Here is a 72,089-nt window from a genome sequence, read left to right as displayed (position 1 = left end):
AAATCATGCTCCTCTTTTAACTCTGACTTCTTTCAGTCGTCATTACAAGTTTTATTATAATCCTTATTTTTAGGAGATTTATTTCACATATTGACAATCAATTAGACACTTCTGTCGTATAATTTTTAAATGTTCTAAATTATATTCATTTTAAACAGCATATTACAGAACCAACACACAACAGAGGCCACACTTTGGAGCTTTTAATTACCCATAACCTTGATATGTGTGACTGTATCTTCTGTGATTGATGTAGGTGTCTTAGACCACTCATACATATTTTTTTGCCTTAAATGGTTTTATTCCAACAAATACTTTTAAAAGGACTACTCGAAGCATTTGCTTAAGCCTGAGGTGGCTCCACATTTCACTTACTTTTTACAGATCAGGTTGTTTAGGCAGTAAATATATTTTCGATGGTGCTACGTGCACTGCATACTTGCATGTACGCTCATGCATGTGACTTGCAAAGTCTTGGTGCACGGCATAAAATAAGACTCCCCCGAAAGCCTTGGTGTAATTCCAGTCCTGTAATCAATCAACATTTTTTCTCCATAACAGAATGCCTTAAAAACTTTTAAAACTCTGGTGACTAAGGGATATATATATAGCAAATTATTTCTTTTCAGACTGGTGTCTTTCCAGCTGCATATAAAACTGCTGTTGTTAGAGAAAGATTTAGATGCCATTGATCTTCACAGTTACAAGCCTGTTTCCATTTTACCACTTTTAAGCAAAATTTTAGAAAAACTCATTTTGAATTAACTGAAAGACTTTATGAAAGACAATGATATCTTTTAGGGTGTCGTGGAATTTTATTGTCAAAGATCACACACTGAGTGAGAATCAAACAAAGTATTTAATTAAGAGCTGTACAGCAATGAGAGTCCCACAGTCAAAGAAGCTTTGGCTGCGCGACCTTCCTGCCTGAGGTGGAAATGCCAACATACTGATCCTTATGTACATTTCTGTTATTACCGAACGGCAGTTTCCCTGCTTTGTTCTCTGTGGTGATGCAAACTGCAAGTCCTCTGATTTCCTGAAAAAAGTGTGTGCGTGATTTGCACCAAAACTGTTCGTGTGTCTCTGGGTCCTGATTATTTTATTTTTTATCTTTCACAAATGGTTTAAGTTAAGGTTTCAATACTCTTGGTACTGTAACTATAATTTATATTGAACAAGAATTGAATCTGAAACAGCTTTAAAGATACAAACTGAAAGCATAATAGATTAATTTTTCAGTCAAGCAAACTAAGAATCTGAAATCTGTCTGGAAACAGATGAATCAATAAATAAATTGTTTAGAGGGAATTTCCAAAGACCTAAAGAAAACGCTGATGTATAAATGAAATTTAAATTACATTAAAGGAGCTTCTCTATTAACTGTCATCAGATGTAACTGTATGAAATTACTTTAAATAAAACAAAGAAAACCTTAAACACTTAAACAACAAATGTTGAGGCAGAAAAAATTACTTTTAGGTCATTGTTAGCTCTGCATTAAAACAAGAAAATGCACTATGAATTGAATACTGGGATACCGCAAGAAAAAAAAAGAAAAATTAAAAACTTGTTTCATATTGGTCTGATATCCATGGATATCTGGTGAGACAGGAAAGAAGATCCTTGTTTACCTCGACATGTTTCAGCTTCCTCCTGTGTCCTTCTCAGTGCTGGATTAAAAAAAAATAACAAAGAAAGATGTAGAAGCTCAGATACAACCATAGTTCACACACAAGCACATTTTTGTGTGTTTTTTAAATATTTAAAATGTGTTTTTAAATATTGTGTGTGTTTTAAAGAAACTGTTACAGTTTCTTTCCTGTCTCTGTCCTCCTTCTGTCTCCTGCTGTACTTTTTCTCCAGCTTTCCAGGGCTGCCTTTCTTTATCTGTCTCTCCATCTTTCCCCTTGACTTCTATTCTTGTGATAAAAAACAGAAACAGTTCAGCTGAACTACAACGTTGATGTCCCTGATATTATATTGCTAGTCTTTTCTTTTTTTAATTTTAAAAACAACTAGGTTTAATGTTGGTTGGTTGTCTTTCACACATACGGCCGTAGCCTCTCAGCCCTGTCTGTAAGGGCTTCTGTCTCTGCAGGTGATTTTATTCTTTGGTTTGTTTCTTGTCATCTTCTCTTTTTTGGCTTAATTTGTGTCTGACTGAAGATCTCATCATTCTCTTCTCATTCACTCGCCTCCTTTCTTTAACACACACGTGTTTTCAATCAATAAAATGAACAATAAGAGGCAGAAGACAGTACAAGGACTGACCTTGTGATTGTGCTCTCTGTACTTAAAAGCCAGCGTAAAACAATGAGTTTTAAAAAGAGATTTAAATTCATTAAGAGGTCTGGCAGACTTCATAGAAAGATGGAGATGGTTTCAGAGGTTAAGGTCTGCAGCTGAAAAAGCTCTGTCTCCCCGAGTCAAGTCACCAGTACTCCAGTTTGAAAAGATGAGGGTGAATGACCCTTTTAAGAACATCACAAGGAAGGTAAGGCTTCACTTTGTTACTAGGCCTCAGATGAGAAAAACGTGACTGGACTATTGCCTCTCTCCCGTCTGTCCCTTGACTTTCTGTCTGGTGATTTCTTCTTCTCTCTGTAGCTGTTGTAGTTTTCACTTTGTTCCCCATTTACTGAATCAAGTCCTCCCATATGGGGGATGAAAGATAGAATGTGCTGCTCCTGCCTTTCTCTCTATATATTTTTTTGCAAAACCATTATGAGGTGATCCAAGTTTTCAGAGACAAATTCTGCACTTTTGGAGCCCTTGGCAAAATATCACAGGGGACCCCTCCAACCAGCACTCCTCTCCCTTTATAATGGTAATATGTTAACACTAGAAGTCCCAGAGAGGGGTCAATGGACCTTTCTACCTTTACAACCCAGAGATGGGTCGATTGACCAGTAGGATTTTAGCTAAAATCCTGTCTTAAGCTGCGAACAGCTTCTTTTGTTTGTAGACGAGTCAATTACTGGCACACCCCAGGAGGGCGCATACTTAGGGGAGACACTGTAGACTCTTGAAACCGGACTGTCAACTTTTGCCCAAAGCTTGGCTTGAGACACTGCTTGGTCCCCTGAGTATGAGATTGGAGTAGACCTCAAACAGATTCAGAAAGGTTTTCCTGCATTCTAGTATATTTCAAATAATTAAAAATATATTTGATATGATATATGATATATACCTCCTCGACACATTTGTGTGCTTTTAGAAGAAAAAAAAAGATAATCATTGTGGGCCTTCAATAAAAAAGCAAACAATTTAGAATGATATGACAAAATGATGAATTCATATTTTTTTTAAAAATCACTTTAAAAGGTCCAGCTCTCCTCTTTTCATACAAATGAAAAAATACAAATTTTTCAGAATTTTTGACCAATTTTTCAAACTTTCTAACCCAATGTTCATGTACCTTATGTCCAAAAAGCCCAAGCAATGAACAATTTTGAATATTTAAAATGAACATTTTTTGATTGTGGTGGTACAGGCAGGGTCTGTGAGTAAAATGTCCAGAAGCATTAGTGTCTAAGTCAAGAGGGCATAAATGTCAACATGACAAAGATATAAAAGAACAACTGTGAATTTTTTCCAATGCTTTTTATTTTTGTCATAAAAAAAACAACAAAACAGTTAAAATAATGCAAGTAATGAAACAATTTCACAAATATTTACACAAGGCTACAGTGGCATGCCCTTGTGTGAATGGCTTTTCTGCTCTTTCAGCAGTCCGTCTGTGCTAAGTCCAAACATGCTTGGCACTTCCATGGTATCTCCATCCTGCATTTGCCACATGTGTATTTGTAGCAGTCAACACATCTTACAGTTGCGCAATTGTTCTTGCATCGATGGTTGACCTGACATTTTGCCCTTTTCCCAGGGCTAGGTGTGGGAGGTTGCTGCTGAAGCAGTTGCTCCTTATGTGCCTTCTTCTGACTCACATGAGAGTTGGCCAACTCTTTCGCGAGCTCAACCAGGAAGTCCACTCTTCTCTCCTGCACTCCGGTGCATTCCTTATGAAGAACATGAGCGTTCAGTGCCGCCATGTCGATCATGTTGTAGAACACGGCGACTGGCCATCTCCGTGTTCCTGCACGCACGCTGTACTCCCGCACCATCTGGTCCATCACATCCACACCACACTTTGTGGTGTTGTATTGTGTGACAGTGTTTGGCTTCCTTTTGGTGGTATTCTCAGTCTCAACCACATTGTGCATGCTGCTGAGAAGATAGACAGTCTTTTTCCGTTTCGGCGCATATACTGTGAGTGTTGCACCAGTGGTGGAAAACACTCGAGTGGTGAATTTAGTGTGGTCCTTCTGTCTAGTTGACTGAGGAATTTCCCGGCGAATCTTGTTGACTGTGCCAAGGATGGTGGTTTTCCGGCTAAGCAGTCGTTGCGCAAGGGACAGCGATGTAAAAAAATTGTCTGTTGTTACAGTTCTGCCCTTATCCATGAACGGCTCCATCAGCCTCATCACTACACTCTCAGAGAGTCTCTCTCCACTGGGACTACTGGGGTCCTTGCCAAGATATGGCAGGATATTGCAAATGTACTTTGATTTCAAGTCACAAGCCAGCCAAAACTTAATGCCAAATTTGTCCGGTTTTATGCCAAATTTGTCCGGTTTTGTTGCAATGTACTGCAGAAAACTGCAGCGAGTCTTTGTCGGGAAAAGCTGTTCACCAATAGTGATGTGTCGACCAGGGTTATAAGATCTGATGCAGTTATTGACAAAAGATTCCCACAGATTAGAAATTGCAGCAAACTTATTTGTCTCCACTCGCTCACTGCGTGTGAACATGTTATCAAAGCGTAGGTGTTGCATGATGTTTTGGAAGCGGTTTCGGGCCATAGTAGCAATGATTCGTGGGTTTCCCAGCTCTGCTGACCAATTGTCACGTAGTGATGGAACTTTCTTCACCCCCCGCAAGATAATAATTGCAATAAATGCCATTAGTTCTGGGAGGTTCATGAACCATTCTGCCTGCTCCTTTTGCCGTGCATGCTGAATGGTCCATTCTTGAATGCTACGAAGCATTTCAAGTGTTATAAAACAGAAGAAGCTTTGAAGACGAGTCCGGATACTTCTTCTGGCCTTAGCAGTTGGCTCTCCATCTGTGCCGTATGGTTCTATTGGGGTGAAATTGAGACATGTCCCCAGCTGTTCTTCATGCCACACTGTGCCATCTTTAGCCATCTCTGTCCTCTCACTTCCCAACCGAGCCCTCTTTTCTGGCAGTGGAGCAGTCTCATCATCTGCAAGGTAAACAATTTCACAATTTCAGAGGACGAAAATAGGATGTTTTGGAAATAAGATTAAAAAAATCCTTTATTTGTACAAAAATGGAGAAATTCCAGTGTTGCAACTCACAGTACAGGACAAAGCAGAAAGAAAGAAATTTGTCATACCAAAAAGTTCAATAATAGTTTCAAATCTTACCTGAAGACTGCTCAGAGTCAGAGTCCGAATCCAGCTGAATTTGTATCTCTTCTCCATCTGAGTCACAAGGGTTTGTATCGTTGAGGATCAGGTCCAATGCCTGCTGAGTTGTAAGCCGCCTCTGCATTTTGCTTCCTTCTATTTGTTGGAGGTGAAGCTAGCTACTATTTATCCCCCTCAGCCCACCATCCCCCACTGCCACAGAATTTACCAGACGTTTCAAGGTAACAAGGAGGGGCTGGATGCAATGGGTGCATTCCTCAGGTAATGGCTGCATTTACAAATGAAGAGATGCTAATTTTTGCCAGCAGAGTCGTCAGTTTGGACTAAAGGTCTTTCGACCCTTCTCTGGGACTTTAGGGAGATATCAAAATTCCTGGGACTTCTAGTGTTAATATCATATTAAAGTCTTATGTTGTTAAAGTGTTAAATACTTACTTCATTAGTTACAATTTTTATTTCACTAAACAGGAGAATAAATAATTTTCCATATTGGAACCGTATTTAAACTATGTGGTGGATCCACATAATGACTCTTTATGACAGTCCAAGTTTGTTGATTTTATGTTAAGCCTCGTTACACCCAGAACACTCACCAGGACACACCTGAGCTGCTCTGAGCTAAATTTAACTTCAGTATTATCTGCACTACCTACCACTGTCTTGATCTCGTTTGATCTTCCTGTCTTCTTTTTTCTCTTTTTTCATTGACACACAAAAAACTTTTCTTCATTTTGATAAACCTGCTGTCACCAGTTTGGTTACTTAACAGACACTGGTACTTGCAGCAAGACTGAGAGGTGGAGGTGGAGCTTCTTATTGTTGTTGCAAACTCTTCATATAACCACTACAATGATTCAGTTGATCAGTCTTCTGGGGCCCTTCTGGCTCGGGGAACGAATCATTTGCTTGTATGCCTCTTGCCAAGCAGAGATTCTGATCAGAAGATGCTTGATCCTTTACTTCGGGCCCCAGGTGGGTGTCGGCCCCAGAGCCATGTCCACAATGACCATTGAATAATCCGGCTCTGATCCTTCTTCACTGGGGTCACACAATGTTGCTGTGGATGTAAACATCCTCTTCTGTCTGGCAAACTGAAGTCAGAATAGCCTATAAGACACTTCACAGCAACATGACACGACCCCTCTGTGGACAGCTACAGGTTACATTAGTTGCCTTGTTGACATCAATACACCACACAAAACATTAAACCACTATAATCTACAAACAACTATCAGTCACACACCACAAATCATGTGGTGTTTGGATGGATTGGAGGGAGAGTTTGAAAAACTGAAAGACCTGTTATCATCATTATCAGCTAATAAAGTCATGCTATTGCTATTAATAAGGGAAACACCTGAGAACCAAACATAAAATCAAATATTTCATGTAAGAGAGAAGTGTTAACCCAGATCGCACCTCAGAATGGTCACGGGAAAGAAAAACTGACATATCGCAGTCTGGCAGAGTTCTGCATCAACATAACTTTCTATCCAACATTGCAGGTTGTGCAGAAAGCGTTCTTCTACAGAATGTCATATGCTGACTCTTTCAGTATTTTGTGGAATTTTAGTTTACATAAACTTGTTAAATTGATTGACAATTTACAGTTCATGACATGAAAAGCAGAAAAGATCAATTCACACCACTGAATGAAAATGATCCATCAAACTGTCTGAAATTTCTCTCAACATTGTGTAATCTGTTAAATCCCTATGTAGTTGTAGACGTATAAATTATATTTGATTAATGCAGAACTAGCCTGCATTAAATTTAAACTAGAACAACACTTTTAGCAACCACAAGTTCAGACATTAGGAACAGAACAGGATCAACAGTGATTATCACGTCAATAGTCACAATGTCAGAGTAAAACTTTATTTATCCTGCTTTGTCCATGAGCTGCAGGTTCACAGTGGAGAGGAGTTTTGGTCAAAATTGTCCATAAACGTCCCCTTGGCAAAGCAAATTTGTTCAGCACAACACGGCAACTAGACCAGTATTCTGTTTGCTACAATGCTGGACAAGACAACCTAAGGAAGAAAAAGAATATATTTTTAACTGCATTTGATTTCCAGGCAGAAGGAAACATCTGAAAACCAAATATTTAAGATAAGAGACATGCTGGTTTCGCTTGATGGCATCCAGGAAGGGTTCATGAGAGAGAAAGATAAGCTCACATGTCAGATCCTGGGAGAAATATGACGTAAAAGAATCCTCCAGATTTTTCTGTTTTATCCCAGCATGTTTGTGGCCAAGGTGATGCAGCACATTGGACATTGGTGCCTCCAGCAACAGCTTGAACTCGAAAGTATTTAGGAAATATTTTCAGCATAAATACATTCAGGATCTTCTGGTTCATTATGAAGCAACCAGATCCCTCAGGCCATCATAGTCAAATCTACTTTCTGTTCCTAGAGTCAGAACTAAACATGGAGAGGCCACATTCAGCTTTTATGCTCCTCACATGTTGAACAAAGTTCCAGGTCTGTTCTTTTATTTCTTTGTAAAGTCTGTTTTAATGATTCTTCTGCACCCTGCTGGAATGCTTTTAAGGTTTTATGTAAAAGACTTTCGGCTGGCCTGGGAATGACTTGGGATCCCCCCGGATGCGCTGGTGAATGTGGCCGGGGAGGGGGAAGTGTGGGTTTCCCTGCTTAGGCAGCTGCCCCCACGACCCAACTCTGGATAAGCGGCAGACAATGGATGGATGGATGGATGGATGGATGGATGGATTCTACTACTACATTGTTAAGAAGAAAACAAATTGGGTGCATTACATCAGGCACTGTCAAGAACACTGAAAAACATGATAATACACAAATGTAAATAAAGTGGCAACAATCTTGGGATAGAGGGGCCCATGGCAATGTTCTTTCTAGGGGCCCAGAATTCCCGGCAACTGCCCTGCATATCAGATCCTGGCAGAAATCTGACATAAAAAACGTCCTCCAGATTTTTCAATTTTATCTGAGCATGTTTGTGGCCAAGGTGATGCAGCACATTGCATGTTGCTGCCTCCAGCAACAGCTTGAACTCGACAGTATTTAGGAAATAGTTTCCGCATGAATACGTTCAGGATCTTCTGGTTTGTTATGAAGCAACCAAATCCCTCAGGCCATCACGGTCAAATCTACTTTCTGTTCCTAGAGTCAGAAAAATACATCAAGAGGCCGCATTCAGCTTTTATGCTCCTCACATGTTGAACAAAGTTCCAGGTCTGTTCTTTTATTTCTTTGTAAAGTCTGTTTTAATGATTCTTCTGCACCCTGCTGTAATGCTTTTATGGTTTTATGTAAAACACTTTGAATTGTCTTGTACATGTAATATGCTACACAAAAAAACTTGCCTTGTCTTAAAAATAGTTTGATTTAATTTGAAATCGTCCAAGTTATCAGTTTTTATTTTCAGCCTTGTGACACCCAGAAACCCAACAGCAGGACAGACTGAGCTGCTCTGAACTAAATTAGCTTCTGTATCATCTGTCAGCAGGGTGCTTTATTGTGGAGACTCTGGGGTGTAACAGTTCTATAAATAATAATAAACCATATAACTCAACCTTATGCTAATCATAATGACAATGGGTATAGATAAATAAAAAATATATAAACATTCTAAATCTATATTTTTTAGCAATTAAGTGTTTTAGGTAGTTCAACATCAACACCTACTGCTTAACCTGTGCCTCTTTTTCTGTGCTTTGGGACAAACATTGTTTTGGTTCTGGAACCAAACCGAAAGGACTTTACTGTGGATCTAAACATAAACAGCCTGGAAAACTGGAAACACACACATACATACATATGCTTATTATACAGTTGTAATGTGAGAACGTAATCATCATTAGCTACTGTTATGATTTCATGTACTTTCTGCTGGTGTTGTTTCCCTCAATCAGTCTTCCTGCAGGTGCTCCTGATGGTTGTGTATTTGGTAATCTTACAGAGGCCATAGGGTGATTTCTATTAAGTTTCTTTACAGATGTACCAGCTGGTTGTCTGGTGCTGCTGCTGTGGTTTTGGTTATTGTCTCATTTATCTGTGTCTTTTTACTTCTCTTCACACTTTCCCTTTTCTCTTCTATTCACTCTCCCTCTGGTCTTGTTCCTTTTCCAAGTCCAGCATCACTATTTACTTCAACAATAAATATTATTCGTTTTTCCCCTTTTTTTTTCCTCACTATTTGGTACCAATGGGAGCCTTATATGTATACACTAACATATCTTTTATATTTATTAAGCTTCCTCTTGATACAGCAAGTATATTTAGAACAATGTTGCTGCCAGTCTGGGTTGCTAGGGCCTTGCACTGCAGCCTAATGGCTGTGGTGTGGGCCCTGGTCTGTCCGGATGGGGGTTGTTACCGTTGTTGGACATTGGTGGACTGGCTCATGCTTGGTCTGTGTGTATACGTGTGTGCATGCGAATGTGTGAAAGATTTTAATTGTTATGTAATTCTTCTTTGATGTATGTAAAGGCTTGTTTTATTTTAAATATGCATAAATGTTGTTAATCATGTAAAACGCTATTTTGCCTGTTGCATGAAAAGTGCTTTATAAATAAAGTTTGATTTGATTTGATTTAAATGCTGATCATATAAAAAGCTATGAAGATGTTGGGACCAGGTAAATTCATCATATCATGTATCCAGAGAGTGCTGTCCATTTAGGTAACACTACTCATCTTGTTGTTTTTTCATTCAAGATATTTGATCTTGAGTGGCTCATCAAAGTCTTTTTCCCAAAAGGATCTTATGGAGTCTGAGTAAAATCTTTATCGATACAATTAATTTAAATAAATATGTCTTTCCTGAACTTTTTAATGCTATATTTTCTTTACCTGCTTGTCTGATAAAATGTTGACATTGCTGAGTCACCTAAACTGGTGACTTTAGGTTTGATGGTAGAATTGGTTGCCAGATAAACCGGCCAAAAAAGTAGTAAGGGTGGACTGGGAACGTTCAGTTCACCTTAAACACCCTGTCTGTTATAAAACTAAACTGTGAATGTTAATGAAAGAATACCTGGTGCTGACAAAGCTGACCCTGAACCATCCTTTAGGGCCCATTTATACTTCCTTACATACATAATAGATACGTTCATTTCAAGCCTTGTCATACATCGCTGCCCTTCATACTTCTGTCTTTTACATTGCCATGGTTATAGAGTATTATTGCTCTGTTTTCTGCCACGGATCTGCAAGGCACCTCAGAGTGCATTAATTACATTCTTAAACACCGCAGGAGACAGACAAAAGTGTCCGTTCATCTGCACATCAGTCTTCTGCGTTAGGTATAAATGGACCTTTAATTATGTAGACGATGGCCCAGCCTACTGGAAGACCTTTACCCAACAAGTCAAGTCAGTGCATATAGAAAACCCTAAAGTATTGTTCTGTTTGTTCTTTGTTTTTTGTTTTTTTGTTTGTTTGTTTGTTTTGTTTTTATTATTACTATAAGTTTTTTTTTCTCCAAATAATTTTAGTAACAGCTGCTTAATTTTTATTCCATGTCCCATGTGTTTTTTTCTATTCTGTGGGAGTTTTTGCAAAATAGTCTGAAAAAGTAACATTTCAAAATACCCTACAATAAAAAACGTCACCACCTGGATTTAACTAAGCAAAAAGGTACAAACCTGTTGTTGGATAATTTGTGCATGTGCAGTTATCTTTCAGCTGGCAGCAAATTATTTAACCCCAACTGATGAAATAAGTAGCTTCTTATGTCTTAAAGAACCACATTGAAACACAGATCCCATGGTCATGGAAGAGATGTCAGTTCATTAAAGAAGGGTCAAATTATTGGCATGCATCACGCAGAGAAAACATATAAGGAGATTGCAAAAACTACTAAAATTTGGTTAAGAACTATCAAACGAATTACTAGAAAATGAAAGGACAGAGGGAGCCATTGTCTTCCAGGTCGTAAAAACATCCTGAATGATTGATTGGCAATCACTTAAATGTTTGAAATCAAATCAGAGAAGAACATCATTAGAACTCAGGGCTATGTTTAATAATGAAAGTAAGAACATTTCCACATGGACAATGCAAAGGTAACTCAAGGGACTGGAACTGAACAGCTGTGTAGCCATAAAAAAAACACTAATCAGTGAGGCTAACAGAAGAAAGAGGCTTCAGGTTGCTAGGGAGCATAAAGATTGGACTCTGGAGCAATGGAAGAAGGTCATGTGGTCTGAGTCCAGATTTACCCTGTTCCAGAGTGATGGGAGCATCAGGGAAGGAAGAGAGGAGGATGAAGTGATCCAGCTTTCATGTCTCGTGCCTACTGTACAAGCCTGTGGGGGCAGTCTATGATCTGGGGTTGCTGCAGTTGGTCAGCGATAGGTTCAGCAATATTATGTGCCCAAGTAGTTTTTTTTTTTTTTTTGGAATATTTTTGTCTTTTATTTTTGTGGCAACTTTTTCTTGGCCAGGCAATGCATTTAAAAAGCACTTCTGCTTCTTACCAGGTGATGGTGCTCAGTCCGGCTTTCATGAAGTACATTCATGACATGTGGCTGGAAAAGGAGGGCAGCTATCCATCTACTGGCTTTATGGCTTTAATTCTAGCACTCCACATTTGTGATGAGGTAAATTTGCTTTATTGGAGTTTGTATTGTAAAATTGATAAAACTGTGTGATGTTCTAGTGTTCATGACTTATACAATACTGGATTTCAATAATAGTAATAGTTACAACTCAGTGTAAAATGTGTTGCTGTTCATATGAGGTATTTCAAAACTGGACCAAATTATTTTTTCAAAGTTTTATCTTGGACATGAACAATTTTTGGTACAGTTTGAGATGTAAATAATACTCCATCAAAAACAGAGATATTAGGAAGACCAAAAGATAGTACTGGAAATTAAAGAAGGGGACTAGAGACTAGTGGTTCAGGCAAAATCAGAAATATTTGTACCAAAGGAATGGTGAAAGACTAAATAAAAACTTCCACAACTTTGGAAAGCCATGGTAGGCTGCATGGTGGTTATACACTGTTGCCTTAGAGCAAGAATGTCCTCATTCTGTGTGGAGTTTGCATGTTCTCCCCATGTCTGCGTGAGTTCTCACCAGGTACTCCAGCTTCCTCCAGAGATATGCACATTAGGTTTATTGATCACTCTAAATTCTTTTTAGGAATACTTGAGTGTTTGTTTTGCTCTCTGAGTTGGCCTTTCAGTGGACTGCCGACCTATTCAAGGTGTACCCTGCCTCCTACACAGTTGCTGGGAAAGGCTCCAGCCCCATCGCAACCATGCATTGGAATAAGCTGGTATAAAAAATAGTTATGGAAAGTGAAGGTGATCCTAACAAAAGACCAGCAGGAACAAATGTGTACATGTGAGTCAACTTCCATCCTGAGCTATAGACCAAATTATTATTATTTAACCCCTGTGTGTGTGTATATAAGAAAAGTTTAAAAATGATTAAGTTTAAAAAACTGTCCCAAACTATTAATGCACATTGCCTTCAGATCGTTGTAGCATTTCACATTACCACATTTCCTAGACCCTTCATTATTTCCTCAATAGAAAATAACATGAGTGAGACCTAGAGAATGCTTCTCAGTGTAAGCTTTAACTAATACAATGCAAAGATTATTGGTCATTTCCTTCTAATAAAATACTGTGACATGATCTGTGGGTTTTTGTTTGGGTTTTTTAGTCTTATTTTAAATTTTGTCTGTTTTATTTTGTAGTTCTTCCACCTGTGTATTTGTTAATTAGCACACCTAGTTTGATTTGCTTAATTGCTTCACCTGCTCCCTGTCAGTTCACCTCTGTGTATATACACCACTGCCACATCATCGTTGTGTTATGTCTTTGTAAGTCAATAGCTTTTTTTTTTTTTTTGTTTGTTTGTTTGTTTGTTTTTAGCCATTAAAACCTTATTCCTGCACCTGTTCCAGAATGGGTCCTGAAAAGAGACGCTCACCCTTCGCCTCTGGCTCAGGTTCCTGTCTCCTGGCGAATCCTGCTGGGCTCGCTTCTCTTGCTTCCAGCTTGTGTGCATGGTTCTTGTGACTTGCCAGAGGTGTCCCAGCTCTTTTGTCCCAGGTTCTCTGGCGATCCACCCGTTGGGTCCTTGCCTTGTTAGCACTTATTGGCCCACCCCTGGGCCTCCTCCAGAGCCCAGTCTCCTGTCATCACGACCTACCAACTGTCCTCCAGAGACTTGTTTTCTGTTGGGTACCGTCATGATCTGTGGGTTTGGGTTTTTTTTAGGCACAAACTGGGAAACAAAGAAACCGAATGGACTAAATGAGTAAACTAGGAGCCCAAAAGTAACAACTGAGACAGGGAAGACCAAACAGTAACAAGAATCTGGTCAGGAACAAACTACTTGTAATATAATTAGAACTGATGAAGCCTTTTGGATAGAAGGTGAAACATCTTCTAGAACAGAGCAAATAAGTCCAGTTGCCCTTAGTCAAGCTCTTTGGATGTATCTAGAATGAATGGTTTGTTTATAGACCAGAGGCATGTGTAACTTGTTTGATGTTTTCATACTGAGGCAGGTATATCAAAGTTCTTGTGAGACAGCTGGCTGCACAATGATTATTTACTTGGAATACTGAAAGACCTGTTATCATCATTATCAGCTAATAAAGTCATGCTATTGCTATTCATAAGGGAAACACTTAAAAAACAAACATAAAGCCAAATATTTCATATAAGAGAGAAGTGTTAACCCAGATTGCACCTCAGAGTGGTCACAAGAAAGAAAAACTGACATATCGCAGTCTGGCAGAGTTCTGCATCAACATAACTTTCTATCCAACATTGCAGGTTGTGCAGAAAGCGTTCTTCTACAGAATATCATATGCTGACTTTTTCAGTATTTTGTGGAATTTTAGTTTACATAAACTTGTTAAATTGATTGACAATTTACGGTTCATGACATGAAAAGCAGAAAATATCAATTCACACCACTGAATGAAAATGATCCATTAAATTGTCTGAAATTTCTCTCAACATAGTGTAATCTGTTAAATCCCTATGTAATTGTAGACGTACGTATAAATTATATTTGATTAATGCAGAACTAGCCTGCATTAAAATTAAACTAGAACAACAGTTTTAGCAACCACAAGTTCAGACATTAGGAACAGAACAGGATCAACAGTGATTATCACGTCAATAGTCACAATGTCAGAGTAAAACTTCATTTATCCTGCTTTGTCCATGAGCTGCAGGTTCACAGTGGAGAGGAGTTTTGGTCAAAATTGTCCATAAACGTTCCCTTGGCAAAGCAAATTTGTTCAGCACAACACGGCAACTAGACCAGTATTCTGTTTGCTACAATGCTGGACAGGACAACTTAAGGAAGAAAAAAAATATATTTTTAACTGCATTTGATTTCCAGGCAGAAGGAAACATCTGAAAACCACATATTTAAGATAAGAGACATGCTGGTTTCGCCTGATGGCATCCAGGAAGGGTCATGGGAGAGGAAGATAAGCTCACATGTCAGATCCTGGCAGAAATATGACGTAAAAGAATCCTCCAGATTTTTCTGTTTTATCCCAGCATGTTTGTGGCCAAGGTGATGCAGCACATTGGACGTTGGTGCCTCCAGCAACAGCTTGAATTCAACAGTATTTAGGAAATAGTTTCCGCATAAATACATTCAGGATCTTCTGGTTCGTGATGAAGCAACCAGATCCCTCAGGCCATCATAGTCAAATCTACTTTCTGAGTCAGAACTAAACATCGAGAGCTTTTATGCTTTTATGCTTTTATGCTCCTCACATGTTGAACAAAGTTCTGGATCTGTTCTTTTATTTCTTTGTAAAGTCTGTTTTAATGATTCTTCTGCACCCTGCTGGAATGCTTTTAAGGTTTTATGTTAAAGACTTTGAATTTGAACAAAAAATATTTGCCTTGTCTTATAAATAGTTTGATTTAATTTGAAATCGTCCAAGTTATCAGTTTTTATTTTCAGCCTTGTGACACCCACAAACTTAACAGCAGGACAGACTGAGCTGCTCTGAACTAAATTAGCTTCTGTATCATCTGCACTATTTACCACCGTCTTGCTCTCTTGTTGTGCTCTTCTTTTGTTGTCTTTCTTTCTTTGGTCAGTGCCAGACAGGAAAGTTCTCTTCATTTTGATAATCCCACTCTTTCTTTTTGTTTACATTAGACGCATCACTGCAGCAAGATGAGAGGTGGAGTTGGGTCTCTTTTACGGAGTTCTGCTCCGGTCGACTACTGTCATTGCAAACTCTCCACATTATCACTGATCTCTAGTGAGTCAAACTTAGTCGGCCCTCAGAGGCCCCCCCCCTCTGGCTTTGGGGCTGTTGTGGAAATTTTCTCATTAAAAACATAATGAGAAAAATATTCAAAAGATGAGAAGAATGGCAACAGTCAGCAGAAAAGCCTGCAGCAGTCTGACGAATGTTCCACTATTAAAATGGCATGCTCGCCTTGGGTCAGCATGTTTAACATCTGGGTCTTACATGAAGGCGAACCTGTTCATCTGACTGGATGTTTCGTGCTGCAACCAGCTTGAAGAACTAGTATTAGTGAGGCAGGGCTTTGGTGCTAATTTAGAACAGATGAATAATGGCAGAGAGATGAGGTGTCTTCTGTCAGCAGGGTGCTTTATTGTGGAGACACAAATAAAAATATTAATAAACATGCTAAATCTATATATTTTAGTAATAAAACGCATTAAGTAGTTCAACATCAACTACTGCTTAACCTGTGCCTCTTTCTCTGTGCTTTGGAACAAACATTGTTTTAGTTCTGGGACTGGCCCCATTCTGGAGTCTCAGAACCTTGATGCTTTCTGGCAAAAAAGGCCTGTGTTCTCACCAGTTTAATCAGAACCAAACTGAAAAGACTTTACTCTGCGAATCTAAACATACATGCTTATTGTACAGTTACACTGTGAGAATTTAATCATCAATAGTTACTGCTATGATTTCATGTACTTTCTGCTGGTGTTGTTTCCCTCAATTCTTGTCTTCCTGCAGGTGCTCATGATGGTTGTGTATTTGGTAATCTTACAGAGGCCATAGGGTGATTTCTATTAAGTTTCTTTACATATGTACCAGCTGGTTGTCTCGGGTATCGTTGTCTATCGTTCTCTTCACACTTTCACTTTTGTCCTCCATTCACTCTCCTCTGGTTTTGTTCCTTTGCAAAGTCCCCCACCCCCTTTTAGATTTAGACATTCATTTTAGATTAGTAGAAGTACAACAAAATTACATTTACGGGCAAAGAATGAAGAAAATTATGAGAAACAGTTACATTTGTAATGCAGTGATATATTTTATTATATCATTCAAAGTTGTAATTAAGAACTGTTAACAAGAACTACTACAGATGTATTATAACAATTTATCTTATTACAAAAAAATATTAGTGATAAAATGTTGTTTGGTTAGTTATAGTTTCATATTAGCAAAGATTATATTACATCTTTATTTTCAGTTTCTTATTTTATCTCACATTTACAGACTGAAACTGTCATATGTGTCTGATGTGTCCCGCCTGATGTGCAGGTGTTCATATTTACGCTATCAGGATGTATTTTTAGCCAGCATTTCATAACAAGTCAGCGGCTGCAGTTTCAGGAGCAAATCTGCTTATTAAGAAGTGTCTAAAAAGTGCCAATGCTTCAAAGAATATGTCAAAGCTCTTAAGTGCAGCACATATCAAGACCTGTATTTTCTAAAAATAAATGAAATCATGCTCCTCTTTTAACTCTGACTTCTTTCAGTAGTCATTACAAGTTTTATTATAATCCTTATTTTTAGGAGATTTAATTTGCATATTGACACTTCTGTCATATAATTTTTAAATGTTCTAAGTTATATTAATTTTAAACCGCATATTACAGAACCAACACACAACAGAGGCCACACTTTGGAGCTTTTAATTATCCATAACCTTGATATGTGATCGATGTAGGTGTCTTAGACCACTCATACATATTTTTTTGCCTTAAATGGTTTTATTCCAACAAATACTTTTAAAAGGACTACTCGAAGCATTTGCTTAAGCCTGAGGTGGCTCCACATTTCACTTACTTTTTACAGATCAGGTTGTTTAGGCAGTAAATATATTTTCGATGGTGCTATGTGCACTGCATACTTGCATGTACGCTCATGCATGTGACTTGCAAAGTCTTGGTGCACGGCATAAAATAAGGCTCCCCCGAAAGCCTTGGTGTAATTCCAGCCCTGTAATCAATCAACATTTTTTCTCATTTACAGAATGCCTTAAAAACTTTTAAAACTCTGGTGACTAAGGGATATATATATAGCAAATTATTTCTTTTCAGACTGGTGTCTTTCCAGCTGCATATAAAACTGCTGTTGTTAGAGAAAGATTTAGATGCCATTGATCTTCACAGTTACAAGCCTGTTTCCATTTTACCACTTTTAAGCAAAATTTTAGAAAAACTCACTTTGAATTAACTGAAAGACTTTATGAAAGACAATGATATCTTTTAGGGCAACCAGTCCATGTTCAGGGCAAAACACAGTACAAAGACAGCACAGGTTAAAGTTATAAATGACATCAGAACCAACCTGGGCAAGAAAAATCTATCAGTTCTGTACCTGCTTGACCTCAGTGCTGCCTTCAATACTGTGGACAGCACAATAATTAATTAAAATGATTAAAATAATAATTAAAATGATTTTTTTATTCATTAACATTGATGAACAGAATTCCAGGAGACACAAGCTGAAGTATGGCGTTCTCCAAGGCCACATTTTAAATTTAGTTCTTTTTAATCTCTACATGCTACCCCTTGGAGACGTCATCAGAAGACACAGCCTAAGCTTCCAGTTATGCTGATGATACACAGCTTTATATTGCCATGTCTCTTCACATCAGAAGCCCCATAGATGATTTTTTATTGTATTTTAGACGTTAGAACATGTGTAGCAGAAAACATCCTTCAGCTCAACCTAGAGAAAACAGAAGTTTTAGTCATCGGTCCTTAAGCACACAGAGAGTCATTGTTCTGGGGTCAGCAGGCTAAATAAAATTTATAGTTTTGCACTGCTAACAAAACATGGTTAAATTTGTGAAAGTACCATGGACAAACTATGATGAATCAACAACATAGAGTTGAACTGCCAAAGAAAAAAAATGGACAAGAAAATATGATGAGTCATATCTTGTCCTAGGCTTGACTAGGCAATGGTCAAGTAATGGTAATGGCCTGTGGCATGTAATGAAGACAGACCACTGTGTGTTATACTTCTCTAAATATTAGCACCTGACAGTATGAAGCCAAAAAGTCCCTTGGGGATGTTTGATTGTGAACACAATGAAAAGCCTGTTGATTTATTTAGAAAAAAAACAAAAAAACTACTCAACCGTTTCATATTGCAGAGTTGTTTTACTAAAGCAGCATCCATCTCATTGAAAGTTCACCTGACCTGAAGTAGTTTGCAGTTTCCAGGTTTAAAAAGCCTCACACTATAGTAGAGGAACTAATAATTCCTGCTCCCTCTGACACAGTTTTAACTATTGCTAACAAACAAAGTAGTAGCCAATAAGTTAAAGACCAAATGCATTTCTTCTTACGTTTCATTGTAAGCATCAGGGTGCATGTGGTAGTGGGATCAAGGGGGGGGGGGGCTTGATGTTATTGTTGTTGATGAAAAGGGGGACCCTGCAGAAAAAAATTGGGCGCTATGTTAGAAACAGTGCAGGGTAGTCCAGCAACTACTTTATCCTCCCGTTTAAGTCAGATCATTTGCTCTTACTTGCTATATAAAACAACAGGCTGAAACTGACGCATGTCCAGCATAATGATCAAATGCAAGACATTCATTTTTCTGCTGTCTGTTGCTGCCATTTGGCTTTTCACAACTTCCTTGCAGCTGACTGGCGGCAGTTCCAAAGGTTGTGTGCTTGTGAGAAATGTTTATTGGAAGATCCACTGTTGCTTAACAGTAGTTTTAACAGTTCTGTTGAGCCGTTTTTGTGTGCAAAGCACAACCTCGCTGAGGATGCTTTCTACTGGTGGAAGGTAGGCTGTCTTCCTTTGAAGTTATCGAAAGTAAATTCTCATCGTATTAACCAAACAAGAAAAACAACTTAAACTGGTCTAATGACAAACTACTATCTGTTTTAGGAAATACAGCTTGAAGAGTGTAACTTCAGTGTCTATAAAGCAACAGTGGAGAAGATATTTGAAATATTTCCACCCAGACCAGATCTTCCAGAACCCAGACCTGATCGCTGCCGGACTTGTGCAGTTGTGGGGAATTCTGTTAACCTGAAAAGATCTCATTATGGACCTCTGATAGATTACCAAGATGTTGTCATAAGGTGACGGACAAGTGAAAGAAATTCACTATACCAGAAGACATATACTGTCTTCTGGTGAAAACATTACACCAAGCTTACTTCTGGTGAGACAGGAAAGAAGATCCTTGTTTACCTCGACATGTTTCAGCTTCCTCCTGTGTCCTTCTCAGTGCTGGATTAAAAAGAAATAACAAAGAAAGATGCAGAAGCTCATATACAACCATAGTTCACACACAAACACATTTTTGTGTGTTTTTTAAATATTTAAAATGTGTTTTTAAATATTGTGTGTGTTTTAAAGAAACTGTTACAGTTTCTTTCCTGTCTCTGTCCTCCTTCTGTCTCCTGCTGTACTTTTTCTCCAGCTTTCCAGGGCTGCCTTTCTTTATCTGTCTCTCCATCTTTCCCCTTAACTTCTATTCTTGTGATAAAAAACAGAAACAGTTCAGCTGAACTAAAGATTTGATGTCCCTAATATTATATAGCTAGTCTTTTCTTTTTTTATTATTAAAAACAAGTAGGTTTAATGTTGGTTGGTTGTCTTTCACACATACGGCCGTAGCCTCTCAGCCCTGTCTGTAAGGGCTTCTGTCTCTGCAGGTGATTTTATTCTTTGGTCTTTTTCTTGTCATCTTCTCCTTTTGTGCCTGACTGAAGATCTCATCATTCTCTTCTCATTCACTCGCCTCCTTTCTTTAACACACACGTGTTTTCAATCAATAAAATGAACAATAAGAGGCAGAAGACAGTACAAGGACTGACCTTGTGATTGTGCTCTCTGTACTTAAAAGCCAGCGTAAAACAATGAGTTTTAAAAAGAGATTTAAATTCATTAAGAGGTCTGGCAGACTTCATACAAAGAGGGAGATGGTTTCAGAGGTTAGGGTCTGCAGCTGAAAAAGCTCTGTCTCCCCGAGTCAAGTCACCAGTACTCCAGTTTGAAAAGATAAGTGTGAATGACCCTTTTAAGAACATCACAAGGAAGGTAAGGCTTCACTTTGTTAATAAGCCTCAGATGATAAAAACGTGACTGCACTATTGCCTACCGTCTGTCCCTTGACTTCCTGTCTGGTGATTTCTTCTTCTCTCTGTAGCTGTTGTAGTTTTCACTTTGTTCCCCATTTACTGAATCAAGTCCTCCCATATGGGGGATGAAAGATAGAATGTGCTTTTCCTGTCTTTCTCTCTCTATTTTTTTTTTTTTTTTTTTTTGCAAAACCATTATGAGGTGATCCAAGTTTTCAGAGACAAATTCTAGACTTTTGGAGCCCTTGGCAAAATATCACAGGGGACCCCTCCAACCAGCACTCCTCTCCCTTTATAATGGTAATATGTTAATATCATATTAAAGTCTTATGTTGTTAAAGTGTTAAATACTTACTTCATTAGTTACAATTTTTATTTCACTAAACAGGAGAATAAATAATTTTCCATATTGGAACCGTATTTAAACTATGTGGTGGATCCACATAATGACTCTTTATGACAGTCCAAGTTTGTTGATTTTATGTTAAGCCTCGTTACACCCAGGACACTCACCAGGACACACCTGAGCTGCTCTGAGCTAAATTCAACTTCAGTATTATCTGCACTACCTACCACTGTCTTGATCTCATTTGATCTCCCTGCCTTTGTTTTTCTCTTTTTTCATTAATACACAAAAACTTTTCTTCATTTTGATAAACCTGCTGTCACCAGTTTGGTTACTTAACAGACACTGGTACTTGCAGCAGGACTGAGAGGTGGTGGTGGAGCTTCTTATTGTTGTTGCAAACTCTTCATATAACCACTACAATGATTCAGTTGATCAGTCTTCTGGGGCCCTTCTGGCTCGGGGAACGAATCATTTGCTTGTATGCCTCTTGCCAAGCAGAGATTCTGATCAGAAGATGCTTGATCCTTTACTTCGGGCCCCAGGTGGGTGTCGGCCCCAGAGCCATGTCCACAATGACCATTGAATAATCCGGCTCTGATCCTTTTTCACTAGGGTGAAACAATGTTGCTGTGGATGTAAACATCCTCTTCTGTCTGGCAAACTGAAGTCAGAATAGCCTATGAGACACTTCACAGCAACATGACACGACCCCTCTGTGGACGGCTACAGGTTACATTAGTTGCCTTGTTGACACCAATACACCACACAAAACATTAAACCACTATAATCTACAAACAACTATCAGTCACACACCACAAATCATGTGGTGTTTGGATGGATTGGAGGGAGAGTTTGGAAAACTGAAAGACCTGTTATCACCATTATCAGCTCATAAAGTCATGCTATTGCTATTAATAAGGGAAACACCTGAGAGCCAAACATAAAATCAAATATTTCATGTAAGAGAGAAGTGTTAACCCAGATCGCACCTCAGAATGGTCACGGGAAAGAAAAACTGACATATCGCAGTCTGGCAGAGTTCTGCATCAACATAACTTTCTATCCAACATTGCAGGTTGTGCAGAAAGCGTTCTTCTACAGAATATCATATGCTGACTTTTTCAGTATTTTGTGGAATTTTAGTTTACATAAACTTGTTAAATTGATTGACAATTTACAGTTCATGACATGAAAAGCAGAAAATATCAATTCACACCACTGAATGAAAATGATCCATCAAACTGTCTGAAATTTCTCTCAACATTGTGTAATCTGTTAAATCCCTATGTAGTTGTAGACGTATAAATTATATTTGATTAATGCAGAACTAGCCTGCATTAAATTTAAACTAGAACAACACTTTTAGCAACCACAAGTTCAGACATTAGGAACAGAACAGGATCAACAGTGATTATCACGTCAAAAGTCACAATGTCAGAGTAAAACTTTATTTATCCTGCTTTGTCCATGAGCTGCAGGTTCACAGTGGAGAGGAATTTTGGTCAAAATTGTCCATAAACGTCCCCTTGGCAAAGCAAATTTGTTCAGCACAACGCGGCAACCAGACCAGTATTCTGTTTGCTACAATGCTGGACAGGACAACTTAAGGAAGGAAAAAAATATATTTTTCACTGCATTTGATTTCCAGGCAGAAGGAAACATCTGAAAACCACATATTTAAGATAAGAGACATGCTGGTTTTGCTTGATGGCATCCAGGAAGGGTTCATGAGAGAGAAAGATATGAGAGAGAAAGATAAGCTCACATGTCAGATCCTGGCAGAAATATGACGTAAAAGAATCCTCCAGATTCTCCATGGTTGTGTATTTGGTAATCTTACAGAGGCCATAGGGTGATTTCTATTAAGTTTCTTTACAGATGTACCAGCTGGTTGTCTCGGGTATCGTTCTCTTCACACTTTCACTTTTGTCCTCCATTCACTCTCCTCTGGTTTTTTTTCCTTTGCCAAGTCCAGCATTACTATTTACTTCACCAATAAATATAAATAACAATAAATATTTTAGATTTAGACATTCATTTTAGATTAGTAGAAGTACAACAAAATTACATTTACGGGCAAAGAATGAAGAAAATTATGAGAAACAGTTACATTTATAATGCAGTGATATATTTTATTATATCATTCAAAGTTGTAATTAAGGACTTTTAACAAGAACTACTACAGATGTATTATAACAATTTATCTTATTACAAAAAAATATCAGTTATAAAATGTTGTCTGTTTAATTATAGTTTCATATTAGCAAAGATTATATTACATCTTTATTTTCAGTTTCTTATTTTATCTCACAATTTACAGACTGAAACTGTCATATGTGTCTGATGTGTCCCGCCTGATGTGCAGGTGTTCATATTTCTGCTCTCTGCTATCAGGATGTATTTTTAGCCAGCACTTCATAACAAGTCAGCGGCTGCAGTTTCAGGAGCAAATCTGCTTATTAAGAAGTTTTTTAAAATTGCCAATGCTTCAAAGAAAATGTCAAAGCTCTTTAAAAAAGCACACGTCAAGACTTGGATTGTCAACAATAAATGAAATCATGCTCCTCTTTTAACTCATATAAAACTGCTGTGGTTGGAGAAAGATTTAGATGCCTCTGATCTTCACAGTTACAAACCTGTTTCCATTTTACCACTTTTAAGCAAAATTTTAGAAAAACTCATTTTGAATTAACTGAAAGATTTTATGAAAGACAATGATATCGTTTAGGGCAACCAGTCCAGGTTCAGGGCAAAACACAGTACAAAGACAGCACAGTTCAAAGTTGTAAATGATATCAGAACCAACCTGGGCAAGAAAAATCTATCAGTTCTGTACCTGCTTGACCTCAGTGCTGCCTTCAATACTGTGGACAGCACAATAATTTTTTAACCGACTCCAGAACCAAACTGGAACTGTTTTAAAGTCGTTCAGGTCTTATCTTACAGAGTTATTTATTTATTTATTTACTTACTTACTTACTTACTTACTGACTGACTTACCAACTAACTTACTTACTTACTTACTTATTTATTTATCCATTTATTTATTTATTTATTTATTTATTTATACATACATACATACATACATGCATACATACATTGATGACTCCAATTCCAGGAGCCCCAAAGCCCAATTTTAATTCCTTTTAATCTCTACATTGTGCCCCTTGAAGACGTCTTTGGGAGACACAGCCTAAACTTCCAGTTATGCTAAAGATACACAGCTTTATATTGCCATGTCTCCTGGCATCATAAGCCCCATAGATCATTTTAATTGTATATTAGACATTAGGACATGTATGGCAGAAAACGTCCTTCAGCTCAACGTAGAGAAAACAGAAGTTTTAATCATCAGTTCTGAAGCACACAGAGAGGAATTGTTCTGGGGTCAGCAAGGCTTAATAAAATGTATAGTTTGCATTGCTAGCAAAACATGTACAAATTTGTGAAAGTATCATGGACAAACGATGATGAATCAACAACATAGAGTTTTACTACCAAAGAAAAAAAAAGACAAGAAAATATGATGAGTCATATCTTGTCCTAGGCTTGACTAGGCAATGGTCAAGTAATGGTAATGGGCTATGGTGTGTAATAAAGAGAGACCACTGTGTGTTATACATCTGTAAATATTAGCATCGGACAGTATGAAGCCAAAAAAGTCACTTGGGGATGTTTGATTGTGAACACAATGAAAAGCCTGTTGATTTATTTAGAAATAAACTACTCAACTGTTTCATATTGCAGAGTTGTTTTACTAAAGCAGCATCCGTCTCATTGAAAGTTCACCTGACCCAAAGTAGTTTGCAGTTTCCAGGTTTAAAATGCCTCACACTATAGTAGAGGAACCAATCATTCCTTCTCCCACTGACACAGTTTAAACCATTAGTTGATCCCACTACCACACGCACCCTGGGGCTTGATGTTATCGTTTTTGATGAAAAGGGGGGTCCTGCAGAAAAGTTTGGGAAACACTGCATTAAAAACAAAACAAAATGGTAAAATGGTAAATGGTCCGTATTTATATAGCGCTTTACTGTACCTGGGATGATACCCAAAGCGCTTTACATTATACATCACATTCACCCATTCACACACACATTCACACACTGATGGCGGAAGCTGCCATGCAAGGCGCTCGACCACGACCCATCAGGAGCAATTAGGGGTTCGGTGTCTTGCCCAAGGACACCTCGACATGAACCCGACTTGACCGAGGATCGAACCAGCAACCCTCGGGTCACAAGACGACCGCTCTACTAAGATGAGGTTCTTTCACCTGAAGAATATTTTCAGTGTGCGACAGTTCCTCTCCCAGGCAGAGACACTGATCCATGCTTTTATCACTTGAAGGATAGATTATTAAAATACTCTAACCAAATCTAAGACTATAACCTTTCATTGGTATGCAGATGATACTTAGATTTACTTATCCATTAAGCCTGTTGAAACCAATAAGTTTGTTAGATTACAAAGATGTATTAAGGACATAAATCAAATCAAATCAAGGACATAAAGACCTGGATGACTGAATTTTCTCATGAATTCGGACAAGACTGAGGTTGTTGTCTTTGAATCTGAAAAATTTAGGACAGAATTTTCTAGCTATGCCAACCCTTTATCATGGTATCATTTTAGCTTCCAGTACTACAGTGAGGAACCTTGTGGTTATTTTTAACCAGGATTTGTCCTTTGGCTCGCATATAAAACAGGTTTCCAGAACCACCTTCTTCCACTTATGTAATATTGCAGAACATCCTGTCACAGAGTGATTTGGTAAGACTAGTCCATGCTTTTTTATGCTTTTTAAAACTCTCCATAACCATGCTCCATTGTATATCAAAGATCTCATAGTTTCATGTATTCCCAAAAGAACACTTGTAGCTCCCAAAGTCTCAGAGAGTAAAATGGGAGCCAAAGCCTTTGGCTTTCAGGCTCCTCTCTTATGGAACCAGCTCTCAGTTTGTGTTATGTTTGCTGCTCTGCAACAGCAGATCATCACACCCCTCACACTACCTGCACCTGTGCTCTGCCCTTCTTAAACCCTCTCCCGTTCATGCTTCCCTGCTAGATGGTCAGCACTCTTGCCTTGTTGATATCCAGCATTTTTTCTTATTTGCAGATTCCGGTAATCAACCCTGCTACAGCCCTCAGTCTTCTTGTGCCTTGTCCTCTGTCGGACTGTTCCTGCCAAGTGCTCTCCAGGATTTTGACCCATTTTGGAATGACCACGGATTTTCGCCTGCCCCTGCTAAGTAGTCTGCTTCTTGCCTCTCTGTGTATGACCATTGGCTTCATAATCGCTACACCTTTGGATTGTGGATCTCCCCTGACTGTATCTGGAGTCTTTTCAGGATCCTGCGCCCTGCATCACCTAAAGAACTCCCCCCCACTGCCTGCCGGACTGCACCCTGCTCCTTTCCTCCATTCCCCGGTTTCAATAAATTATATTGTATTTAAATCTCAATCACTGAGTGTGTGACTGAATTCTTGGGTCCTCAGGGAGATATTGAAGTATCTTATTCTCAACATTTCATAATTAGAGTTACATAAAATACATAGATTAGAACTATATTTCATTGCAGCTGTAAGCAGACTGCCCTTTGCTTTAGGATCCAAGCATGGACAGGCTTATAGGCCTCTAGGAGTATCTAAACATAGCATTGTGTAAGACACACTTAGAGTAGATTGTTTCCTTATAAGAGTCTGTCTTAAAGGACTGTACTCTGCACTTAGAAACATTCCCAGCACAGGATATAAACATGAAATTAGGAGAAGAACACACGAACATCCTATATGTAAACTTGTGTCTGATCTATGATTGGCCGATTCAGGACTGAGGAATGTTCTTTGTTTGAAAACTATAAAAGAGAGACTTACACATCAAGTCAGGGTTTTTTTTTACGATTGGCTTCAGAATCCTCACATAGATGCACATCTGTTTACGATGTCACTTTTTGCAATAAACCACCATCGTTTTTACATAAAGCTGATGTCCGGAGCTCTTCTTTTAACTGAAAGTATTTTTGTCACAGCATAAGCCTAAAGTAATTTATTACAAAATAGTATGATCCAGAGAAGAAGATCCTCATATGATGAAGTCATCATATCACAGAAACGGCTATGAAGACACCGAGGACACTAAAGGGGAAACCATCGTACAGCACCGAGAGAGGAGAAGTTATCAGCCAGATGATGGCTTCACAAAACTATAGAATGTTATTAAGGACAGTAAACTACAAAATGCCACAACAGACTATTTTTCCACAACACCTGCTTCCACAAAATAAACCCCACCATGGCATCCAGAGTCAGAAAGTACTCCACAACAATATCATTACAGTTTGGGTTTGGGAGGAAGAAACCCTCTCTACTTTTAATAACCTTCATTTTTAATGTACAAGTGTGGTCACCCACTCCTTAGTAGGCTTAGACTGCTAAGGGACATTCCATGATGCACTGAGCACTTTTCATCTCCTCTCCTTATCTTCCATGTACAAACATATGACAGTACTGACATCATTAACATATTTCTACTCTCTTTACAGTGCAGCATTTACAGCACTTCCAGTTCCAAGCCTTTTTACAAGAAATCGTGGCAGCATATGTGATACACTTTATTTTAATGAGGTGCACTGGCTCAGCTGAAAATTTTTCTGAAGAGATGTTTTTTTTTTTTTTTTTTTTTTTGCATTAAGAGCAGTGGTGGAAAAGGAGGACGAAAGAATGGTGTTCCTGAAGTTTACATTCTACAATGTGTTATACCTTGCATTTGTAGTTGCTATAATTCAGCAACTGAACATCCTTAACCTGAAACTGCAGGTGCCTCATCAGCTTATAACAGCAGCCTATAAAAGCGAAAAATGGATAATCACATGAAAATGAATGTATGTATTGTTCCTGGTTGGACCTAATTGCTTAGTGAAGCTTGCCAACATTAGAAGCTTATGATCACCAAGGCCAACAGAGGAGCCAGTCCAACTGGGCTTGGTATGTGTTCAATGGTTTCTAGGAAATGTTTCTCTGGCAGGACCAGCTGAGATAAATTGCAAACACAGGATTAGTCAATACCATAGACAAGCTCTGGGAAAAAAAGGTTCTTGAAATTCTACTGATGCAGGCCACAGAGCAGGTTCTATAATGAGGTGATGTCCAGTAGCTAGGGATGTTATGCTCCAGCCGATCTGCTCGATCACGTGTCGAGCATGTGACACGGAAGTGTTGTGAGCATTGTCTCTGAGCCGGATTCAGCATGCCAAAAGTCACGTGATAGACCAACCGAGGCTTCGTTACGTCATCAGCGTGTATCAAGCAGCACGCGGGATCTTCGAAGGGATCGGGCTTGTCAATCTCCCAATGAGAGATTCCAAACGCTGGGGAGATTGCAGGTTGTTGAGAGGAGGAGATTCTGCTAGCGATTGTGCAACATTACATTTTGACAACAAATTTAGGGAAAGCATCACATCAGCATTAGCTTATATTGGATCACACTTAGCTTTTAGAGGTTTTGGGAAACAAACGTCTGCGCGAGACGCTGTTGCCAGGGTAACTGCTGAAGGAGCTCGGAGTATGACAGAAGGACGGAGCGGGCGGTGCCTTCAACATCACAGGTAGGCTTTATTTCCCTTTCTTTATATAGTTTTTTTTTGTTTGTTTTTGTTTGTTTGTTTGTTTTTCGTTTTTCTTTTAATAGCCTTGCAAAAAGCAGACTTTAAAGTTAATCATAAACTTCATCCAGGAACATCAGAGGAAGCATCTCGGTCTACAGCTGCAGAGAAAAAACCACGACCTGCAGAACCTTAGACAGCCGAGTTCTTTTCTGATCACCATCAGCAGAGAATTTTAATGATTTTAAAGTTGTTTAATTACAATTTTGTTCTTCTGTTTCTTTCAGGTGCAACTTCTCCAAAGCTGGAGAGGTAGTGTGCCAGAAGAGAAGCAGACTGAAGCCTGACATTATTGAGAAAATATTTTTTTAAATAAAATTCTGTGACACATCACAAAGTTGCCAAAGCATTTTTCTCATATTACATTTAAAGATTCAATGTTCGTCATTTGCACAGTAAGGAAACATGTTTCCCTGAACATTGAAAATCTTACTTATCTGACATTCAATAACTTTAACCTAGATAAATATATAGAAGAGACAAAAAAAGCCAACTGGTCTAACGTCCTTGTAGAGAAAGACCCAGAAGAAGCTTTTCAGATATTTGATAAGTTTTTAAAAGAGATAGTGAACAAACATGTACCTGTAAAGTAGTTTACTGTATGCAATTTAAACACTCCATGGTTAGATGATGATTTAAAACAACAAATGCTAAAAAGAGATCAAGTTAAGCTGACTGCAGTTAAATCTGGACTTCAGTCAGACTGGCTTACATATCGCAAACTAAGAAATTCTGTAACTAAACAAAACAAAATAAAGAAGAAAAAATATAATGAGAAAATACAAACTAGTTATGATAGTAAACACTTATGGAATACTCTAAATTCTCTCCTGAAAAAAAGGCTATACTTCTATATCCTCCTACTTGCAGCAGCCTGTTTGGGCGAGACAATAGGAGAGTGGAGCTTTACAGTCTCTCCTCTCCTTTTTATCAGTTTAGAGACTGGCCTTCAGATAGGATCAGGTTGAATAAAACTGATTCCCAAAATGTAGCAAGGCAGAGTCCTGTTGTCGGCTTCTGGGGTCAGCAAGACAGCTCTGGAACTTGCAAGTATTGCCTGTATTTTATACTTCTCCTGTAATAAACCTCATATACTTTTACTCATCCCAGACTCTTGGTAATTTCTTCTACAACAATATACACAGAGGTAAACTGACAGGGAGCAGGTGAAGCAATTAAGCAAATCAAACTAGGTGTGCTAATTAACAAATACACAGGTGGAAGAACTACAAAATAAAACAGACAAAATTTAAAATAAGACTAAAAAACCCAAACAAAAACCCACAGATCATGTCACAGTATTTTATTAGAAGGAAATGACCAATAATCTTTGCATTATATTAGTTAAAGCTTACACTGAGAAGCATTCTCTAGGTCTCACTCAAGTTATTTTCTATTGAGGAAATAATGAAGGGTCTAGGAAATGTGGAAACGTGAAATGCTACAACGATCTGAAGGCAATGTGCACTAAAACCGAATCATTTGTTAACTTTTCTTGTACACACACATCAGTTTTATATTATACAACCATCACTGTCCTTTATAAAATGTGATTATTTTGTTCTCAGCTAACTGCTGAATGACATTATACTCATGATGTCCAGGATGTACTCCAGTTTTAAACTCTTTGTCTTTAAGTTTTTCCCAGTAATGGCTCCATCTTCCTTTGCTGTCTGCTCCAAAACCAAACACGTGGACCTAAGAAAGTAAAAGAACATACACATTTTATGTATGGAATAATCAACTCCTTAAAATCCTTAAATGTTTTACCTTAAATGGATTTTTATCAATACAAGACTTATTGTGCAGCAACTGTTGTACTGGACTGTGTTCATTGGACCCTTGCTGATGTAACAGGACCATTGTTGTTGCATCTGCTGCTGGAATAGAGTATGGCTTCAAAGATAAATTGCATTTGTGATTGGTCTGAAATAAGTATTTACTGAAGCTACAGTTATGATTGTAGCCCTGAATGGTATACATCATTCACATTTCAAGAAGCTTAATTTTTCAGTGGTGTATACCATGTGTAGGTACTTGGAATGTAGACTGAGTATAATACATATTTCTCATGTCCTGCCCACAGGACGTCAGGTACTAAGGGGTTAAAAAATAATAATTTGGTCTATAGCTCAGGATGGAAGTTGACTCACATATTTACATTTGTTCCTGTTGGTCTTTTTGTTACGGCCCCAGGCCTGTGCATCTGTCAGGACTATGCAAAACTGCTGTGCCAGAGCAATGCGAGGATTGGCTACTGTTCCAAGCCACGTCCCCTCCTTCAGATGTCCGGATTGGACGACTACGAACCCGGACAAATCCAGGATGGCAACCTGGAAGGACTTATCTGCTATAAAAGCCGCGTAGAAACAACTTGTCAGCGTGGCTGTGTGGTTGGGTGACACCAGTGAGCCAGGGTGGCTTTGTTCTTGTGTAGTAAAAAATCTTGGATGGCAAAACCCTTTAGAGAGTTGGATTGGGTTGTGCTGAGCTTTTCAGATTGATTTTTCGTTGTGGTGAAAAGACTCGCAGTTATTTGTGCGAACCGCTCTTGTGGCGGATTTTGGTTTGAGTTAGTGACATTTGTGGATATTTCTGTGTTTTGTTTTATTTATTTGGTGCAGGAAAAAAATTGGTATTCCTTTTATAACACTCTGGACTTCAGATATTTGTCATTTGTTACCTTTACCTGGCCCCTAGCCAAGGGGAACGTAACACTTTTTTTAGGATCACCTTCACTTTCCATTCATCCAACTATTTTTTATACCAGCTTATTCCAATGCATGGTTGCAAGGGGGCTGGAGCCATTTGTAGCAGATTCCAGCTTCTTCAAAATAAAGATTGGAACTTTTGTTTAATTATGACTAAATTAAACATATTTTAGGATTTTCTCCCCTTTACAGACTGTTTATCTTAACATTCCAGAGGGTAATAAAGTGTCTTAATGTTTCTCTGTGTCCCAGCACAAGATAAGACAAAGACTTTGTGTGAAAAGTAAAAGATCATACTTTCCTAGTCTAAAATGTTCATTAAATAGATACATATATATATATATATATATATATATATATATATATATATATATAGATGTGTGTGTTATATCTTGATACCATGCACATGCATATAATCATTATCATTTTGTACAAGGTTAAATCAACAACCTTGCTTAATTGGTGACCTGAAACTTTATTACTGTGTTTGTGTGAGATATAACCTTTTTCACTATTGTATCGTCTTTGCAATGACTCACTGGATTTTAATGATGTTTAATTTAAGGCTTTAATAACTTGGATATATGGATATATTCACAAAATGTTTCATTTGATAACTCTTTACAAAATGATCAGACCAGCCCTCTATCTGCTATTTGACCCAAAACCAGCCCACAAGACTGTTATTGGTCAAGATAATGGTCCCACCCTTTCATGGGGTCGGTCTTCAAACTAACACTTTTTGAACTCAGAACAAAGAGTTTAGTTCTCTCTTCCTTTTTAGTTGGGCCCTTCCTCTTTTGGGCCTTGCCGCTTCAAGCTGACTTCAAGTTCTCTGCTCTTGGAGGCCCTCTCAAAGTCTTCAACCCATCCTCTCCAGACATGGCTCTTTTTCAGAGGTAGGACTTGGTCTGAACGCAAGAGAGAGAGAGATGCTGCCAGAGAATTAAGTTTGCAGTGATGTGAAGAACATCACTACCGATACTAAAGTTTGTGCCTGCATACCCGATGCATGATTGACAATTTTTGGCCCTTTTTGGTCTCCGTAGTTCATTCCTTTTTCTAGCTAATACTTCGCTTTTCTTTAGCTATGTTTTTATCTTTTGGACTTTTAATATAGATCCTAAATAGATCCTACAGAGTTTCTTTTTTTGGACTGACCTAAAGCTGGACATTTTTCATCTTTTGCCATATCACCTCAAGTCATTCACTGTCCATCATCGATGCCACCAGCCGAGCCGCGGGAGAGTCCGCCTCACAGAGCTGCCTGCTCTAAACCTTCGGACCACCCCGTGACGCACCTTCTGGAAGTCGCTCAGGATCCAAACCACCTGCGCCAACTTCCTCACTTGCCATCAGAGTCACCACAACGGTCGTAAGTCGGCTCGATCCAAACAGAACCGGACGAGTCCTGCTCGGATCAATTCCCTGCTTCTCTGCTCAAGAATGGTTGGTTGTCTGACAGTGATCTTGGTAGTTCTACATCTTAGTTAAACTTCCAGCTTTAAACAGATGAGATTCAGTTTTTCCTCTTTTCTTTTAGGATTTAGAGATCTTTTTCAGTCCTGAACTTTAGTTTAATTAACACCGCAGCTTAATTAACTTTTGTTCATTTCTTGCATACATTTCATTCATTCTGACACATTGAAATAAGATTTTGGGTTGAACTCCATATTCTGCATTTTGCAATGTTTGATTCATTTTCCATGCGAAGTCCTTTATAAATATTTCCTCTTCATTTATGCATGATTAGTTTAGTAATAAATATTTCATATTTATCCTAAACTGGTCTGGTTATTGTGAACTCCTCCTTTGAACCATGTTATGGGTCCCTTCGATGTAAGAATTCACGTTAGTAGCATCCTGAGACTGATTGATTGATAACTGATTGATTTGACTAGCTTGAATTAATTAATTTATTAAATTAATTAATTTAGTTCTCTAAGGGTGTCCACACAGCCAATTAGATTAGAATAAAGCTATCTGTGTGGTGGTGCCCCGCAAGGAAATTAATAACATAATTTCACAAAATCATAAAAATTAATAATTTTATTAAAAATCTTTAATGTTTAATGATGCTAAACGCTACACTTTCCCACCAACTACTGTGTAGGAGGCAGGGTACACCTTGAATAGGTCAGCAGTCCACTGCAAGGCCAACTCAGAGAGCAAAACAACCACTCACGTATTCCTAAAAAGAATTTAGAGTGATCAATAAACCTAATGTGCATATCTCTGGACCGTGGGAGGAAGCTGGAGTACCTGGCAAGAACTCATGCAGACATGGGGAGAACATGCAAACTCCACACAGAATGAGGACATTCTTGCTCTAAGGCAACAGTGTATAACCACCATGCAGCCTACCATGGCTTTCCAAAATTGTGGAAGTTTTTATTTATTCTTTCACCATTCCTTTGGTACAAATATTTCTGATTTTGCCTGAACCACTAGTCTCTAGTCCCCTTCTTTAATTTCCAGTACTATCTTTTGGTCTTCCTAATATCTCTGTTTTTGATGGAGTATTATTTACATCTCAAACTGTACCAAAAATTGTTCATGTCCAAGATAAAACTTTGAAAAAAATAATTTGGTCCAGTTTTGAAATACCTCATATGAACAGCAACACATTTTACACTGAGTTGTAACAATTACTATTATTGAAATCCAGTATTGTATAAGTCATGAACACTAGAACATCACATAGTTTTATCAATTTTACAATACAAACTCCAATAAAGCAAATTTACCTCATCACAAATGTGGAGTGCTAGAATTAAAGCCATAAAGCCAGTAGATGGATAGCTGCCCTCCTTTTCCAGCCACAAGTCATGAATGTACTTCATGAAAGCCGGACTGAGCACCATCACCTGGTAAGAAGCAGAAGTGCTTTTTAAATGCATTGCCTGGCCAAGAAAAAAGAAAAAAAACAAACATATTTGGGCACATAATATTGCTGAACCTATAGCTGACCAACTGCAGCAACCCCAGATCATAGACTGCCCCCACAGGCTTGTACAGTAGGCACGACACATCACTGCATCCTCCTCTCTTCCTTCCCTGATGCTCCCATCATTCTGGAACAGGGTAAATCTGGACTCAGACCACATGACCTTCTTCCATTGCTCCAGAGTCCAATCTTTATACTGCCTAGCAACCTGAAGCCTCTTTCTTCTGTTAGCCTCACTGATTAGTGGTTTTCTTATGGCTACACAGCTGTTCAGTTCCAGTCCCTTGAGTTACCTTTGCATTGTCCACGTGGAAATGTTCTTACTTTCATTATTAAACATAGCCCTGAGTTCTAATGATGTTCTTCTCTGATTTGATTTCAAACATTTAAGCCAATTAATCATTCAGGATTTTTATACAACCTGGAAGACAATGGCTCCCTCTATCTTTTCAGTTTCTAATAATGCATTTGATTGTTCTTAACATGTAAGGAGATTGCAAAAACTACCTAAATTTGGTTTTCTGTGCTTGATGCATGCTAGTAATTTGACCCTTCTTTAACAAACTGTCCTCTTTTCCACGACCACGGAATCTGTGTTTCATTGTGGTTCTTTAATAGATAAGAAGCTACTTATTTCATCAGTTGGGTTAAATAATTTGCTCCCAGCTGAAAGATAACTGCACATGCACTAATTATCCAACATCAGGCTTGTACCTTATTTGCTTGGTTAAATCCAGGTGGTGACTTTTTTATTGTAGGGTATTTTGAAACGTTACTTTTTCAGACTATTTTGCAAAAACTCACACAAAATAAAGAAAAACAGAAAAAAAAATCTTATGGCACACAGAATAAAAATTAAGCAACTGTTACTGAAATTATTTGGAGAAAAAAAGAACTTATAGTAATAATAATAATAAAAAAACAAACAAACAATACTTTAGGGTTTTCTATATGCATTGACTTGACTTGTTGGGTAAAGGTCTTCCAGTAGGCTGGGTCATCGTCTACATAGCTAAAGGTCCATTTATGCTTCACGCAGAAGACAGATGTGCAGATAAATGGACACTTTCGTCTGTCTCCTGCTGTGTTTAAGAAAGTAATTAATGCACTCTGAGGTGCCTTGCAGATCCGTGGCAGAAAACAGAGCAATAATACTCTATAACCATGGCAATGTAAAAGACAGAAGTACAGTATGAAGGGCAGTGAAGTATGACAACGCTTGAAATGAACGTATCTATTATGTATGTGAGGAAGCGTAAATGGGCCTTAAAGGATGGTTCAGGGTCAGCTTTGTCAGCACCAGGTATTCTTTCATTCACATTGACAGTTTAGTTTAAAAACAGACAGGGTGTTTAAGGTGAACTGAATGCATTTAATACAATACTCACCAAATCCTTGTTAGCTTGTACTTTGGATTTTATAGGTGCATATGACCTGTTGGCAAAAACACCAAAAATGAAAGTAAAACTCACTCAGCAACCCAAATGATAAAAGCAGGTTTGGAGCAAAAAATAAATGAATCAGTGGTAAATGAAAACCAATTTAAAAAAGTGACAAAAACAATTGAAATTTGAAATGATCAATTCTGGTTTAAACAATTCCTGATCAACTTCTGATCTACAAGGATTTTCACATACAACCATGTCTAGAGTTTACAGAGAATGGTCAGTTATGGAGTTATCCAGTGTCTGGATGAAGTGGTGCAGAATATGACAACCACTGAACAAAATCCTAGGCCGGTAGTTGAGTCCCATCAAGATCCAGTTTATTTCTTTATCATATCTGTAAAAATAAATCTTCAGGCCCTGATGAAATCTCAGCCCATCTTTTACGGATACTAAACCCAGCTTGGTGCCCTGTTTTCTAGATCTATTTATATCCATACTGTCCAAATTGCCAGGAAAAAATCATTATCATAAAAAGTTTTAAAAGATTTCATTCTTTTCTAACAAGCAAAACTCTTCAGGTTTAGATCCATCAGTACAGGTGTGCCTCAGGGCTCTGTCATCTCACCAGTCCTTTTTACTCTTTACACAAATGATTGCACCATTAAGAACCCAGGTATCCTGAATTTTCTGACCACATCGCAATACTCATCCTGCCATACAAAGACACAGATCCTTTAGTGTATTTGACAATAATAACAAATTTGATGGTGCTGGATTATCAGACAGTGGGGGACCACACTAGACTCTCGACCCACAATGAAGACATCAAACAGGTTAAATTCTATAAGTACATTAGTATTTACAATGATCATCTCTACAGTTTGAGTGACCATATTGAATATCTGTGTTCTTGCTTACAGCAAAGGCTGCTCTTTGTATGGGGACTTATGGAATTTGGTGTGGATCAGAAAATTATGTTTTTTGTTTAAATCATCTAAACTTCTCCATCTGGAACAGTCTGCCTTGAAGAATATTGAGAGGACTGGAAACCTCTCCCTCTAATCCAATGTTTCTTAATCCAGGTCCTCGGGACCCACTGCCCTGCATGTCTTAGATGTGTTCTTGCTCCAACACACCTGATTCAAATTAATGAACTTCCTCATCAAGTTCTTTGCAGCCTGTTAACGAGCCATTCTTTAATTCAGGTGTGTTAAAGGAGGGTTACTTGTAAAACATGCAGGGCAGGGGGTCCTGAGGACCTGGATTGAGAAACACTGCTCTAATCCATCCAAGATCATTCTCTACTCAGACAAGTACAGAGTTTTATCAAACCCATCACACATTCTTTATACTGAATGCAAGTTCTTACCTACTGGTAGAAGGTAACCAGTTCCAAAATACAGGCTGAACCATTTTGATAATTTATTGGTCCCTATTTCTATCAAAATCTTAAATAATTTTAAATAATCTCTTTTATGGCCACATAGATTGTACAATATCTCTTATGGGGCTGTAATAGCATTTTATTTTATTTTTTTTTTGTGTTCTTTTTTTTAGGTTTTTTTTTTTTTTTTTTTTTTTTTCGACGTTATCCCAAATGGATATTGTGCAATATATTGATGATTTATGCTGTGTGGCTGATGGTGTATTGATGTCAACAAGGCAACTAATGTAACACCACATGAGTCCAAATTAAATTTCCCATTGGGGACAATTTTAAACTATACTAAACGACTGACAACCCCTACTTTTGCAGGCTTTTAAGATCACAGTGAAAATAAGTCTTCATTTAGTATTATGATTGAATGAATGAACGAATGAACAAACAAATGAAACTTTATTATCATTGCAACAGGTGCAACGAAAATTTTTTCTAGTACAAACCAATCCAAGAGCACACAACACAACGTATAAACAAAACAGGATCAGGCAGACTGAGACAGCAGCCGCTGTGCAGCACATCATTTTCTTTTTTTTTTTTATTTTTCAAAGGACATTACAAAAGTAAAATAAAATCAAATAGACAATAATATAAACAGAGAACAAAATAAACAAGACAATAAAAAAAACAATAAACAAATAAACAAATGACAAGGGGTGTACCTACAGTTCCATAAATAATAATAATAGAAAGAAAAAGATGTATATACATAATAATAATAAGAAAATTACATATAAGACAAAGTAGTATAGAGGGTTATATAAATTCGGGATGCTTTGACAAAATATATTTTTTCCATTTATCCCAGATCTTGTCAAATTTATCAGATTGAAATCTACTAGCAAATGTGATTCTTTCCATAGTAAACAACCCGTACACAATCTGGTGCCAGTCGTCAAGAGTCGGAGCATTTGAGCTTAACCATTTCTTCGTGATAGCTTTTCGGGCAGCCAGACTCAGAATACCAAACAAGCATCTGGTATCTCTGTCCGTGTCCACTGAATGTAACAGTCCAAAGAAAAGTTCATCCCAGTTAAAAGGGATTTGCATGTTTAGCATGGCTTCCAACTCAGACTGAATTAAAATCCAAAAATTATTGATCAAAGGACATGACCAAAACAGGTGGTGATGTTTTACTCCTAGGGTCCCACAGTTTCTCCAACAGCTGGAAAAACCTGAATAATGTTTACTTTGTGCAGGGGCAATAAAGTATCTACATATACTCTTCCAGCCAAAACATCTCCATATATTAGAACTAGAGATTTTCCACTGAAATGCACATTGTTGTAGCCAGATATTATTAGAGAGTACCACATTTGTTTCCCTGTCCCATTTTTGTTTAATGTGAAATGTATTAAAATTTTTAACTTCCTGAATACCCTTGTATATTCTTGAGATTAGCTTAGAACCAGGGTCTGCATGGTATGCCATAATACAAATTTTCAATAAAGGAATTTCAAAAGTATCTTTGCACCGAAGTATAGATTTCTGTAAATGATGCCGAATTTGAAGAAACCTAAAAAAGTCAGTATTACTAAGCTGATACTGCCCCTTAAGTGATTGAAAATCTCTTAGCGTTCCTTTATCATAAAAAGTGCAATATGCAGTTAAGCCTTGTCCTGCCCAGCTTTTAAATTTCCCATCCAACTTATTAGGAGTGAAATCAAGATCATGAGCACACCACCTCAGAATCTTAACCTCTTCATGCCAATCATTTTTGTTTAGATATTGTAACCAAAGCTGTAGTGGTAAGTTAATCCATGGATTACCCAGTTCAATTTGTTTTTTAATGAGTATTTTGTCCCCTAATCTTGCCTGAATCGGACAATCCCTGGAAGCCCCTGATTCTATTTCTTTCCATCTTGCTTGGTAATCTTCATTACACCAACACACTAGAGCCCTAAATTGAGCAGAGACATAATAATCTTTCAAACACGGCAGGGCCAACCCCCCTTTATCCTTTGCTAGCTGTAAAGTTTGGTACCTTACCCTAGGTCTTTTTCCCTGCCAAATAAACCTAGAAATTAATTTGTCCCATTCATTAAATTGTTTATCGGTTATTTCAACTGGAAGTGTTTGGAACAAGTAAAGCATCCTAGGCAAAATATTCATCTTAACTGTATCAATACGTGATTCGAAGCTGAAAATTGGTAATGAATTCCATCTCTTAATATCTTCATTTAACTTAAGGTACAAAGGTTTAAAATTTACATCGAATAATTTTGAGAGATCTGAAGGGATGTTTATTCCGAGATATTTCACTTGCTCCAACTCCCAACTTAAATTGGCTAAAGATTTCAGTTCCTGAGTCGGTTTGAAATTTAAGGTTAAAATCTGAGTTTTCGGGATATTAAGTTTATAACCTGATATTGAGCTGAATGTCTCCAAAAATGATAGCAATTTAGGAAATGAAGTACTTGGATTTGTCAAATAAATCAAAACGTCATCGGCAAATAGAGAGATTTTGTGTTCCTGACCAAAAATTTTGACTCTTCTGATATTATTATTCTGGATTACGCTTCGGCTCAAAGCCTCGATAAAAAGGGCGAATAGTAAAGGACTTATCGGGCACCCCTGACGGGTCCCTCTTTTCAGATCAAAGGATTTAGAAAGAGCTCCATTGACTTTAATTCTCGCCTTTGGGCATTTATATAATTCTTGAATGACTGCGATAAATGATTGATGAAATCCGACTTTCCCCAAAACTTTGTACAAAAATTCCCAATTAACCCGATCAAAAGCCTTTTCGGCGTCAAGACTTAGCAATACCATTGAGATCTTATTTTTAACTACGTGATCAATTATATGTAGCGTTCGGCGAATATTATCTTGCGTCTGTCTCTGTTTAATGAAGCCAGTCTGATCCAAACTAATTATCTGAGCGAGAATATTTTCAATTCTTTTAGCAAGGATGTGTGTAAATATTTTATAGTCTTGATTGAGTACACTAATGGGACGATAATTTCCACAATCAAGCCTATCCTTCCCCTCTTTGGCAATTAGGGAAATAGATGCTTCATTCCATGATGGGGGAATTATTCCGTTTTTTAAAATGTAGTTTAACACTGTTTTCATTAAAGGAATCAAGAGGTCTTTCATTTCCTTATACCACTCCGATGGAAATCCGTCCGGTCCTGGTGCTTTGTTCGGTTTTAAATTTGAAATGGCTTTTTTAATTTCAAGTTCAGAAATTTCAGTCATCAGACTTGTATTTTGGTTCTCGCTCACTTTAGGTAAAGTTAATTTATTTAAGAAAGAGACCATACTTTCCTCATCTATTTTTGGTTGTGTGTATAGTTCTTCGTAGAATGTTAAAAAAGCTTGTTGAATATCTTCTAATTTGTTAAGAGTATTATTTGTCTGAGGGTCTTTTATTTTGTAAATAGTATTTTCTAATTGTTGTTTTTTTAGCTTATAGGCCAATAGTTTAGCTGATTTACCTCCGGCCTCATAATACCTTTGCTTTAAATATACCAAGTTTTTCTTAATTTCACTTGAGTAAATTTCATTGATTTCGTTCTTTTTCTTTAGTATTTCTGACATCAGATTCTCATTTGTATCAATTTTATGGGCATCTTCCAAAGTTTGTAATTGTGACTGGAGTGTCTTCAGTTGCTCATTTCTTTTCTTTTTTAAATTTGAACTGTAGCCTATTAACTTCCCTCGTAGGACTGCTTTCATAGCGTCCCATAGAACAGTTGGGGGAACTTCTTCATTATCATTTTCAGTTAAATAATTTGTTATATCCTCTCTAATTTGCTTTCTCAAAGGATGTAGAATACTTGTGTTTAGTCTCCAAAATGTATCTCTTTTTTCATTACTCAATACCACTTCTAAGTATACTGGGGTGTGATCTGATAAGTCCATCACCCCTAACTTACAGTTAACCACTCTGTAAAAGTCTTTCTGAAATACGAAAAAGTAGTCCAATCTAGAATAAAATGAATGTGGGTGAGAGAAAAATGTATAGTCCCTTTTTGTTGGATTCATCTCTCTCCAAACATCCAGGAGCCCTAAGTCCTTTATAATTATTTTAATATTTTTGGTTGTTTTATTTAGCCCCAAGCTGTGTGGATTCGACGAATCCAAGGATGGATTAAGTCGAATGTTTAAATCACCTGCCATTATCAGAATGCCTTGTGCTTCTACCGCAATTAGTTCAAAAATATGTTTATAGAATTTCAACTCTGAACCTGGGGGAGCATATACATTAAAAAATGTTGTCAAAATACCCTCCAGATATCCCTTAACTAGCACAAACCTCCCCTCCTTATCCTTTTTCTCTTGAATACATTCAAAATTAAGCCTGCTTGAGATTAGAATTGCCACACCCCTTTTTGTGCCCTCAGTACATCAGCAGCACATCATTTTCACAGATAGAAAAGATAACATGAGGGAGAGTAACAGGAGGAGCCAAAAAAAAAAAAAAAAAAAAAAAAGGCGTCCCTACATTGGGCCTAGAAGGGCGCACACCGGCCCATTTTTCGGTTTGAATAAATTTGGTCAGTTGCACTGAGAGACCAGCTGATCAGATCCATGGTTCAAGATGGTTCTGATTTAGAACAGAAATGCAGAGAGAGGCTCAGATAAGACAGGACAAGTAGCAGGGCAGAGTATGGGGAAGAAAAGCGTCTGCTTTCGTTGAGAGCAGTAGGTAACTATACTACTTTTTTCTCTTATGTTACTAATTAAAGTGACATTAAAAAGTTTGACTTACTTATTAAAAATAAATTTTATGATGAAATTTTACTCACACTCCAGAAAATCCTGTTGTGAATGCCTTGATGAGCCACATAAGATCAGATATTTTGAATGGAAACAGAACAAGATGAGTAGTGTTATCTAAATCCACAGCACTCTCCGGATACATGACATGATGGGTCGTTCTGGTCCCAACATCTGCTTCATAGCCTTTGATGGGAGCAGCATTCACCCTGAACACAGAATACATTACAATAAGCTTATTTTTGTAAAACAGTTCATAAAGAAACTCATTGTTTATCCTGACATGTTTTCTGCTCCTTCCTGTAGCTGTCCACAGAGGGGTCGTGTCATGTTGCTGTGAAGTGTTTAATAGGCTATTCTGACTTAAGTTTGCCAGACAGAAGAGGATGTTTACATCCACAGCAACTTTGTGTGACCACACTGAAGAAGGATCAGAGCCGGATTATCCACTGGTCATTGTGGACATGGCTCAAGGGCCGACACCCACCTGGGGCCCGAAGTAAAGGATCAAGCATCTTCTGATCAGAATCTCTGCTTGGCAAGAGGCATACAAGCAAATGATTGGTTCCCCGAGCCAGAGGGGCCCCAGAGGACTGATCAGCTGAATCATTATAGTGGTTATATGAAGAGTTTGCAACAACAATAAGAAGCTCCACCTCCACCTCTCAGTCTTGCTGCAAGTAACAGTGTCTGTTAAGTAACCAAACTGGTGACAGCAGGTTTATCAAAATGAAGAAAAGCTTTCTGTCAATGAAAAAAAGAGAAAAAAGAAGACAGGAAGATCAAGTTGAATTTAGCTCAGAGCAGCTCAGGTGTGTACTCGTGAGTGTTCTGGGTGTAACGAGGCTGAAAATAAAATAAAAAAACTTAACTGTCAAGCCGAGAGCGCTGAGTTTTAGAATTTATGGGAAAGAAATCTAATAATTCTAAGCTGTATGGATGGAAGTTACTAGAAGTGCAGTTTGGAAGTGGTGTTTCTATTTTAATTTACACAATTGCCCAGTGTCCATGCTTCTGAAAACTGTTTTTATTAATGTGCTGTATTATCCTATAAATGTAATCATAAAGAGTCATAATGTGGCTTCATCACATAGTTTACATATGGTTCCAATACGGAAGATTATTTATTCTCCTGTTTAGAGAAATACAAATTGTAACTAATGAAGTAAGTATTAAACACTTTGACAACAAAAGCTTTTAATATGATATTAACATATTACCATTATAAAGGGAGAGGAGTGCTGGTTGGAGGGGTCCCCTGTGATATTTTGCCAAGGGCCCCAAAAGTTTAGAATTTGTCTCTGAAAATCATAATGGTTTTACAAAAAAATATAGAGAGAAAGGCAGGAGCAGCACATTTTATCTTTCATCCCCCATATGGGAGGACTTGATTCAGTAAATGGGGAACAAAGTGAAAACTACAACAGCTACAGAGAGAAGAAGAAATCACCAGTGGTGGGATTGATCAGTCTTCCTTTCGGCCGTCTCCGGCCTGCCCAAAAATCAGCTGAATGTCTATTAATAGGCACGAGACGGTGTGAGCACATTACCCCAGTACTGCGTTCTCTTCACACCCATTTCTTTCAGAATCGTTTTTTAAAAATTTACTTTTGGATTTTAAATATTTAAATGGTCTGCTTCCCCCTTATCTTTCTGAGCTCTTGCATACTCATCGGCCTCCTCGGGCTCTAAGATCTGAAGGCCAAATGCTGTTGGTGGTTCCCAGAACTCAACTTGACTCGGGGAGACAGAGCTTTTTCAGCTGCAGACCCTAACCTCTGAAACGGTCTCCCTCTTTTGAAGTCTGCCAGAACTCTTCATGAATTTAAATCTCTTTTTAAAACTCATCTTTTTACGCTGGCTTTTAACTCCAAAGAGCACAATCACAAGGTCAGTCCTTGTACTGTCTTCTGCCTTCTATGGTTTTTTTATTGATTGATTGATTGATTGGTTCATTGATTGAAAACACGTGTGTGTTAAAGGAAGGAGGCGAGTGAATGAGTAGAGAATGATGAGCTCTTCAGTCAGACCCAAATGAAGCCAAAAAAAGAAAATGACAAGAAAAAGACCAAAGAATAAAATCACCTGCAGAGACAGAAGCCCTTACAGACAGGGCTGAGAGGCTACGGCGGTGAAGAGAAGTCAAGGGGAAAGATGGAGAGACAGATAAAGAAAGGCAGCCCCGGAAAGCTGGAGAACAAGTACAGCAGGAGACAGAATGAGGACAGAGACAGGAAAGAAACATTAACATTTTTTTTAAACACACACAATATTTAAAAACACATTTGAAATTTTTAAAAAACACACAAAAGACTATTTGTGTGTGAACTATGGTTGTATCTGAGCTTCTGCATCTTTCTTTGTTATTTTTTTTTAATCCAGCACTGAGAAGGACACAGGAGGAAGCTGAAACATGTTGAGGTAAACAAGAACCTTCTTTCCTGTCTCACCAGAAGTTAGCTTGGTGTAATATTTTAACCAGAAGAAACTATAAACGTTTTGGACTAGCAGAAAATGTAGATTACAAAACCTTTTGCTGTTTATTTCATTTTATTTATTTATTTTTTTTATTGTCAGTGATAGGGGCTAACATTAAGAAAGAATTTCTTTTACTGGTCAGTTACCTTATGACGACATCTTGGTGATCTATCAGAGGTCCATAATGAGATCTTTTCAGGTTAACAGAATTTCCCACAACTGCACAAGTCCGGCAGCGATCAGGTCTGAGTTCTGGAAGATCTGGTCTGGGTGGAAATGTTTCAAATATCTTCTTCACTGTTGCTTCATAGACACTGAAGTTACACTTTTCAAGCTGTATTTCCTAAGAAAAATAGTAGTTTGTATTTAGACCAGTTTAAGTTGTTTTTCTTGTTTGGTAAATACGACAAGAAATTACTTTTGATGACTTTAGAGGAAGACAGCCTACCTTCCACCAGTAGAAAGCATCCTCAGTGAGGTTGTGCTCTGCACACAAAAACGGCTCAACAGAACTGTTAAAACTACTGTTAAACAACAGTGGATCTTCCAATAAACATTTCTCACAAGCACACAACCTTTGATCCTGAAACTGCAGCCAGTCAGCTGCAAGGAATTGTTGACTTATGAAAAACCAAATGGCAGCAACAGACAGCAGAAAAAGGAACATCTTGAGGGTGATCATTATGCTGGACATGCATCAGTTTCAGCCTGTAAATTGTGTGATAAAATACAAAAGTGAATCTATGTTAATGGCTAAAAATAAGAAATATATTCTTGCTAATTTGAAACTATGATCAAATAAAATAACTGCAACTACAGCTTGTAATTTTCTCTCATTTCTTTAAATGAACTCTTTTTCACTTCATGTGTGTACAAAACATACCACTATTAATGCCAGTTTTTCTAATTATGATAATAATTCTTGTAGTTCTAGTATATCTTATCAGTTCTCAATAGGAGCAGTTAATTCCTGGTGATTTTCTTTATTCCCTTACCTTTTCAGAGTAAATCCACTTCTGAACTAATAACATCCAGTAAAACTCAATGTCTCCTAAATGTGTGCAGAGGACACTTTTTGGCAGACAGACAAGCAGTTTTGTTTCTTTTTTTCCCCTTTTTTTGTGTCCATCAAACATGACACAGGATTGGTGCAGTGAAGGGTTGGAGGGGTGTGGTTGGAGGAACAATGCAAATTATTTGTGATGTTTTGCAGATAAAGCTGTGGATGCCAGCAGCCAGTTTTCAGACACATCTGACACTGATCATCTCAGCACTGCCTCAGTGTTACAGCTAAGGTCTGTTTACCAATTTCTGAACATAGAAATTTCTGAAAGAGTACAAAACAATATATAGAAAAAAAGGGTGAGGCCGGACATTCATGTTCAAAGCCCACTGGCTAGTGCGACTGTATGCATTTGCATAGTCCATATACAGTGTGTGCAGAATTATTAGGCAAATGAGTATTTTGACCACATCATCCTCTTTATGCATGTTGTTTTACTCCAACCGGTACAGGCTTGAAAGCCTACTACCAATTAAGCATATCAGGTGATGTGCATCTCTGTAATGAGAAGGGGTGTGGTCTAATGACATCAACACCCTGTATCAGGTGTGCATAATTATTAGACAACTTCCATTCCTTTGGCAAAATGGGTCAGAAGAGAGATTTGAAGGACTCTGAAAAGTCAAAAATAGTGAGATGTCTTGCAGAGGGATGCAGCACTCTTAAAATTGCCAAGCTTTTGAGGCGTGATCATCGAACAATCAAGCGTTTCATTCAAAATAGTCAACAGGGTCGCAAGAAGCGTGTTGAAAAAACAAGGTGCAAAATAACTGCCCATGAACTGAGGAAAATCAAGCGTGAAGCTGCCAAGATGCCATTGGCCACCAATTTTACTATATTTCAGAGCTGCAACATCACTGGAGTGCCAAGAAGCACAAGGTGTGCAATATTCAGGGACATGGCCAAGGTAAGGAAGGCTGAAAAACGACCACCACTGAACAAGACACACAAGATAATACGTCAAGACTGGGCCAAGAAATATCATAAGACTGATTTTTCTAAGGTTTTATGGACTGATGAAAGGAGAGTGAGTCTTGATGGGCCAGATGGATGGGCCCGTGGCTGGATCGGTACAGGGCAGAGAGCTCCACTCCAACTCAGACGCCAGCAAGGTGGAGGTGGGATACTGGTATGGGCTGGTATCATCAAAGATGAGCTTGAGGGATCTTTTCGGGTTGAGGATGGAGTCAAGCTCAACTCCCAGTCCTACTGCCAGTTTCTGGAAGACACCTTCTTCAAGTAGTGGTACAGGAAGAAGTCAGCATCGTTCCAGAAAAACATGATTTTCATGCAGGACAATGCTCCATCTCAAGCATCCAAGTACTCCACTGTGTGGCTGGCCAGAAAAGGTCTAAAAGAAGAAAAAATAATGACATGGCCTCCTTGTTCACCTGATCTTAACCCCATAGAGAACGTGTGGTCCCTCGTCAAATGTGAGATCAACGGGGAGGGAAAACAGTACACCTCTCTGAACAGTGTCTGGGAGGCTGTGGTTGCTGCTGCACACAATGTTGATCGTGAACAGATCAAGACACTGACAGAATCTATGGATGGCAGGCTTTTGAGTGTCCTTGCAAAGAAAGGTGGTTATATTGGTCACTGATTTGTTTTTGTTTTGTTTTTGAATGCCAGAAATGTATATTTGTAAATTTTGAGTTGTTATATTGGTTTCCCTAGTGAAAATAAATAAGTGAAATGGGTATATATTTGGTTTTTGTTAGGTTGCCTAATAATTATGCACAGTAATAGTCACCTGCACACACAGAAATCCTCCTAAGATACTAAAACTAAAAAAGCCCCACTCCAACTTCCAAAAATATTCAGCTTTGATATTTATGAGTCTTTTGTTTTCATCGCGAACGTAGTTGTTGTTCTATAATAAAATTAATCCTCAAAAATACAACTTGCCTAATAATTCTGCACACCCTGTATAGCAAGAAGCGACTCTGAGTTGTTCAAATTCTGGGGCTTCAGAAAAACTTTTTCTATCTTCTTCTTGTTGTATCTTCTATATTCTATTTATTTCCTTTCTTTTCACAAATGGGCCTTAGTTTCTATGTCCATTTCATGTTGACAAACCATGTTCAGCTGTTTTACTCTATCATATCCCAGGTTTTCTATAGGAGCCCAGTCAGTTGTCTTCATAATAAAGACCACTGCATCCTGGTGAATTAAGTTATTTCAGCTGAATTAACTTATTTTAGTTAGAGTTGTTTTAAAACTTCAATTCTATTGAGAAAAGCAAGAAAGCGGCTTTGGCCCTTGTGGTGTGCTTGAACTCGACAAGCTCCATGAGTTTTCCAAGAACAAAGCCTGCCTTCTTAATCAGTTTGTCTTGGTGCATTGAAAACCACTTGCTCTAATGTTGCTGCTGTAAAGTTGACTTTGAGTTTGACTGACTGATTTGACCTAGGACATCCAATACAAGTATGCAGACTTATATTTGGATAATTAAACACACATCTGTATATCAAAGTGAAATTGTTGACATAATGACTCCAGAATGACAGTGAGCTTGTTAACATAGTCATAGAAATCCAATAAATGAGTAAGAAGAGAGGAAGAGAGGACACTTATTCACCTTATTCACAAGCTGGAAATGAAATGAAAGAGAAAAAGTGACAGAAGACAGATAAGACTGTCTTTAACTGGCTGAAGAGATCTCACAGTAAAGGACGGATGCAAGATGTCCTCCTGTTATCGACCCTGTCACGTCCTTGGATTTCTCTTGCCTGACCCACGCCGAATTTGTTCTTGTCAAGTGCCTATGTGGATATTGACCCCTGCTTGGAACAACCATGGAGATTTGCCTGCCCCCCTTGATAAGTTGCCTGATTCTGCCTTTTTATGTTTGAACATTCCCTGCCCTTAGGATTAGTGGACCCATAATTAATGTCTGGAGTCGATTCAGGATTCTTCAACACGCAGCCTCTCAGGATTTTCCCGCCACTCCTTAGCGGGCTACATCTGGTTTCTCCCCACCATTCTCCTGGTTTTAATAAATCTTACTATGTTCAAACCTTTACCCTCTGTGTGTGGCTGAATTTCCGGGTCTTCAGGAACTAATCATTACAGCTTCCAGCTTGTGTGCACGAAGGGTTTGCGGCTCTCAGGGTGTCTTGTGACTTGCCAGAGGTGTCCCAGCTCCTATGTCCTGGGGTCTCTGGCGATCCACCCGTTGGATCCTTGCCTTGTTGGCACTTATTGGCCCACCCCTGGGCCTCCTCCAGAGCCCAGTCTCCTGTCATCACGACCTGCCGACTGTCCTCCAGGGACTTGTTTTCTGTGGGGTACTGTCATGATCTGTGGGTTTGGGGTTTTTTAGGCACAAACTGGGGAACTAAGAAACCTAATGGACTAAATGAGTAAACTAGGAGCCCAAAAGTAACAACTGAGACATGGAAGACCAAACAGTAACAAGAATCTGGTCAGGAACAAACTACTTATAATATAATTAGAACTGATGAAGCCTTTTGGATAGAAGGTGAAACATCTTCTAGAACAGAGCAAATAAGTCCAGTTGCCCTTAGTCAAGCTCTTTGGATGTATCTAGAATAAATGGTTTGTTTATAGACCAGAGGCATGTGTAACTTGTTTGATGTTTTCATAGTGAGGCAGATATATCAAAGTTCTTGTGAGACAGCTGGTTGCACAGTGATTATTTACTTGGAAAACTGAAAGACCTGTTATCATCATTATCAGCTAATAAAGTCATGCTATTGCTATTCATAAGGAAAACACCTGAGAACCAAACATAAAACCAAATATTTCATATAAGAGAGAAGTGTTAACCCAGATTGCACCTCAGAATGGTCACGGGAAAGAAAAACTGACATATTGCAGTCTGGCAGAGTTCTGCATCAACATAACTTTCTATCCAACATTGCAGGTTGTGCAGAAAGCGTTCTTCTACAGAATACCATATGCTGACTTTTTCAGTATTTTGTGGAATTTTAGTTTACATAAACTTGTTAAATTGATTGACAATTTACAGTTCATGACATGAAAAGCAGAAAATATCAATTCACACCACTGAATGAAAATGATCCATTAAATTGTCTGAAATTTCTCTCAACATTGTGTAATCTGTTAAATCCCTATGTAGTTGTAGACGTTATAATAAATTATATTTGATTAATGCAGAACTAGCCTGCATTAAAATTAAACTAGAACAACAGTTTTAGCAACCACGAGTTCAGACATTCGGAACAGAACAGGATCAACAGTGATTATCACGTCAATAGTCACAATGTCAGAGTAAAACTTTATTTATCCTGCTTTGTCCATGAGCTGCAGGTTCACAGTGGAGAGGAATTTTGGTCAAAATTGTCCATAAACGTTCCCTTGGCAAAGCAAATTTGTTCAGCACAACACGGCAACCAAACCAGTATTCTGTTTGCTACAATGCTGGACAGGACAACTTAAGGAAGAAAAAAAAAATATTTTTCACTGCATTTAATTTCCAGGCAGAAGGAAACATCTGAAAACCACATATTTAAGATAAGAGACATGCTTGTTTCGCCTGATGGCATCCAGGAATGGTCATGAGAGAGAAAGATAAGCTCACATGTCAGATCCTGGCAGAATATGACGTAAAAGAATCCTCCAGATTTTTCTGTTTTATCCCAGCATGTTTGTGGCCAAGGTGATGCAGCACATTGGACGTTGGTGCCTCCAGTAACAGCTTGAATTCAACAGCATTTAGGAAATAGTTTCAGCATAAATACATTCAGGATCTTCTGGTTCATTATGAAGCAACCAGATCCCTCAGGCCATCATAGTCAAATCTACTTTCTGTTCCTAGAGTCAGAACTAAACATGCGGAGGCCACATTCAGCTTTTATGCTCCTCACATGTTGAACAAAGTTCCAGGTCTGTTCTTTTATTTCTTTGTAAAGTCTGTTTTAATGATTCTTCTGCACCCTGCTGTAATGCTTTTAAGATTTTATGTAAAACACTATGAATTGTCTTGTACATGTAATATGCTACACAAAAAAATTCACCTTGGCTTATAAATAGTTTGATTTAATTTGAAATCGTCCAAGTTATCAGTTTTTATTTTCAGCCTTGTGACACCCAGAAACCCAACAGCAGGACAGACTGAGCTGCTCTGAACTAAATTAGCTTCTGTATCATCTGCACTATTTACCACCGTCTTGCTCTCTTGTTGTGCTCTTCTTTTGTTGTCTTTCTTTCTTTGGTCAGTGCCAGACAGGAAAGTTCTCTTCATTTTGATAATCCCACTCTTTCTTTTTGTTTACATTAGACGCATCACTGCAGCAAGATGAGAGGTGGAGTTGGGTCTCTTTTACGGAGTTCTGCTCCGGTCGACTACTGTCATTGCAAACTCTCCACATTATCACTGATCTCTAGTGAGTCAAACTTAGTCGGCCCTCAGAGGCCCCCCCCTCTGGCTTTGGGGCTGTTGTGGAAATTTTCTCAATAAAAACATAAAGAGAAGAATATTCAAAAGATGAGAAGAATGGCAACAGTCAGCAGAAAAGCCTGCAGCAGTCTGAGGAATGTTCCACTATTAAAATGGCATGCTCGCCTTGGGTCAGCATGTTTAACATCTGGGTCTTACATGAAGGCGAACCTGTTCATCTGACTGGATGTTTCGTGCTGCATCCAGCTTGAAGAACTAGTATTAGTGAGGCAGGGCTTTGGTGCTAATTTAGAACAGAGGATTAATGGCAGAGAGATGAGGTGTCTTCTGTCAGCAGGGTGCTTTATTGTGGAGACAAAAATAAAAAAATAAATAAACATGCTAAATCTATATATTTTAGTAATAAAATGCATTAAGTAGTTCAACATCAACTACTGCTTAACCTGTGCCTCTTTCTCTGTGCTTTGGAACAAACATTGTTTTAGTTCTGGGACTGGCCCCATTCTGGAGTCTCAGAACCTTGATGCTTTCTGGCAAAAAGGCCTGTGTTCTCACCAGTTTAATCAGAACCAAACTGAAAAGACTTTACTCTGCGAATCTAAACATACATGCTTATTGTACAGTTGCACTGTGAGAATTTAATCATCAATAGTTACTGCTATGATTTCATGTACTTTCTGCTGGTGTTGTTTCCCTCAATTCTTGTCTTCCTGCAGGTGCTCATGATGGTTGTGTATTTGGTAATCTTACAGAGGCCATAGGGTGATTTCTATTAAGTTTCTTTACAGATGTACCAGCTGGTTGTCTCGGGTATCGTTGTCTATCGTTCTCTTCACACTTTCACTTTTGTCCTCCATTCACTCTCCTCTGGTTTTGTTCCTTTGCAAAGTCCAGCATTACTATTTACTTCACCAATAAATTCCCCCCCCCCCCCCCCCCCTTTTTAGATTTAGACATTCATTTTAGATTAGTAGAAGTACAACAAAATTACATTTACAGGTAAAGAATGAAGAAAATTATCAGAAACAGTTACATTTATAATGCAGTGATATATTTTATTATATCATTCAAAGTTGCAATTAAGAACTGTTAACAAGAACTACTACAGATGTATTATAACAATTTATCTTATTACAAAAAAATATTAGTGATAAAATGTTGTTTGGTTAATTATAGTTTCATATTAGCAAAGATTATATTACATCTTTATTTCAGGAGATTTATTTCACATATTGACAATCAATTAGACACTTCTGTCATATAATTTTTAAATGTTCTAAATTATATTAATTTTAAACCGCATATTACAGAAGAACAGAACAGAGGCCACACTTTGGAGCATTTAATTATCCATAACCTTGATATGTGTGACTGTATCTTATGTGATTGATGTAGGTGTCTTAGACCACTCATACATATTTTTTACCTTAAATGGTTTTATTCCAACAAATACTTTTAAAAGGACTACTCGAAGCATTTGCTTAAGCCTGAGGTGGCTCCACATTTCACTTACTTTTTACAGATCAGGTTGTTTATGCAGTAAACATATTTTCGATGGTGCTACGTGCACTGCTTACATGCAGTACGCTCATGCATGTGACTTGCAAAGTCTTGGTGCACGGCATAAAATAAGACTCCCCCGAAAGCGTTGGTGTAATCCCAGCCCTGTAATCAATCAACATTTTTTCTCATTTACAGAATGCCTTAAAAACTTTTAAAACTCTGGTGACTAAGAGATATATATATTGTAAATTATTTCTTTTCAGACTGGTGTCTTTCCAGCTGCATATAAAACTGCTGTGGTTAGAGAAAGGTTTAGATGCCTCTGATCTTCACAGTTACAAACCTGTTTCCATTTTACCACTTTTAAGCAAAATTTTAGAAAAACTCATTTTGAATTAACTGAAAGATTTTATGAAAGACAATGATATCGTTTAGGGCAACCAGTCCAGGTTCAGGGCAAAACACAGTACAAAGACAGCACAGTTCAAAGTTGTAAATGATATCAGAACCAACCTGGGCAAGAAAAATCTATCAGTTCTGTACCTGCTTGACCTCAGTGCTGCCTTCAATACTGTGGACAGCACAATAATTTTTAACCGACTCCAGAACCAAACTACCCTCTCTGGAACTGTTTTAAAGTGGTTCAGGTCTTATCTTACAGAGTTATTTATTTATTTATACATACATACATACATACAAACATACATGTATATATACATTGATGAATCCAATTCCAGGAGCCCCAAAGCCCAATTTTAATTCTTTTTAATCTCTACATGGTGCCCCTTGGAGACGTCATCAGGAGACACAGCCTAAACTTCCAGTTATGCTAAAGATACACAGCTTTATATTGCCATGTCTCTTGGCATCACAAGCCCCATGGATCATTTTAATTTTATATTAGACATTAGGACATGTATAGCAGAAAACGTCCTTCAGCTCAACCTAGAGAAAACAGAAGTTTTAATCATCAGTTCTGAAGCACACAGAGAGGAATTGTTCTGGGGTCAGCAAGGCTTAATATAACTTATAGTTTGCATTGCTAGCAAAACATGGACAAATTTGTGAAAGTATCATGGACAAACGATGATGAATCAACAACATAGAGTTTAACTACCAAAGAAAAAAAGGACAAGAAAATATGATGAGCCATATCTTGTCCTAGGCTTGACTAGGCAAATGTCAAGTAATGGTAATGGCCTATGGTGTGTAATAAAGAGAGACCGCTGTCTGTTATACATCTCTAAATATTAGCATCTGACAGTATGAAGCCAAAAAAGTCACTTGGGGATGTTTGATTGTGAACACAATGAAAACCCTGTTGATTTATTTAGAAATAAACTACTCAACTGTTTCATATTGCAGAGTTGTTTTACTAAAGCAGCATCCGTCTCATTGAAAGTTCACCTGACCCAAAGTAGTTTGCAGTTTCCAGGTTTAAAATGCCTCACACTATAGTAGAGGAACCAATCATTCCTTCTCCCATTGACACAGTTTAAACTATGCTATACTAACAAAGATGCATCCAATAAACTAAAGACTAAACGCATTTCTTAATGCGTTTCTTTGTAAGCATTGGGGTGCATGTGGTAGTGGGATCAACCACTACCACGCCGAGTGTAACCCACCTCATCAATCAGTGTTTTAGTGAAAATAAATTTATTTCGGCTTGGAAAACATCCAAAGTAATACCTCTATCAAAAAATAAAAAATTAAATTCACAGAAACAAACTGTCAACCGATTAGTTTACTCCCAATTCTAAGTAAATTAATGGAAAAAATTATGTATGAACAGATTATTACCTATTTTAAAGATGACAACTTATCAACAAATTATCAGCATGCTTATAGAGAAAAAAATTCCATGGCGACTGCTTTAACCCAGATGACGGGTGACTAGTTTTGGGAAATAGAACATAATAATATTATTGGAGTTGTATTACTTGATTTTTTGGCTGCCTTTGATATAATTGATCATAAGATTTTGTTGGAAAAACTGGAGTCCTTGTCATGAGGGCTGGCCTGCATCGCCTGCAGCTCACGCAATCAGGCTCATCTGCTCCACCTGGGTCTTATCAGCACTCACTCTCCTCACCTGTTCATCACCCTATATAATCCCTCCTCAATGTCTGCTTCCCTGCCAGATGGTCATTTACCTTGCCTGTTATTCTGTAGTAAATCTTGTCTTGTTCTAGATCCCTGTTGCTGACCTTGCTGCCACTCACGGACTCCCTGATTGCCTGATCCCTGCCGGACTATCCTGAACTCTGCCTACCTGGATTAGACATTTTTCTGGACTGACCTCCGCTATCTGCCTAGCCCCTCTTCCTGGACCTGGTTGCTACACCTGCCGTCCGTTAGCTGCTTTTCTGCATCTAATAAATTGTTAAACTCACCACCCTGTGGGCTGAATTTCCGGGTCTTCCTGAAACGATCATTACAGTCCTATGGCTTTGAGGAATCAGCATTACAGTTAATTAGTAGTTATTTGTGTGATAGACAACAACTTGTCTATTACAATGGCCACTACTGGGATTGCAAGACTGTAAAACAAGTCTGTCTTCTGCAGAGCGAAACTACAATGTGGGCAACCGCGAGCCGTTGGCTGTTAAATTGGCTCTGGAGGAATGGTGGCATTGGTTGGAAGGGGCCGCCAAACCATTCATTGTCTGGACCGACCATAAAAATTTGGAGTATTTGCGTACAGCTAAATAACTAAACCCCAGACAAGCCAGGTGGGCTCTGTTTTTTGGCCGGTTTGATTTCTCCCTGTCTTACAGGCCGGGGAGCAAAAATGTGAAGCCCGATGCCCTGTCTCGGATCCATGATTCCCCGGAGGACGACCACATTGAGGATCAACTCGAGTACATCCTGCCACCCTCTGTTCGTTTGTCCTTGACCAGGACCGAAATCAAGCGGTTGGTGATGGCTTCACATCAGCAACACCCGGTACTGGCTCAATGTCCCAGAGACCACCTTTTTGTTGCCGGACAGCTGGTCTCTGATGTCCTGTCCTTCTGCCATAACTCTCGCCTGTATTGTCATCCAGGGGTCAGCAAGACGTTGTCTGTGGTTCGTGATCGGTTCTGGTGGGGCATGCTGGCTAGAGATGTCAAGGACTATGTGATGGCCTGTCGGCACTGCTGCCAGGCATAATCTTCTCGTCATTTGCCTATGGGGCTGCTGTGTCCATTGCCCATACCTAATCGGCCCTGGTCACATATTTCCATGGATTTTGTTACTGGTCTTCCTCGTTCTAACAATTTCACTGTTCTGCTCAGTATTGTAGACCGCTTTTCCAAGATGACTCATCTGGTTCCGCTCCCAAAACTTCCCACGTCAAAGGAACTCGGGCTCATCCTCTCGAAGGAAGTATTCCGCCTCCATGGACTTCCGGCCAGTATTGTCTCCGATCGGGGTCCTCAGTTCATCTCCCGCTTTTGGAGCGAGTTCTGCGCCCTCCTGGGAATCAAGGTGGACCTGTCTTCTGGTTTTCATCCCCAGACGGATGGCCAAACGGAGAGGGCCAATCAGGAGGTAGAGACTAAACTATGCATGTTGTGCGAGCAGGATCCGGCTTTGTGGTCCCAGAACCTGTCATGGGTGGAATATGCCTTGAACTCTTTGCCTTCCAGCGCCACTGGATTATCTCCATTCCACGTGGTCTACGGTTACCAGCCCCCTGTGTTCCAGGTTCAGGAATGGGAGGCTCGAGTCCTTTCGGCCCATGCTGCAGCCCAGCGCTGCTACCGGGTCTGGCGGCGGGCTCGTCGGGCACTGATGGACTCCTCCGCTGTGTACTCTAGGATGGCCAACAGGTGTCGGGTCCCTGCCCCTGGTTATCGGGTTGGTCAGAAGGTTTGGCTCTCCACCAAGGACCTTCCTCTGTGGTTAGAGAACCGTAAACTGGCTCCCCGTTTCATCTGTCCCTTCCCTATAGTGCGGATCATCAACCTGGTGGCTGTGCGCCTTGGTCTGCCCCATACGCTCCGTGTTCACCCTACGTTTCATGTTTCCAGGGTCAAGCCTGTGTCTCTGTCACCTTTGGCTCCCTCCTCCAGGCCCCCTCCTCCCACCCGGTTCGTTGCTGGGGGTCCGGTCTACACCATGCGGCGCATCCTCCGTTCCTGGCGGTGGGGCCGCAGGGTGCAGTATCTGGTGGATTGGGAGGGTTACGGCCCAGAGGAGCGATCGTGGATCCCTTCCCGGTTTGTGGTGGATAGCTCCTTGATCCGGGCTTTGCATCGCTCTTGCCGGGGCATGCCTGCTGGTCCGCTGGGTGCCGGCCCTTGAGGGGGGGGTTCTGTCATGAGGGCTGGCCTGCATCGCCTGCAGCTCACGCAATCAGGCTCATCTGCTCCACCTGGATCTCATCAGCTCTCACTCTCCTCACCTGTTCATCACCCTATATAATCCCTCCTCAAAGTCTGCTTCCCTGCCAGATGGTCATTTGCCTTGCCTGTTATTCTGTAGTAAATCTTGTCTTGTTCTAGATCCCTGTTGCTGACCTCGCTGCCACTCACGGACTCCCTGATTGCCTGATCCCTGCCGGACTATCTTGAACTCTGCCTACCTGGATTTGACCTTGCTGCCTCTCATGGACTCCCGATTGCCTGCTCCCTGCCGGACTATCCTGAACTCTGCCTACCTGGATTAGACCTTTTTCTGGACCAACCTCCGTTATCTGCCTAGCCCCTCTTCCTGGACCTGGTTGCTACACCTGCCGTCCGTTAGCTGCTTTTCTGCATCTAATAAACTGTTAAACTCATCACCGTGTTGGCTGAATTTCCGGGTCTTCCTGAAACGATCATTACATTACATTGGCTGCCTTTGATATAATTGATCATAAGATTTTGTTGGAAAAACTGGAGTCCCATGGCTTTGAGGAATCAGCATTACAGTTAATTAGTAGTTATTTGTGTGATAGACAACAACTGGTCTATTGCAATGGCCACTACTGAGATTGCAAGACTGTAAAACATGGAGTGCCACAAGGCAGTTGTCTTGGCTCTCTTCTGTATTTACAAAATATTTACCGTCAGTGTTAAGAAAAGCAAGCATTTCACTGTTTGCTGATGACACAACTGTATACTTTGCAGCAAAGTCAATCAATGACATAAAAACAAGCCTTAAACAAAAACCTGAATATATAGTCAACTGGGTCGACAGTAACTAATTAATTTTGAATGTTTCTAAAACTACAAGCATAGTTATTGGTACAAATCATTCTTTAAGAGATAAACCTCAACTTGATCTCCACATAAAAGATTTATCTGTGAAGCAAGTGGAGGAGGTGAAGCTGCTGGGAATTCTAATAGACAATAAACTATCCTGGGATAACCACATTCAAAGAGTGGTCTCTAAAATGGGTAGCAGTTTGTCTGTTCATCAAAAGATGCTCAGAATATCTAACTAAGCAAACAATCCCATATGTCATTCAAACTCTAGTTTTGTCTCATCTGGATTATCGTTCTGTGGTTTGGGCAAATACATCCTTAAACAATATCAGAAAATTACAGTTGGTACAAAACAAAGCAGCACGTGTTGCTCTGAAATGTGGTTTTATGACAAATGTTGCTAAAACGCACAATTGACTCTCCTGGTTATGGGTAAAGGATAGACGGTTATATTCACTGATTAATTTTTTAAATAATATTATGACAAAAACACCATCTATGTTTTACCAGAAACTTCCGTTTAGCAAAAACACACATAATTACTCGACAAGGCACGCAGTAGGGCTTAGTTTCACTCTACCAAAATGTAAAACAAGTTTAAGCCAACGTACTGTGGTGTTTAGAGCCATGCCAAAGTATTACACAACAATGCAATGCTTATTGTTTTAAAAAGCAACTGAAAATATACTATAAAAATAATTAGATTTAAATTGAATAATGTGCGAGTGTATTTTAGTATGATAGTATATAAGTATGACTACATTGTAAATTAATGTATAAATTATGACAATGTATGGGAATTAATATTGTATTAGTCGAAAAAGTAAGATGATCAAAATGTTATTTTAATATTTAATTTGTAATTTGTGAAAAATGTGAATTGTATACTTTTTCTACTGTAAACTGACCCCAGGAAGAATAGCTGATGCAGCATGCTGTTGACGCTAATGGGGATCTCAATAAACATAAACATAAACATAAACTGAATGCCAAAAAACATTATAAAATAAAAAATAAACAATTAAAAAAAAACTAGATAGAAGATAAAGTTAACATAAAAAAACTCTGAGTAAATAATCTATGTATATAAATGTGCAGTGTGCCACATTGTCAACCGTTGTGCCACATTCAACAACGATCAGCTATGCAACAAAAATAAAAAAATACAACTCATGAGTTAGACGATAATACGCATTTGCAATATCTATTATAAATAATAAGACACATAAAACAGTAAACAATTTTACTACAACTGTATAAAATCACTAACACAGTCACTATCCCCATTGCACAAACACCCCTTCCCTCATGCCTTCCCACTGTGAGTAGACTATCATTACAGATTGGTATAGCTACTTAAGTTACACCACAATTCTGTTACCTAAACAAATGTTACCTAATACCCCTCCTTGTTATTTATATGAACAACAGAAAATAAATATTCACTCGGATGGTAGATTACGTATTGTTTAGTGAACATGTATTCCAAGTTGAGATAGGGATGTCAGATGTGAGGTGTCAACACTGTCCTTCTGATGCATCAGACACCCACAGCCAGCAGATGGCGCTCTTTGATTTGGTCAAACAATTCAGAACAACAAGCCATTTTCATGCATTTGGGTCAAAGTTGGCTCAATGATTCATGAGGTCTCGGTTTGTTTATTTTTTATTTTTTTTAACTTGTCCTGTCCAGCATCATAGCAAGCAGAATGATAATCTGGTTACTGTATCGTGCTGAACAAATTTGCTCTGCCAAGGGGAGGCCTGTGGGTAAGGCTCCCCTTGATAATGTGATTAATTTATTTATTTATTTACTTTGAATCACGGAATCTATGTAATCTTGCTGGACCTGACCGGAGGGGACAGAAAAAGATGGAAAATAGCAAAAAGAGCAAAAGAAGAGAGGAGACAAAAAGATCAAAGACAGAAGGCAACGACCCTTCAATCTACACCATCACCAGACAACAAACTGTTACACCTATAAATGAACACACCAGAAAATTTCCTACAACTTTTACAAAAACAGAAACACACACACAGAAAAAACAGGGCTGCTAGTCATTAAGAGTTTTTAAATAATATCCAAATCAAAAAGACATAACAGCGACCAGATACTAACTCACATGAGAAACAAGGAGTGATCAGTGATGAAGAGTGGTGAGTGAGATCATGCAAATGCGACGACGCCTCCACGGAGGCCAGAGGCAGACCAGGGCCAGAGGCCTGGGCCCTCAGCAGCAGACCCGGAGCACCAACCTAAGCCACCCCACCACGAAGACGACTCCAGCCCCACCCGAAGGGCAGCAGAGGAGAGCCCCAGCAAGAGCCCCCCACGGTCCCGGGGCACAGGTCCCAGTGGGCCAAGATCAGCAGCCGCCGGCCCCGCCAGGGACCGGCCACCCAGGGCAGCCCAAGCGAAGGGCCCAGGGCCCCAGGAGCCCAGAGGCGGCCGCCCCACCCCCCAAAGGCAGAGGGCCCGCAACATGCCTAGAACCAGGACCCCCCAGACAGCCACCCGGCGTAGGCCAGCACACACCCCGATGTTCCAGCCCCACACCCCGGGAACCAGGGTGCTATTGGCCCCCTCCCCCCATTCCCCACCTACTCCTATCTGCACCCTATCTAACCCCACACTCACACCCTCCCCCGCGCCGCACCCACAATCACTCACCACCACACAGTCATGCCACACCCAACCCACCCACCATGCCCCGTGGGGGACACCCCAGGCGGACCAGAGGACAGCGAGCCCCAAGCACCCCCCCTTGACCCAACACCCACAGAGTCAGCAGCCCACCAGCGCAGCCATCCCGGGACCCGGGGTACCTGTTTGGGCGAGACAATGGGAGAGTGGCGCTTCACAGTCTCTCCTCTCCTTTTTATCAGTTTAGAGACTGGCCTTCAGATAGGATCAGGTTGAATAAAACTGATTCCCAAAATGTAGCAAGGCAGAGTTCTCTTGTCGGCTTCTGGGGTCAGCAAGACAGCTCTGGAACTTGCAAGTATTGCCTGTATTTTATACTTCTCCTGTAATAAACCTCATATACTTTTACTCATCCCAGACTCTTGGTAATTTCTTCTACAACAATATACACAGAGGTAAACTGACAGGGAGCAGGTGAAGCAATTAAGCAAATCAAACTAGGTGTGCAAATTAACAAATACACAGGTGGAAGAACTAGAAAATAAAACAGACAGAATTCAAAATGACAAGACTAAAAAACCCAAACCAAAACCCACAGATCATGTCACAGTATTTTATTAAAATGAAATGACCAATAATCTTTGCATTGTATTAGTTAAAGCTTACACTGAGAAGCATTCTCTAGGTCTCACTCAAGTTATTTTCTATTGAGGAAATAATGAAGGGTCTAGGAAATGTGGAAATGTGAAATGCTACAACGATCTGAAGGCAATGTGCACTAATAGTTTAGGACAGTTTTTTAAACCGAATCATTTTTAAACTTTTCTTATACACACACATCAGTTTTATATTATACAACCATCACTGTCCTTTATAAAATGTGATTATTTTGTTCTCAGCTAACTGCTGGATGACATTATACTCATGATGTCCAGGATGTACTCCAGTTTTAAACTCTTTGTCTTTAAGTTTTTCCCAGTAATGGCTCCATCTTCCTTTACTGTCTGCTCCAAAACCAAACACATGGACCTAAGAAAGCAAAAGAACATATACATTTTATGTATGGAATAATCAACTCCTTAAAATCCTTAAATGTTTTACCTTAAATGGGTTTTTATGGATACAAGACTTATTGTGCAGCAGCTATTGTACTGGACTGTGTTCATTGGACCCTTGCTGATGTAACAGGACCGATGTTGTTGCATCTGCTACTGGAATACAGTATGTCTTCAAAGATAAATTGCATTTGTGACTGGTCTGAAATAAGTGTTTACTGAAGCTACAGTTATGATTGTAGCCTCGAATGGTATACATCATTCACATTTCAAGAAGCTTAGTTTTTCAGTGGTGTATAACATGTGTAGGTACTTGGAAGGTAGACTGAGTATAATACATATTTGTCATGCCCTGCACACAGGACGTCAGGTACTAAGGGGTTAAAAAAATAATAATTTGGTCTATAGCTCAGGATGGAAGTTGACTCACATATTTACATTTGTTTCTGCTGGTCTTTTTGTTACGGCCACAGGCCTGTGCATCTGTCAGGACTATGCAAAACTGTTGTGCCAGAGCAATGCAAGGATTGGCTACTGCTCCAAGCCACGTTCCCTCCTTCAGATGTCCGGATTGGACGACTACGAACCCAGACAAATCCAGGATGGCAACCTGGAAGGACTTCTCTGCTATAAAAGCCGCGTAGAAACAACCTGTCAGCGCGGCTGTGTGGTTGGGTGACACTAGTGAGCCAGGGTGGCTTTGTTCTTGTGTAGTGAAAAGACTTGGATGGTAAAACCCTTTAGAGCAGGGGTGCCCAAGTCCGGTCCTCGAGATCTACCATCCTGCAACTTTTAGATGCAACCCTTCTCCAACACACCTGAATCAAATGACTGGCTCGTTGCCAGGCCTCTGCAGAGCTGAATGACATGCAGATGACATCTGATTCAAGTGTGTTGGAGAAGGGTTGCATCTAAAAGTTGCAGGATGGTAGATCTCAAGGACCGAACTTGGGCACCCCTGCTTTAGAGAGTTGGATTTGGTTGTGCTGAGCTTTTCAGATTGATTTTTCATTGTGGTGAACAGACTCGCAGTTATTTGTGCGAACCGCTCTTGTGGCGGATTTTGGTTTGAGTTAGTGACATTTGTGTTAAACTGTTTTAATAATTGATGCTCTCATTAGGAGACGCTTTTTGAGTTATCTAACTTGTTTTTTTTTTTGTTGTCTTGTTTTTCTTTTTTTTTGGTTTATTTCTCCTTTGTAGTAATCCCAGAATTTATCTGGTGGACTTTTGGTTTTCGATATTTGAAGATTTATTGTAGAAAATATTATACCTGGAAAAGGACACCTTTTGTTTAATAGTTTTGTTTGTAAATATTGTTTTTTTTTATTTATTTTTTTTATAGGAACTTTTTCTGTTATCTTTAAAGTTCCCTAGGTGTTTTGTGGATATTTCTGTGTTTTGTTTTATTTATTTGGTGCAGGAATAAAATTGGTATTCCTTTTATAACACTCTGGACTCCGGATATTTGTCATTTGTTACCTTTACCTGGCCCCTAGCCAAGGGGAACGTAAGACTTTTGTTAGGATCACCTTCACTTTCCATTCATCTAACTATTTTTTATACCAGCTTATTTCAATGCATGGTTGCAAGGGGGCTGGAACCTTTCCCACCAACTACTGTGTAGGAGGAAGGGTACACCTTGAATAGGTCAGCAGTCCACTGCAAGGCCAACTCAGAGAGCAAAACAACCACTCACGTATTCCTAAAAAGAATTTAGAGTGATCAATAAACCTAATGTGCATATCTTTGGACCGTGGGAGGAAGCTGGAGTACCTGACGAGAACTCATGCAGACATGGGGAGAACATGCAAACTCCACACAGAATGAGGACATTCTTGCTCTAAGGCAACAGTGTATAATCACCATGCAGCCTACCATTGCTTTCCAAAGTTGTGGAAGTTTTTATTTATTCTTTCACCATTCCTTTGGTACAAATATTTCTGATTTTGCCTGAACCACTAGTCTCTAATCCCCTTCTTTAATGTCCAGTACTATTCTTTTAGTCTTCCTAATATCTCTGTTTTTGATGGAGTATTATTTACATCTCAAACTGTACCAAAAATTGTTCATGTCCAGGATAAAAATTTTGAAGAAATCATTTGGTTCAACAACAGTCTTAAAATACCTCAGATGAACAGCAACACATTTTAAACTGAGTTGTAACTATTACTATTATTGAACTTCAGTATTGTAAAAGTCATGAACACTAGAACATCACACAGTTTTATCAATTTTACAATACAAACTCCAATAAAGCAAATTTACCTCATCACAAATATGGAGTGCTAGAATTAAAGCCATAAAGCCAGTAGATGGATAGCTGCCCTCCTTTTCCAGCCACACATCATGAATGTACTTCATGAAAGCCGGACTGAGCACCATCACCTGGTAGGAAGCAGAAGTACTTTTTAAATGCATTGCCTGGCCAAGAAAAAAAAAAAAAAAAAAAAAAAAAACATATTTGGGCACATAATATTGCTGAACCTATAGCTGACCAACTGCAGCAACCCCAGATCATAGACTGCCCCCACAGGTTTGTACAGTAGGCACGAGACATCACTGCATCCTCCTCTCTTCCTACCCTGATGCTCCCATCACTCTGGAACAGGGTAAATCTGGACTCAGACTACATGACCTTCTTCCATTGCTCCAGAGTCCAATTTTTATGCTGCATAGCAACCTGAAGCCTCTTTCTTCTGTTAGCCTCACTGATTAGTGGTTTTCTTATGGCTACACAGCTGTTCAATCCCAGTTCCTTGAGTTACCTTCGCATTGTCCACGTGGAAATGTTCTTACTTTCAATATTTAACATAGCCCTGAGTTCTAATGATGTTCTTCTCTGATTTGATTTCAAACATTTAAGCCAATTAATCATTCAGGATTTTTTTACAACCTGGAAGACAATGGCTCCCTCTATATTTTTAGTTTCTAATAATGCATTTGATTGTTCTTAACATGTAAGAAGATTGCAAAAACTACCTAAATTTGGTTTTCTGTGCTTGATGCATGCCAATAATTTGACCCTTCTTTAACAAACTGTCCTCTTTTCCACGACCACGGAATCTGTGTTTCATTGTGGTTCTTTAAGAAATAAGAAGCTACTTATTTCATCAGTTGGGGTTAAATAATTTGCTGCCAGCTGAAAGATAACTGCACATGCACTTATTATCCAACACCAGGCTTGTACCTTATTTGCTTAGTTAAATCCAGGTGGTGACTTTTTTATTGTAGGGTACTTTGAAACGTTACTTTTTCAGACTATTTTGCAAAAACTCACACAAAATAAAGAAAAACAGAAAAAAAAAAAATCTTTTGGTGCACAGAATAAAAATTAAGCAACTGTTACTGAAATTATTTGGAGAAAAAAAGAACTTATAGTAATAATAATAATAAAAAAACAAACAAACAATACTTTAGGGTTTTCTATATGCATTGACTTGGCTTGTTGGGTAAAGGTCTTCCAGTAGGCTGGGTCATCGTCTACATAGCTAAAGGTCCATTTATGCTTCACGCAGAAGACAGATGTGCAGATAAATGGACACTTTCGTCTGTCTCCTGCTGTGTTTAAGAAAGTAATTAATGCACTCTGAGGTGCCTTGCAGATCCGTGGCAGAAAACAGAGCAATAATACTCTATAACCATGGCAATGTAAAAGACAGAAGTACAGTATGAAGGGCAGCGATGTATGACAACGCTTGAAATGAACGTATCTATTATGTATGTGAGGAAGCGTAAATGGGCCTTAAAGGATGGTTCAGGGTCAGCTTTGTCAGCACCAGGTATTCTTTCATTCACATTGACAGTTTAGTTTAAAAACAGACAGGGTGTTTAAGGTGAAGTGAACGTATTTAATACAATACTCACCAAATCCTTGTTAGCTTGTACTTTGGATTTTATAGGTGCATATGACCTGTTGGCAAAAACACCAAAAATGAAAGTAAAACTCACTCAGCAACCCAAATGATAAAAGCAGGTTTGGAGCAAAAAATAAATGAATCAGTGGTAAATGAAAACCAATTTAAAAAAGTGACAAAAACAATTAAAATTTGAAATGATCAATTCTGGTTTAAACAATTCCTGATCAACTTCTGATCTACAAGGATTTTCACATACAACCATGTCTAGAATTTACAGAGAATGGTCAGTTATGGAGTTATCCAGTGTCTGGATGAAGTGGTGCAGAATATGACAACCACTGAACAAAATCCTAGGCCGGTAGCCCCATCAAGATCCAGTTTATTTTTTTATCATATCTGTAAAAATAAATCTTCAGGCCCTGATGAAATCTCAGCCCATCTTTTACGGATACTAAACCCAGCTTGGTGCCCTGTTTTCTAGATCTATTTATATCCATACTGTCCAAATTGCCAGGAAAAAATCATTATCATAAAAAGTTTTGAAAGATTTCATTCTTTTCTAACAAGCAAAACTCTTCAGGTTTAGATCCATCAGTACAGGTGTGCCTCAGGGCTCTGTCATCTCACCAGTCCTTTTTTACTCTTTACACAAATGATTGCACCATTAAGAACCCAGGTAACCTGAATTTTCTGACCACATCGCAATACTCATCCTGCCATACAAAGACACAGATCCTTTAGTGTATTTGACAATAATAACAAAATTGATGGTGCTGGATCATCAGGCAGTGGGGGACCACACTAGACTCTCGACCCACAATGAAGACATCAAACATCAAACAAGTCAAATTCAGCAAAGGCTGCTCTTTGTATGGGGACTTATGGAATTTGGTGTGGATCAGAAAATTATGTTTTTTGTTTAAATCAGGTTGTGCTGGAAAGCATTATTAGGTACAGGATGTCAGCATGGTACAGCAATCTCTCAGCCCACGCTAAATCTAAACTTCTCCATCTGGAACAGTCTGCCTTATAGAATATTGAGAGGACTGGAAACCTCTCCCTCTAATCTATCCAAGATCATTCTCTACTCAGACAAGTACAGAGTTTTATCAAACCCATCACACATTCTTTATACTGAATGCAAGTTCGTACCTACTGGTAGAAGGTAACCAGTTCCAAAATACAGGCTGAACCATTTTGATAATTTACTGGTCCCTATTTCTGTCGAAATCTTAAATAATTTTAAATAATCTCTTTTATGGCCACATAGATTGTACAATATCTCTTATGGGGCTGTAATAGCATTTTATTTTATTTTTTTTTGTGTTCTTTTTTTTCAGGTTTTTTTTTTTTTTTTTTTTTTTTTTTTTTTTGTTATCCCAAATGGATATTGTGCAATATATTGATGATTTATGCTGTGTGGCTGATGGTGTATTGATGTCAACAAGGCAACTAATGTAACACCACATGAGTCCAAAGTAAATTTCCCATTGGGGACAATTTTAAACTATACTAAACGACTGACAACCCCTACTTTTGCAGGATTTTAAGATCACAGTGAAAATAAGTCTTCATTTAGTATTATGATTGAATCAATGAACGAATGAACAAACAAATGAAACTTTATTGTCATTTCAACAGGTGCAACGAAAATTTTTTTCCAGCACAAACCAATCCAAGAGCACACAACACAACGTATAAACAAAACAGGATCAGGCAGACTGAGGCAGCAGCCGCTGTGCAGCACGTCATTTTCACAGATAGAAAAGATAACATGAGGGAGAGTAACAGGAAGAGGCAAAAAAAAAAAAAAAGGCGTCCCTACATTGGGCCTAGAAGGGCACACACTGGCCCATTGTTCGGTTTGAATAAATTTGGTCAGTTCCACTGAGAGACCAGCTGATCAGATCCATGGTTCAAGATGGTTCTGATTTAGAACAGAAATGCAGAGAGAGGCTCAGATAAGACAGGACAAGTAGCAGGGCAGAGTATGGGGAAGAAAAGCGTCTGCTTTCGTTGAGAGCAGTAGGTAACTATACTACTTTTTTCGCCTGTGTTACTAATTAAAGTGACATTAATAAGTTTGACTTACTTATTAAAAATAAATTTTATGATGAAATTTTACTCACTTTCCAGAAAATCCTGTTGTGAATGCCTTGATGAGCCACATAAGATCAGATATTTTGAATGGAAACAGAACAAGATGAGTAGTGTTATCTAAATCCACAGCACTCTCCGGATACATGACATGATGGGTCGTTCTGGTCCCAACATCTGCTTCATAGCCTTTGATGGGAGCAGCATTCACCCTGAACACAGAATACATTACAATAAGCTTATTTTTGTAAAACAGTTCATAAAGAAACTCATTGTTTATCCTGACATGTTTTCTGCTCCTTCCTGTAGCCGTCCACAGAGGGGTCGTGTCATGTTGCTGTGAAGTGTTTAATAGGCTATTCTGACTTAAGTTTGCCAGACAGAAGAGGATGTTTACATCCACAGCAACTTTGTGTGACCCCACTGAAGAAGGATCAGAGCCGGATTATCCACTGGTCATTGTGGACATGGCTCAAGGGCCGACACCCACCTGGGGCCCGAAGTAAAGGATCAAGCATCTTCTGATCTGAATCTCTGCTTGGCAAGAGGCATACAAGCAAATGATTGGTTCCCCGAGCCAGAGGGGCCCCAGAGGACTGATCAGCTGAGTCATTATAGTGGTTATATGAAGAGTTTGCAACAACAATAAGAAGCTTCACCTCCACCTCTCAGTCTTGCTGCAAGTAACAGTGTCTGTTAAGTAACCAAACTGGTGACAGCAGGTTCATCAAAACGAAAACAAATTTTCTGTCAATGAAAAAAAGAGAAAAAAGAAGACAGGAAGATCAAGTTGAATTTAGCTCAGAGCAGCTCAGGTGTGTACTCGTGAGTGTTCTGGGTGTAACAAGGCTGAACATAAAATCAAAAAACTTAACTGTCAAGCCGAGAGCACTGAGTTTTAGAATTTATGGGAAAGAAATCTAATAATTCTAAGCTGTATGGATGGAAGTTACTAGAAGTGTAGTTTGGAAGTAGTGTTTCTATTTTAATTTAATATGGAAAATTATTTATTCTCCTGTTTAGTGAAATACAAATTGTAACTAATGAAGTAAGTATTCAACACTTTGACAACAAAAGCCTTTAATATGATATTAACATATTATCATTATAAAGGGAGAGGAGTGCTGGTTGGAGGGGTCCACTGTGATATTTTGCCAAGGGCCCCAAAAGTTTAGAATTTGTCTCTGAAAACTTGGATCGCCTCATAATGGTTTTGCAAAAAAATATATAGAGAGAAAGGCAGGAGCAGCACATTCTATCTTTCATCCCCCATATGGGAGGACTTGATTCAGTAAATGGGGAACAAAGTGAAAAGTACAGCAGCTACAGAGAGAAGAAGAAATCACCAGACAGGAAGTCAAGGGACAGACGGGAGAGAGGCAATAGTCCAGTCAAGTTTTTATCCTCTGAGGCTTATTAACAAAGTGACGTTAACCTTTGTGAAGTTCTTAAAAGGGTCACTCACACTTATCTTTTCTAGGCTGGACTACTGCAACTTCCTTTTTAGTGGGATTGATCAGTCTTCCCTCCGCCGTCTCCGGCCTGTCCAAAAATCAGCTGAATGTCTATTAACAGGCACGAGACAGTGTGAGCACATTACCCCAGTACTGCGTTCTCTTCACACCGATTTCTTTCAGAATCATTTTTTAAAAATTTACTTTTGGATTTTAAATATTTAAATGGTCTGCTTCCCCCTTATCTTTCTGAGCTCTTGCATACTCATCGGCCTCCTCGGGCTCTAAGATCTGAAGGCCAAATGCTGTTGGTGGTTCCCAGAACTCAACTTGACTCGGGGAGACAGAGCTTTTTCAGCTGCAGACCCTAACCTCTGAAACGGTCTCCCTCTTTTGAAGTCTGCCAGAACTCTTCATGAATTTAAATCTCTTTTTAAAACTCATCTTTTTACGCTGGCTTTTAACTCCAGAGAGCACAATCACAACGTCAGTCCTTGTACTGTCTTCTGCCTTCTATATTTTTTTTTATTGATTGATTGATTGATTGATTGATTGAAAACACGTGTGTGTTAAAAGAAGGAGGCGAGTGAACGAGAAGAGAATGATGAGATCTTCAGTCAGACCCAATTGAAGCCAAAAAAAGAGAAAATGACAAGAAAAAGACCAAAAAATAAAATCACCTGCAGAGACAGAAGCCCTTACAACCAACCAACATTAAACCTAGTTGTTTTTAAAATTAAAAAAAAGAAAAGACTAGCAATATAATATTAGGGACATCAAATCTTTAGTTCAGCTGAACTGTTTCTATCCACCAGAATAGCACTCAAGGGGAAAGACAGAGACAGATAAAGAAAGGCAGCCCCGGAAAGCTGGAGAACAAGTACAGCAGGAGACAGAACGAGGACAGCGAGAGGAAAGAAACATTAACATTTTTTTTAAACACACACAATATTTAAAAACACATTTTAAATACTTAAAAAACACACAAAAGACTGTTTGTGTGTGAACTATGGTTGTATCTGAGCTTCTGCCTCTTTCTTTGTTATTTTTTTTAATCCAGCACTGAGAAGGACACAGGAGGAAGCTGAAACATGTCGAGGTAAACAAGGACCTTCTTTCCTGTCTCACCAGAAGTAAGCTTGGTGTAATGTTTTAACAAGAAGAAACTATAGACTCTAGCAGAGACTGTAGATTACAAAACCTTTTGATGTTTTTTCTTTTTTCATTCTTTCTTTCTTTATATTTTTATTGTCAGTGATAGGGGCTAACATGAAGAAAGAATTTCTTTTACTGGGCAGTTACCTTATGACGACATCTTGGTAATCTATCAGAGGTCCATAATGAGATCTTTTCAGGTTAACAGAATTTCCCACAACTGCACAAGTCCGGCAGCGATCAGGTCTGGGTTCTGGAAGATCTGGTCTGGGTGGAAATGTTTCAAATATCTTCTTCACTGTTGCTTCATAGACACTGAAGTTACGCTTTTCAAGCTGTATTTCCTAAGAAAAATAGTAGTTTGTATTTAGACCAGTTTAAGTTGTTTTTCTTGTTTGGTAAATATGACAAGAAATTACTTTTGATGACTTTAGAGGAAGACAGCCTACCTTCCACCAGTAGAAAGCATCCTCAGTGAGGTTGTGGTTTGCACACAAAAACGGCTCAACAGAACTGTTAAAACTACTGTTAAGCAACAGTGGATCTTCCAATAAACATTTCTCACAAGCACACAACCTTTGAAACTGCAGCCAGTCAGCTGCAAGGAATTGTTGACTTATAAAAAACCAAATGGCAGCAACAGGCAGCAGAAAAAGGAACATCTTGGGTTTGATCATTTTGCTGGACATGCATCAGTTTCGGCCTGTAAATTGTGTGATAAAATACAAAAGTGAATCTATGTTAATGGCTTAAAATAAGAAATATTTTCTTGCTAATTTGAAACTATGATCAAATAAAATAACTGCAACTACAGCTTGTAATTTTCTCTCATTTCTTTAAATAAACTCTTTTTCACTTTGTGTGTACAAAACATACCACTATTAATGCCAGTTTTTCTAATTATGATAATAATTCTTGTAGTTCTAGTACACCTTGTTATCAGTTCTTAATAGCAGCAGTTAATTCCTGGTGAATTTCTTTATTCCCTTACCTTTTCAGAGTAAATCCACTTCTGAACTAATAACATCCAGTAAAACTAAATGTCTCCTATATGTGTGCAGAGGACACTTTTTGGCAGACAGACAAGCAGTTTTGTTTATATTTTCCCCCTTTTTTTTTGCGTTCATCAAACATGACACAGGATTGGTGCATTGAAGGGTTGGAGGGGTGTGGTTGAAGGAACAATGCAAAATATCTGTGATGGATTTATGTGTCTGTTTTGCTGATAAAGCTGTGGATGCCAGCAGCCAGTTTTCAGACACATCTGACACTGATCATCTCAGCACTGCCTCAGTGTTACAGCTAAGGTCTGTTTACCAATTTCTGGACATATAAAATTTCTGAAAAAGTACAAAACAATATATAGAAAAAAAGGGTGAGGCCAGACATTCAGCTTCAAAGCCCTCTGGCTAGTGCGGTTGTATGCATTTGCATAGCCTACATAGCAAGAAACGATTCTGCGTTGTTCAAATTCTGGGGCTTCAGAAAAACTTTTTCTATCTTCCCCTTGTTGTATCTTCTATATTCTATTTATTTCCTTTCTTTTCACAAATGGGCCTTAGTTTCTATGTCCATTTCATGTTGACAAACCATGTTCAGCTGTTTTACTCTATCATATCCCAGGTTTTCTATAGGAGCCCAGTCAGTTGTCTTCATAATAAAGACCACTGCATCCTGGTGAATTAAGTTATTTCAGCTGAATTAACTTATTTTGGTTAGAGTTGTTTTAAAACTTCAATTCTATTGAGAAAAGCAAGAAAGCGGCTTTGGCCCTTGTGGTGTGCTTGAACTCTACAAGCTCCAAGAGTTTTCCAAGCACAAAGCCTGCCTTCTTAATCAGTTTGTCTTGTTGCTTTGAAAGCCACTTGCTCTAATGTTGCTGCTGTAAAGTTGACTTTGAGTTTGACTGACTGATTTGACCTAGGACATCCAATACAAGTATGCAGACTTATATTTGGATAATTAAACACACATCTGTATATCAAAGTGAAATTGTTGACATAATGACTCCAGAATGACAGTGAGCTTGTTAACATAGTCATAGAAATCCAATAAATGAGTAAGAAGAGAGGAAGAGAGGACACTTATTCACCTTATTCACAAGCTGGAAATGAAATGAAAGAGAAACAGTGACAGAAGACAGATAAGACTATCTTTAACTGGCTGAAGAGATCTCACAGTAAAGGACTGATACAAGATGTATGCAGAACTAAAAAAAGCTGTTATT

General features: G+C 38.7%; 3 protein-coding genes across 3 annotated transcripts; 1 reads left to right on the top strand and 2 right to left on the bottom strand.

Moving 5' to 3' along the window:
* Positions 1–30,240: 30,240 nt before the first annotated feature.
* Positions 30,241–45,192, bottom strand: LOC121657243 (CMP-N-acetylneuraminate-beta-galactosamide-alpha-2,3-sialyltransferase 1-like). Its single transcript, XM_042012654.1, has 6 exons — positions 44,917–45,192; positions 44,615–44,811; positions 42,020–42,199; positions 35,825–35,870; positions 34,237–34,356; positions 30,241–30,476 (listed from the first exon to the last, which is right to left on the bottom strand). The coding sequence occupies exons 1-6, from the start codon at positions 45,160–45,162 to the stop codon at positions 30,309–30,311; spliced, it is 957 nt and encodes a 318-aa protein (XP_041868588.1). The 5' UTR covers positions 45,163–45,192; the 3' UTR covers positions 30,241–30,308.
* Positions 45,193–55,696: 10,504 nt separating this feature from the next.
* LOC121628035 lies at positions 55,697–56,713 on the top strand. The gene is made up of 2 exons (XM_041966931.1): positions 55,697–55,957; positions 56,114–56,713. The coding sequence occupies exons 1-2, from the start codon at positions 55,724–55,726 to the stop codon at positions 56,711–56,713; spliced, it is 834 nt and encodes a 277-aa protein (XP_041822865.1). The 5' UTR covers positions 55,697–55,723.
* Positions 56,714–60,823: 4,110 nt separating this feature from the next.
* LOC121657057 (CMP-N-acetylneuraminate-beta-galactosamide-alpha-2,3-sialyltransferase 1-like) lies at positions 60,824–70,926 on the bottom strand. Its single transcript, XM_042012420.1, has 7 exons — positions 70,854–70,926; positions 70,312–70,565; positions 70,010–70,206; positions 67,286–67,465; positions 65,164–65,209; positions 63,565–63,684; positions 60,824–61,270 (listed from the first exon to the last, which is right to left on the bottom strand). The coding sequence occupies exons 2-7, from the start codon at positions 70,549–70,551 to the stop codon at positions 61,103–61,105; spliced, it is 951 nt and encodes a 316-aa protein (XP_041868354.1). The 5' UTR covers positions 70,552–70,565; positions 70,854–70,926; the 3' UTR covers positions 60,824–61,102.
* Positions 70,927–72,089: the final 1,163 nt, after the last annotated feature.

The sequence above is a fragment of the Melanotaenia boesemani genome, chromosome 17 (assembly GCF_017639745.1).
Source record: "Melanotaenia boesemani isolate fMelBoe1 chromosome 17, fMelBoe1.pri, whole genome shotgun sequence".
In the NCBI taxonomy this organism is placed as follows: domain Eukaryota; kingdom Metazoa; phylum Chordata; class Actinopteri; order Atheriniformes; family Melanotaeniidae; genus Melanotaenia; species Melanotaenia boesemani.
The sequence above is the reverse complement of the archived record's forward strand: the minus strand, read 5'-3'. Positions and strand labels throughout refer to the sequence as shown.

Excerpts from the sequence above, each read along its gene's own strand:
- LOC121657243 (XM_042012654.1), bottom strand. The coding sequence starts at position 45,162 with ATGTCCAGCATAATGATCACCCTCAAGATGTTCCTTTTTCTGCTGTCT. Across the intron at positions 42,200-44,614 it reads CACCAAGATGTCGTCATAAG|GGTGAATGCTGCTCCCATCA; the intron begins GTAACTGACCAG and ends TTCTGTGTTCAG. Across the intron at positions 35,871-42,019 it reads ACAACAGGATTTTCTGGAGT|GTCATATGCACCTATAAAAT; the intron begins GTGAGTAAAATT and ends TTTTGCCAACAG.
- LOC121628035 (XM_041966931.1), top strand. The coding sequence starts at position 55,724 with ATGACTCATCTGGTTCCGCTCCCAAAACTTCCCACGTCAAAGGAACTC. Across the intron at positions 55,958-56,113 it reads CGGAGAGGGCCAATCAGGAG|GTTCAGGAATGGGAGGCTCG; the intron begins GTAGAGACTAAA and ends CCTGTGTTCCAG.
- LOC121657057 (XM_042012420.1), bottom strand. The coding sequence starts at position 70,551 with ATGTCCAGCAAAATGATCAAACCCAAGATGTTCCTTTTTCTGCTGCCT. Across the intron at positions 63,685-65,163 it reads TACAAGCTAACAAGGATTTG|GTGATGGTGCTCAGTCCGGC; the intron begins GTGAGTATTGTA and ends GCTTCCTACCAG. Across the intron at positions 61,271-63,564 it reads CACTCCATATTTGTGATGAG|GTCCATGTGTTTGGTTTTGG; the intron begins GTAAATTTGCTT and ends TTGCTTTCTTAG.